The 53,311-nt window shown below is 34.4% G+C and overlaps 7 protein-coding genes across 29 annotated transcripts; 4 read left to right on the top strand and 3 right to left on the bottom strand.

Moving 5' to 3' along the window:
- Positions 1 to 1,407: 1,407 nt before the first annotated feature.
- LOC7464899 (vacuolar protein 8) lies at positions 1,408 to 5,046 on the top strand. Of its 3 annotated transcripts, none has more exons than XM_024585638.2 (4): positions 1,408 to 1,717; positions 1,810 to 1,957; positions 2,138 to 2,200; positions 3,130 to 5,046. In XM_024585638.2, exon 4 carries the CDS (start codon positions 3,176 to 3,178, stop codon positions 4,856 to 4,858), a length of 1,683 nt encoding a protein of 560 aa, XP_024441406.2. In that variant the 5' UTR covers positions 1,408 to 1,717; positions 1,810 to 1,957; positions 2,138 to 2,200; positions 3,130 to 3,175; the 3' UTR covers positions 4,859 to 5,046. The 3 variants fall into 3 exon arrangements, with proteins under 3 accessions (XP_024441406.2, XP_024441407.2, XP_024441408.2); XM_024585639.2 differs by having other exon boundaries at positions 1,799 to 1,957; XM_024585640.2 differs by lacking the exons at positions 1,408 to 1,717; positions 1,810 to 1,957; positions 2,138 to 2,200 and adding an exon at positions 2,259 to 2,635.
- A 1,625-nt stretch (positions 5,047 to 6,671) lies between these two features.
- LOC7496930 (peroxisomal membrane protein 11D) lies at positions 6,672 to 9,630 on the top strand. 4 transcript variants are annotated; one of them, XM_002320726.4, is made up of 8 exons: positions 6,672 to 6,928; positions 7,790 to 7,999; positions 8,245 to 8,319; positions 8,407 to 8,481; positions 8,580 to 8,660; positions 8,814 to 8,888; positions 8,974 to 9,147; positions 9,366 to 9,630. In XM_002320726.4, the coding sequence occupies exons 2-8, from the start codon at positions 7,808 to 7,810 to the stop codon at positions 9,399 to 9,401; spliced, it is 708 nt and encodes a 235-aa protein (XP_002320762.1). In that variant the 5' UTR covers positions 6,672 to 6,928; positions 7,790 to 7,807; the 3' UTR covers positions 9,402 to 9,630. The 4 variants fall into 4 exon arrangements, with proteins under 4 accessions (XP_002320762.1, XP_006375324.1, XP_024440032.1 ...); XM_006375262.3 differs by having other exon boundaries at positions 6,741 to 6,928; positions 7,775 to 7,999; XM_024584264.2 differs by having other exon boundaries at positions 6,750 to 7,062.
- Positions 9,631 to 12,252: 2,622 nt separating this feature from the next.
- Positions 12,253 to 16,575, bottom strand: LOC7496929 (F-box protein At4g00755). 2 transcript variants are annotated; one of them, XM_002320058.4, is made up of 6 exons: positions 16,409 to 16,575; positions 15,476 to 15,659; positions 14,413 to 14,829; positions 14,150 to 14,313; positions 13,354 to 13,472; positions 12,253 to 12,845 (listed from the first exon to the last, which is right to left on the bottom strand). In XM_002320058.4, exons 2-6 carry the CDS (start codon positions 15,600 to 15,602, stop codon positions 12,560 to 12,562), a joined length of 1,113 nt encoding a protein of 370 aa, XP_002320094.3. In that variant the 5' UTR covers positions 15,603 to 15,659; positions 16,409 to 16,575; the 3' UTR covers positions 12,253 to 12,559. The 2 variants fall into 2 exon arrangements, with proteins under 2 accessions (XP_002320094.3, XP_052302974.1); XM_052447014.1 differs by lacking the exon at positions 16,409 to 16,575 and having other exon boundaries at positions 14,413 to 14,858; positions 15,476 to 15,619.
- An 8,480-nt stretch (positions 16,576 to 25,055) lies between these two features.
- Positions 25,056 to 29,371, top strand: LOC112324026 (uncharacterized). 15 transcript variants are annotated; one of them, XM_052447202.1, is made up of 8 exons: positions 25,056 to 25,202; positions 25,297 to 25,461; positions 25,584 to 25,840; positions 25,936 to 26,913; positions 27,029 to 27,451; positions 27,566 to 27,923; positions 28,461 to 28,525; positions 28,642 to 29,371. In XM_052447202.1, the coding sequence occupies exons 1-8, from the start codon at positions 25,181 to 25,183 to the stop codon at positions 28,738 to 28,740; spliced, it is 2,367 nt and encodes a 788-aa protein (XP_052303162.1). In that variant the 5' UTR covers positions 25,056 to 25,180; the 3' UTR covers positions 28,741 to 29,371. The 15 variants fall into 15 exon arrangements, with proteins under 15 accessions (XP_052303162.1, XP_052303158.1, XP_052303153.1 ...); XM_052447198.1 differs by having other exon boundaries at positions 28,639 to 29,371; XM_052447193.1 differs by having other exon boundaries at positions 27,566 to 27,988; positions 28,103 to 28,525.
- A 1,331-nt stretch (positions 29,372 to 30,702) lies between these two features.
- On the top strand, positions 30,703 to 32,331 carry LOC7496927 (protein NTM1-like 9). Its single transcript, XM_052447203.1, has 5 exons — positions 30,703 to 30,989; positions 31,082 to 31,278; positions 31,360 to 31,628; positions 31,765 to 31,875; positions 31,972 to 32,331. The coding sequence occupies exons 2-5, from the start codon at positions 31,104 to 31,106 to the stop codon at positions 32,020 to 32,022; spliced, it is 606 nt and encodes a 201-aa protein (XP_052303163.1). The 5' UTR covers positions 30,703 to 30,989; positions 31,082 to 31,103; the 3' UTR covers positions 32,023 to 32,331.
- A 5,314-nt stretch (positions 32,332 to 37,645) lies between these two features.
- Positions 37,646 to 40,336, bottom strand: LOC7464897 (NAC domain-containing protein 55). 3 transcript variants are annotated; one of them, XM_052446786.1, is made up of 5 exons: positions 40,173 to 40,336; positions 39,913 to 40,077; positions 39,535 to 39,791; positions 38,474 to 39,439; positions 37,646 to 38,372 (listed from the first exon to the last, which is right to left on the bottom strand). In XM_052446786.1, exons 1-5 carry the CDS (start codon positions 40,192 to 40,194, stop codon positions 38,232 to 38,234), a joined length of 1,551 nt encoding a protein of 516 aa, XP_052302746.1. In that variant the 5' UTR covers positions 40,195 to 40,336; the 3' UTR covers positions 37,646 to 38,231. The 3 variants fall into 3 exon arrangements, with proteins under 3 accessions (XP_052302746.1, XP_052302747.1, XP_052302748.1); XM_052446787.1 differs by having other exon boundaries at positions 37,646 to 38,369; XM_052446788.1 differs by having other exon boundaries at positions 39,913 to 40,030; positions 40,173 to 40,320.
- Positions 40,337 to 47,570: 7,234 nt separating this feature from the next.
- On the bottom strand, positions 47,571 to 49,556 carry LOC7464895 (F-box protein PP2-A13). Its single transcript, XM_002320054.4, has 3 exons — positions 48,928 to 49,556; positions 48,734 to 48,852; positions 47,571 to 48,248 (listed from the first exon to the last, which is right to left on the bottom strand). The coding sequence occupies exons 1-3, from the start codon at positions 49,249 to 49,251 to the stop codon at positions 47,807 to 47,809; spliced, it is 885 nt and encodes a 294-aa protein (XP_002320090.3). The 5' UTR covers positions 49,252 to 49,556; the 3' UTR covers positions 47,571 to 47,806.
- Positions 49,557 to 53,311: the final 3,755 nt, after the last annotated feature.

Raw genomic sequence — 53,311 nt, 5'->3', positions numbered from 1 at the left:
ACCTAAATAAAAATTTCCTAAGAATAAAAACACATTCAAATTCCACCCGCATCTCAACGGTCGAATGCCCTGTTTCAAAACGAATCATAACCACAGGATCCATCAATCATGCTTGACAAGTAACCATCCCTGTCTTGTCAAAGAGTAAACTCTGATTTAGTCCCTATTAGTTTGACATGTTAATAAATCAGTTCTGTATGGTCTCAGTTATGTTTCAAACCGTTACTTTTTAAAATATTTTTTTATTTTAAAATATATTAAAATAAAATATATTTTTTATTTTTTAAAATTTATTTTTAATATCAATACGCCAAAAAAATTTAAAAATATCAAAAAATTAATTTAAAACAAAAAAATTCAAATTGTTTAAAAGGCATGGTCACGCTACAATAACAAACACTTTCTAAGTGCGTGTTTGTTATTATGATAGCTTTTGTAGTTGTTTTTATAAAAAAATACAGGTTTAAATGTGTGTTTGGTATTACGATATAAGATGTTTTTTCGCTTAAAAGTACATCAAAATATTTTTTATTTTCAACATAAATACATCAAAATTATCGGAAAATACTATAAAACATTAAATTAATGTTTTTTTAAAGCCAAATGCATTTTTAAAATGCACTCAAATACAGTTTCAAACACAAAAACAACCTCTAAGAAACATTTTTAGTTACAGTTTAAAAAAAAATACGTGTTTGATTAAAATTGTTATGAGATAAATTTTTGCATGTAAAATAAATAAGAAACATGTTTACATTAATTAAAATAAAATTATTGCATTTATAAAATTAAAATTGAAAACATAATTATATATGAAATTCAGTAAAAAAATAACAAATTATTTAACCAACCACATATATTTTTTATATATAATTAAAACAGAAGTTACCCAATATTAAACGATCTTTTAATAATCCTTGTCGAGGTAATGCAAAACCTCTTTGTAAGAACACGACATTCTCTAAAACTCACCCTAAACTGTGGGCAAGACAATTTTTTGTTAAGCATGAAACGATGTTTTTTGGCATGTTGTGGAAAGGAATGCTACAAAATATATTATTTTCATTTTTAAACCCTTGTTTTGTTAGAGAATGGTCTTTAATTTTTATTTATTTATTTTAAATTAATATATTTTTAATATTTTAAAATTATTTTAATGTGTTAATATCAAAAATAATTTTTTAAAAATAAAAATATTATTATTTTAATATATTTTAAATAAAAAATATTTAAAAAAACAAATAGTCTCCCTGCAAAGTCTTTCCATTAGTTGAAACTTTAAGCAATTAACGCAACTCAAGGATAGAAATGTAAATTACATATTTTGAGGGACCAGCCTAATAACTATTTTGAAATGACATAAATTAACTATAATGTACACCCCAACAAACGCAAACCCCCCCCTGTGAAAGTGCTCCGTCGTAAAATAATGTTTTTTTATCTGACAGGGTGACTGACACATTTGCTTCTAAAAATTTACCAGTAGCATAGAGAGAGAAACAGTTCTGGTGAGAGAGAGAGTTTGATTTTTGAATGTGACCGTGATTACTATATATTTATCATGTTCTCTCGTGTCTGCTAGTGTGTTCATTCAAACTTGACCTGCTTAGTTTCTTGGTTTTTTCTTTTTTATTTGTTTTTTACACTGATTTCGACCGTTTGATGTCGGTTTCTCTATATTCAAACAAAAGCGAATTCTGGGCATTTCTCATTTCTGGTAAGTGTTATTGGGTTTCTTTTGTTTTTTAATAAAAAACTTGTTTTCATTGCTCATTCTGGAGGCACTACTTAATTCTAGCTTGCACAAAGTTTGAGTCTTGAAGGCAGATATCGTGCTTGCTTTGAGTTCTTGTTTCAACTGAGAGAGAAAAGGGGAGAAAAGTTTGAAGATCAAGCTACACGGTGGGTTGTTGCTTTCTGGAGAGAAATGACAAGTTCTGATTCCTGAGGCTTAAAGGTTGGTTCTAGGAGTGGGTTTTGTTTGCCTTTTATGATCCTCTTCAGAAAAAAAGAAGAGATCTTTTTTTTTTGCCCCTTTACTTTTTTCTTACTGGGTTCTCTTATTTGGTTTCTAAAAATCCGTCAATTCACATATTTGATGGTTCGATTATCTTACTGTATTATATTGTTCTTGTAGAAACAGGAAGGGCTTTGAATTGTAGAGGTCTTTGAATGTTGACGAAGGTCAAGGCAAATTGAGGTATATATTTTTGCATTTATTGATTTGGATTTTTTTCTAAATAAAAACAAATTCATAGTGCGTTTGGTCTATTGATTATAATATCTTGAAGAATTTAAATACACTTGATGTATATCACAACTGTAGATAGAGACTTGTACCTTCTCTTCAAAGGAAAGTCTCTATCTTCACTCTCTCAACCAGCTAGCTAGCTCTATCTATGAGGATAAAAATGGCAATACACAGCCAAGAATCTACTTTCTCTGAAATCTTGACCATTGGATATCTATCAAGATCACCTTAACAAAGCTTAGAAGATAAATCTGATACCCATGTTCTACCTTCTTCATGGTTGAAAAGTAAAGTTTCAGAATTTTTTTCTTCACTTCCCAGTATACCCTTGACAACCACTACTACTTTCTTCCACTCAATCACGCAGTAGTTGTATAGCTTAAGGTGATACTCGAAAGGGTGTTTTGGTATTTGCATAATGTTATGTCTTAAAAGGACGGCTATATTTTTTAATCGTTAAAAAGTAGGTTCTTTCATTTTCATGATTCGATCCATAATAAATTAGAACAGTTTTGTGTTTATCATTTTGCATTAATTTGGTTTAGTTTTGGTTGGCGTTTAACGACCACTTAAAAAGCTACGGAAATGACTTGCTGGAGCATCTTCAAGGGTACTTTGATTTGGTTGGTCAGGTCTTGTTTTCAGTGAAACAGACTTTGTGCGATCATACAAGATTCTCAAGGCTCTTGATGTTGGCTTATTTGTTTTTTTATTTGTGGTTTATTTTAAAAAACCAGTAGCCTTAGTTTATAATTTATGTATGATGATTGTAACTGCTCCACTGCCTTTGAATTTTCTATGCAAATATCATTTCCTTTCTCATTTCGTAACACCCAGGTCATCCATCGCTTTAAGGTTTGGTTTTCTTTTTAATTCAGTTGTTGCAGCTCTGGTAACCAATTTGATCCATACACATTAGAAATCATGGTGGAAGATAGAGGGAAAGAAGTTTTGGTTGATATTCAATCAGTTGAAGACTGGTTATCTCATGCGCAAGAGCTTGTTCCTGTGGCCCTTGACAAGGCCAGGGAGGTTAAGGGCTTTCCTGGTAGATGGAAGATGATAATTTCCAAGTTGGAGCAGATCCCATCGCGTTTATCAGACTTGTCAAGCCACCCTTGCTTCTCCAAGAACGCTCTTTGCAAGGAGCTATTGCAGGCTGTGTCGAAGACGCTCAAAGAAGCAATTGAATTGGCAGGCTTATGTATGGGTGAGAATTATGGGGGTAAGCTTAGGATGCAGAGTGATCTTGATGCGTTATCTGGTAAATTGGATTTGAATTTACGAGACTGTGGGCTTTTGATTAAGACTGGGGTGCTTGGCGAGGCTACTTTGCCTTCAGCTGTGGCTAGCTCATCAACAGAACCCGATGCTGCTATTCACAGCAATACAAGGGAATTGCTTGCCCGGCTTCAGATTGGGCACTTGGAGGCGAAGCACAGAGCTCTTGATACACTTGTTGAGGTCATGAAAGAGGATGAGAAGGCTGTTTTAGCTGTTTTGGGGCGGAGCAACATTGCTGCTTTAGTCCAGTTGTTAACAGCAACTTCTCCTCGTATTCGAGAAAAGACTGTTACTGTAATCTGCTCACTTGCAGAATCTGGAAGCTGTGAGAATTGGCTTGTTTCAGAGGGTCTTCTGCCACCTCTCATAAGGCTTGTTGAGTCAGGTAGCACTGTGGGTAAAGAGAAGGCTACAATTTCTCTCCAGAGATTGTCAATGTCAGCAGAAACAGCCAGGGCAATTGTTGGTCATGGTGGGATTCGACCACTGATTGAGATCTGTCGAACTGGTGATTCTGTATCACAGGCTGCTGCTGCTTGCACATTGAAGAATATCTCAGCTGTCCCTGAGGTTCGGCAAAATCTAGCAGAAGAGGGAATCGTGAAGGTAATGATCAATCTCCTAGACTGCGGGATTTTACTGGGATCAAAAGAATATGCAGCAGAATGCTTGCAGAATCTCACTGCCAGCAATGACAATCTGAAAAGAGCTGTTATTTCAGAAGGCGGAATTCGAAGCCTATTGGTATATCTTGATGGTCCACTACCCCAAGAATCTGCAGTTGGGGCATTAAGGAATTTGGTTAGCTCAGTTTCTACAGAAATGCTGATATCTTATGGTTTCCTTCCCCGTTTGGTTCACGTGCTCAAGTCTGGATCACTGGGTGCCCAGCAAGCTGCTGCATCTGCAATTTGCAGGGTTTGCACATCAGCAGAGATGAAAAAATTAGTGGGGGAAGCTGGGTGCATCCCTCTTCTTATCAAATTACTCGAGGCTAAATCAAACAGTGTTAGAGAGGTTTCTGCACAAGCAATCTCGAGTCTGGTGTCCCTTTCACAGAATCGAAGAGTAGTTAAAAGGGATGATAAAAGTGTGCCAAATCTAGTGCAATTGCTCGATCCAATCCCACAGAACACTGCAAAGAAATATGCTGTAGCTTCCCTTGCATCCCTTGCTTCGACTAAGAAATGTAAGAAGTTGATGATTTCATATGGAGCAATTGGATATCTCAAGAAGCTTACTGAGATGGACATCCCGGGCTCAAAGAAGCTACTTGAGCGACTAGAAAGAGGAAAATTAAGAAGTTTGTTCAGTAAGAAATAGAGAGAAACGAAAATCTACTTTTGTATGATAACTTCTCTTCCCCTCTTCCTTCATCTATTCAGTGTTTCATTTTCTGTATGAAACAAACTAGTCAACGACAAGCTGGGGCACTCAAAAGTGTGGCTAATCTATGCAGTTAATGTTCTATTTATAAAAATATATAAGAATCCTCGAATGCAGCTTCTTTACCTTCTTCTAGCGTTCATATTTTGCACGTGGACAGCGCTGTTGCAATCATATTTCTGGCCCCATGTCTTCTCCTTTCTGCTTCGCCATTTATCTGTGTGCTTGGATTGATCAGACATCTTTATGCCGTAGGCAGTTCATCATTTCAAGTGTAATGATGTTAAAAATAATTTTTTTAAAATATTTTAATATATTAAATAAAAAATATTTAAATTTTAAAGCAAAAATTATTTTAAAAAACTACTGATATCACTGTTTCTTAAACATCAAAGTATTTTCATCTTTGCAATGCCATGTTGTATGCAAATTGCAAGTGAATGCTGCTGATAAGCTTCAGAATTCTTTGTTTATTTTATTTTGCGCTGCCATCCACTAACTACTCTGGTGTGGAGGATGCAAAGAAAACATGTTGAATAAACCCTTGTACTTTCAGTGGTTAGGAAATGATAATGATGCCTCCTTGTGCCCAGCTATTGTGCTTAGTGAATAGAGCTGTAAATACTAGTAAGCAGTGCCATCATACCACTGATGCTTCAGATTTGCTGCGAGGAACAATTATAGCTATAAAACCAGACAACCTAGTAACTTGTTGACCTGAAGATTAGCTTGATTTGAGTTTTATTCCGAACTGGATTTTATTTTTACTAAAATGATATTTTTAGCTGACCTGTTTAGTTTGTTATCTGGGTTTTGATTCGGGTCAAAACTTAGACGGAATTTATAACCATGGATAAAACTTGGTTTCAATTAATTTTGCCATGTTACATTTGAAAGGTAGTGCCTTCAACAGAACCAATTATTGCAGATTTGAATATTGCATGAAACGAAAAGGCAAGGCCTACCCTTTTGTTTTATGTGATTTGTATTCTGCAATCACAACCTAATCGTAGAAGATATGAATGCAGCCAAAGATCTCACCTCTGGTAAAAGATTTCCAAGACTTCGTTTCTGTTTCCGTTTGTGCTAGCAATGCACTGGCAAACTTGAAGACATAAACATGACCTCGTTGAAGATATACTGTTGGTTACAGGCTTAAGGCACTCAGTTCTTAGCCCCGCCGCCATGTTACCTTTCTACTCTAAGCATCCATCGGTTTCAAATGAATTAGCAGCTGACATGGGATGTCTTAACAAGCCATACGCCTTTTTTCCCTCTACTTCTGATTTAATTTTAGATCCTAGAAATAACTCCTTATAAAAAATACATTGCTCCTGATGTAAATGATTTGCTTAAAATTTAATGGAGAAATGACCTAATTCCAATATATATTTTTTTTTTAAACAAATCTCTATCACCATTGTCATCTCTCAAAAAGGAAAAAAGATGGACACCATTATCACCAAAAATCCTCTAAAGAGCCCAACAAAAGATCAGTGGGCTAGTATATTGTCCTCGCAACATTTTTGGGCTCGCCCAAGCTCCTAACAAACATTTCCCATATTGAGTTGCGTGCAAAGCCGCCGCACTGTCTAGAAGCAGCTTTATCTACCTATACACTTCATCATCTGTGATCCCACAAACAATTCCCTGCCTGACACGTAATTTGATCAGAGCCGTAGTTGTGATAACCAATAGGATCTTATGATGAAGAGTGGTCAAGCATTGAAGTTCATGCATAGACAAGACAGTGGATAAAAGAGACCCTAATAAATTAATTTTGTTTTCTAGTACTGGGGAAGAGAGCACCAAACACGGCCTTGTCATGGTCTACTATCATTAGCTGATATAGAAATTAGAAATTTAGAAACCGAAACAACACCAGTTGCTGACGCATTAGCCAATTCTATCTTTTTAAAGAACAAAGTCTAAATGCTTTTTTAGAGAGAGAAAAGCTAAGAAAAGATTGTGAATTTGGAGGCTATATCCATCTGGGCACTCCCTTCGGTATTATACAATCTCTCTCTCTCCCATCTCTTTTTCTCCATAGAAATAGTGGATTTGCTAACCCTTTTGTCTGATTGTTGACCTCTGCTTTCTTTGAGGTTTTCTCGAGGAGAAAACTTTGTTCTTTTTTAAGAGTATGTTCATGTTTTTTTTTGTTTTCTTATTTGCATCTCTGTAACTTTATCGCTGATGAGCTTGAGGTTGTTTGGTGTCTTTAATTTTATGTTCTAAAGTTGATTTCTTTCTGTTAGATTCTGGGAAGTGATTGTTAGGTGCATAACTAGAGTTTGCTTCTTTGATTCCGACTGTTATTGTCCTCTTTTCTTGATATGGGCTCAGTTAGGTAAGAGATTTTTGTTTAATCAGGTCAATAACATTAATCCAGGCTTGAATCCTGATTGAAAGTTTCTTTTATTACTTCTATTTCCGTGCTAGCCAGGGAAAAAGCATACAATCTGTAATTTTACAAGAGTTTGAGAATCTGATTGTTGCCAAATTGAGAATTGTTTCTTGACCGTTGATTTCGTTAAGGATGTAATAGTTACGTGAGTTTGGCGATTCATCAAGAAACTATGACAGGATCTTACAATACCCAATTGGAATTGGTTTTCGCTGTTAAAGAAAATCCCATGTGTTGCTTGTCTATGATTCATCAAAGAGAGCATAAAAGTCTGAAGAGACGGCCTTTGTCGCATACAGAAAATGGCTGAGAATTTCTTGCCTTATAGATGAATTTTCTGGGTTTTGTTGATGTATTTCTTTTCACTTTTGTCATGTTAGAATGTGCTTTGTCTATGTTCAATGCTGTTGAACTCTATTATTTCTTGAGTTCTAACAATAGTTCAGTATTTGACTTTGCAGGTTTGATCCGGGTAAAAGATGAGTACACTCGATGCAACTAGAGCAGAACTGGCTCTTGTAGTTCTGTATCTGAATAAGGCTGAAGCCAGGGACAAGATTTGTAGGGCAATTCAATATGGTTCAAAATTTTTGAGTGACGGACAAGCTGGTACTGCCCAAAATGTTGACAAATCAACCAGCTTAGCTCGGAAAGTTTTCCGTCTTTTTAAGGTAAGACTTATAATGTACTTATTAGATATGATTGAGTTGGATTTCATCTGGCTTTCTTTATATCCCTTCAAATCTAGGAAACGAAGAGCTTCTTTCCTGTATTTCTTTCTGCAGCCAAAACCATGTGTATTTGTTCGGTAAATGGAAGCCAAAAGTCCTTTAATTTGGTTGTCCATTTGGTTCCTAGAAAGAACTAGTAGAATGAATGAAGTTTTATCATGCTTATTGACCTTGTCTAATTGCAGTTTGTCAACGATCTGCACGGTCTTATTAGTCCAGTTCCTCAAGGGACCCCCTTGCCTCTTGTTTTATTGGGAAAGGTACAAATGATTTGTCAATAAAAATGTTTCTGTGACATCTTCGATATCTTCATGGTGGTGACTTTGTCAGTTTGATGCTTATTTCAGTCTAAAAATGCGTTGTTGTCAACTTTCTTGTTTCTTGATCAAATTGTTTGGCTGGGTAGAAGTGGAATTTACAAGGTACGGAATGCTCCACTCTATTTTTGGTTATTTATGTTTCAGAATGAAATTATATGAGAAGCATTAGCCAGAAACGTGAGTTAGCTTGATTTTTACAGAACAAAGAACGTGTTGAGCTAATTGGCCGGATTTCCCTTTTCTGTTGGATGGGATCCTCAATTTGTACTACTTTGGTTGAGGTTTGTAGCGTCTCCATTTTTTTCTATTCTTTTCCTAGAAATTGACATGGGTGAATTACCCCATACCCCCCCACAAAGTAAAGGAAAGGTAATGAGGATCTCCTTGCAAGCTGAAGATGGTTTCTATGACATGTTCTACCATTTTCACATCAGGTTGGGGAGCTTGGGAGGCTTTCTGCGTCAATGAAGAAGTTGGAGAAGGAGCTTAAGGAGGGTGAAAAAAATCATGTATGGATATCATTGTTTTAGCAGGCTGATTGTTTTAAATGCTTCCATGTAATGGTTATTTTTTGGTGGTCCTTTTTGTGTGCAGAATGAGCAATATCGTGCTAAACTTAAAAAATCAAATGAAAGGTCACTAGCCCTTGTCAAATCAGCCATGGACATTGTAGTTGCTGTTGGGCTACTTCAATTGGCACCCAAGAAAGTCACTCCTCGAGTTACAGGAGGTTTTGGGTTTGTTAGCTCTCTTATCTCTTGCTACCAGGTACTAATTCTTTGCATGCTTTGCTCTCATTGTTAATCAGGAAATCGTCAGTATATTAATTTACTTCTTTGTGATTACCTATATATCGCCCACTAAAGCACTGCTTGGTTGAGCTTGCTGTAATTGGATTTTTATTTTAAAACAAAATTGTAGTTTCCCAAAGTTATCGGTGGGTATGTGCTCTGTTTACTGAATGGATTTCTTCTTGTGACATGCAGTTGCTTCCATCGCCACAGAAGTCTAAGACAACTTGAAGACACAACACCGTTCTGGTCAACAAGTTAAATGTCATCTAAATAATTACTTGAACCTTGTGACCAATCCTTATTTGTGTAAGCTTTGTTAGCTGCTAGTCATCCTGAGGGTGACCTAGAAGGTTCATTTACCTATTTAATTTTCACTATATTCAGCACCCTTGTTGTCACAATTCACAGTTCATTACAATCTCTTGCATTAGCAAAATAATAATTCACGAATTTCATCTCTGGTTTGCATTTCAGATTTAAGTGGTAAAGAGTGTTTGTTAATGAGGCGCGACACGCCGGTAAACAAATGCACAAGTAGTTAACACTACAAACATTGTAGCTGATCTGCAGATGTTTGGTTTGGGTGGACCTTACAGTTTTACACTTTAATGAATTCTATCAGATCATACATTTGTGCATACCTAAAGTGGGGTACTATTGTTCGGCTTTTCCATTTCTGGCGTTTCAAGTGCCCGTCTATGTAGCTGCATTCACATGCTTCCATAATTTTTGTGTAAATGATTATGGCTGGGTCTCAACCTTCCTGGCCAAACATCACCTGAGCGGGATGGTAACGTTTTATAGTTTGTTTCTGCTCACTTGGGTGAATGGTTTTATTATAATTTAGACAGACAGAAAACTCTTTTTTAGGGTGAAAAAAAAATGCAAAAAGCGTATCTATGATTTGGATATTAGCATTTTAGTGACGAGGTACTTTGTTTATTTCTAGTTATCCCTTGCAACATTAGTTATGATGCTTATACAAATCCTCAGACTTTTCAATTTGTTTCAAGTATACCCTGATTCTTTAATTTTGTGAATAGGATGACTCTGAAAGCACTGGCAAATTTATTGGGTGTGGTAAATAAATTTTTTTTTTTTTTTTAATTTTAGCATATCAAAAAATCAATTTAAAACAAAAAAACAATCAAATTTTGATGAAAAACATGATTAATTTCAATTCCAAACAGGAAATCACTAAGACAAAAGGTTATTTTAAAGTTTTTTCTCATGTCTACAATATAATCTTCAACTACAACGTAGGAACAGATAACAATGTACAAGCAAGATTTTGAAAAACACAGAATCTTTGATAGCTACTTTTAACATTTCGGCTACCTTCAATGTCAGCCAGCGTTAGTGCCTACAGATGGTTGCCCTCAAGTGCTTCCCTCTTCAGCCAGCAGGCTAGAAGCCTAGAAGCAGGGTTGGACACAAGCTCTCTACCAGTGGTTGTAGAGCACCTTTTTTTTTTTTTTTTTTTTTCAGAACCGTAAAAAATATCCTGAAACCAATCTCTTCTCCGAAGAATCTTATGAGCTCACCTTCAAGATCAGCCTGATACATCTACATAATACAAAAAATTTCTCTTAAATGTTAATTCTAAATGCTAACCCTAAAACTTGGTTGCATAATCCTACAGGAATGGAGTGCGCAAAAACATTCTTTTTATTTAAACATGATTGTGATTTTGTGAGCAATAACTTCAGCTGCAAAACCTGAAAGTGAGATCATTCCCATTGTAACTGAAAACTGAAATGAAATATCGACACCACCACAAGATCTGTGAGAATTTCTAAATCTGCAGTGAAGGAAATTAATGCATTTACCACCAAGCCACGAATATATACACGACAACTCTATTGATGGAAGGCCAAATACACACACACACCCATACCTCCATACCCAAAGACGGAAAAGCTGTACCTTTTCTTCTTCTTCCGGTAATTAGGAGATAATTAGCAATTGTATAATAGCATACGATGGACTCCATTCAATCCCTTACTTATTAATTAGAGTGGAATGAGTATAGTGGTTATTAGGTATATCTAGATTCTTCAAGGAAACCGGTTGGGATCGATAAAAATCAATTCGATTGCACAATAAAATAGATATGAGAGAGGGGCATTCACAATATAAATGTGACATATGTGATTAGATAAAAACTTGTGAATACAAACAATGTATATATTAAGTTAGACAATGACATGTTTATTTTTTATTATTAGTCATTTAATTTTAATTATTTGTTTATAATATTTATTTTCTAATTTTGAATTATATTTTGTATTTTATAGGTATAATTTGTTAGGATACCACATACATTAGGGGCGTCATCTTCATTTACACGTAGAGTTTCTCGGTACATAGATCCTAGTTTAATTGATCCTTCTGTTCTACAGTTGTAGAAGTTACATGGATCGAAGGCTATATGAAATGAAAATGCATGTTTATTTTTCATTTGAGAAATATGATTAATTATTGTTCTAATGACCCTATAATTCATGTTAATACATCAAACATTTTCTTTTGTTATACAGGATTTGGGTAAGATATATTGCAGATTTTATATGTCGTAAAGGACATAGATAGACTCAAATATATTATTATGTTGTGTATAATTACGTTATGTTATTTTTCTAGTTATGAGTTATTTTTATTATTACTACTTTTGTAATATTGTTTTTGCTAAACATCATATTGATTTTAAAGTTATCTTATATATTATGCATTTTTATATTTAATTTATATAACCATAATTTAATATCATTACTTAACAAATGAACATGTTAACATGCTGTTTAAAATTTTAAATCGGTCATTAACAACTATAAAAATACACATAAATAAAAACAATATTTAAAAAATACATGTATTAATTTGAAATTTTAATTAACAAGTAAAAATAATGTTAAAATAGCTTCAATTTCAATTATAAATTTAAGGTTTGATAATTTATAGTTTTGTATGGCTTGTTTTATATAAAATATTAAGATGGACTATGCGGCTTGACACAACTAATATTAACAATAACAGTTAATGACAGTTGAAAAAATAAATAAATAAAAATAACAGTTAATGACAGTAAATAAAGCCATGTTTTTTAATAGCAGTTAGGTTAAAAGTACGCTATTTTACAAATATTTTTCTCTGATATCCTGTTTTTTAAAAACTTTTATAAAATTGTGCTAGTTTAATAAAAGACCCATATTTTATCTAGAATATACATGGCTTACACACCACCTTGGCAGAAAGAGCTTGGAAGGTTTCCAGCGTAGTCACTCTGGCTTTTGAGAGATCAGGACACCAACTTGTTATTCAGCCCAAATTCATAGAGGTCTGGTAAAATAAACAAAGAAAGGTTATAATTATTATAGGTAACAGGCCTAGAAAGCTAACTCATCATCCATTTCATCGGCCGCTTCATCATCTTCTGAGTTCCAATCTTCATCTAGTACTTCGACCCCCAACCCATTCACAACCTGCTCCAAATCAGCAAGTCCTTGCAAGGGCACACCATGATATAAGGCGTCATCTTCAGGTAAACTTGGTGGTAGTGAACTTCGTGGTGCACTACTCAGGGTTTTCAATACAAACTTTCCAGAAGGTCCAAGGATTTCAACACCAAATGCTGATGATAATGGCCTGCCTTTAACTTGAACATGAGCCACGCTGAAATATCACAAGAAAATGCATTAAAAACAGAAACTGTGCATTATAGCCGGCAGTCTTAAGTTGCATACAACTCTGCATTAAGGAATTATCTCTTAATTTTTCTGATATTATTAAGGATGATTAAAATTTTGAGAAAAAATATCAATTTCCAAACCAACCGATGCCCCAGAGTCTTAATTTGAGTAAATATGGTTTCTATTTTATTCCCACAACACAGATTTGGCCACAACTTAGCATCATCACATTTTATGCACATGCAGGGAATCGAGCCTGGTCAGTTGAATAAAATATATTATATGAAAATATTCCAGGATCCTATTGAGAAGATTGGCACGCCATGAGGGGGGGGGGGTGTTATGAGGTACTCTGGAGGAGTGATCCCACTCACATCAAAGTGGGACTGGCTATGATAACTGTTCATGGGTCCCACTATTATGTGAGTGGAGCATACACATATATATGGACACCAAAACCAAACTGCTAAAGAATAGTGGGTTGAACAAACCATATATAGAACAAGCCATCCATTTCTTGCCTCTGAACCCTTCTCAACAGCTCAATCTGCAAAATTCCACCAATGCAAACAACAGGTTCTGGAAGCTTGAAGTTCTGCAAGCTCCTCTCCTGTTCAGGGGCTTCGACGAATTAGGATTTCTGTTGAGAATTCGATCATATAATGACAAATAGTGTTCTCTTTAGAGAAAATTCTACAATAAAAAAACTTTTCCTGCTGCATTAAGACAGCTCTATGGGGTCTTAAGTTACCATGCAGTGTTCTCACAAAGTTTGCACTTGTTCTTTTATCAAACAGGCTACAAAAAGGGACAAAGTCAGCCACTGTATATGGTTCATGATCATGTTACTTATTATTTAGGAACATCCCTGGGGGTTGTAAATACAAGAGCGCTGTTTGCAGAAAACTTGGCCACTACAATGTTTAATTTAGTCTTCAAGGTTTCCTCCAATAAGTAATCAACTCAGGTGCATGCTGCCGAGTGTAAATATTGGATCCCAACTCCATGTCTATCTTAGATCGCTAAAATTTCCTGCAAAAGTAACTAAGACAGATCCATCTACTATGCCTGAAAATAGAATGCTGCACCTTTTCATATGCCAATTGATAGTTCACTGAACTATTGTTTTTTATGCAAGCTCCACTTATAGATTTGATAAAGAAACTGTAGAAATAATAATGCAGTTCCATGGCCACATTGATATAGGTAGTGTTTTTGTTAAGAAGGGAAAAAAAAAATCACAGCAACATCACTAAGATTAAAAAATGGAAGACAGGCATGACATACCTGGGCCATTGGAAACTCTGGTGAAGAGTAAGTCCATATGAACTTGTCATCAGCACAGTTATCCAATGGTTCACCCAAAGTATCATCCATTGGGCACTTGGGATGACCCAAATGAAACCGCACAGATTCTGCCGAATATATAGGTGAACCCTGCTGAAAATAAGCTGAACATAAAAACATATGATACCTCAATAAAGGACAACTATAAGGTCAGAACAAACTGAGAGAGTGAATGAATTTGATGAAATTAACAGAAGAATAACCTTGAAAAGGTTGTATATTAATTTCAGTAATAACACAAATATCAGCAACCAGTTTATACACTAGTGTCTCAGGTACTGCAGCCTTACGCTGTCCTTTACTTGACCAGTACGAAGGTCTCCTTCCAACACGGTCCCCTTTTTGCAGAGTGTTACGAATGCTTTCCTCTGGATAATTATCAGTGCTAGAAGCACTTATTGCATCCTTAATGCAATCATCAAAAGGAAATGACAAGCACGCTTGAGCTAGAAATGCATATGCTTTATGCTCCCTCTTCAGAGTTTCCCATTCCACAAATTTGCTACATCCGACTTCTGAAGCTTTTTCCATAACACAGCTAGGTTCAATTACACAATCAACTCTAAGCAAGTGAGGAAACATACTCAAGCACAGCTGCTTACAAAGACCATTTGCAATCACTGTGAAGCAAACCAAACCCAATCAAAACCTTCAGTTACAAAAACAAGATTCAATGTTAAAGGGAAACTTTCTCTACCCAAACCCTGCAACCATCACTAAAATTTCAATCAAGATTGAAATTGATCAGGTTGTCAAAACCAATTTTCAAAAACTATCAAAAAATAATGTTCATTGATTTTTTATACAGCAAAGTTGAAAACAACTGGGATGCAACCTGTTGAGAAATAATTGAAAACTGTATTGGCAACAGCAACAGGTGATTAAGAAGATACCCTTAGAGTAGAACTCAGGGACAATGGCATAAAGGAACCTTGAGGAGAATCTAATTAGATTGCAGCTACCACCAAAGTAATTGATTACAAATTTCAATTTGAATGAGATAATAAATGTTTGTGCCTAAATTGACTACAAAAACAAGAGGAAAGAAATGCAAAAATAAAGTACCGACCAACATTTATTGCAACAAGTGTCATCCATTTTTTTCTTTGGCAACAACTTAGACGATCACTTAAAGAACACAGCCATTCTGATAAGAATACTTCATATCAAAAGGAAAAACAGATGTTTGCAATGTGCTTCTGCGGATATCAAAACAACTGCAAAATGTTTAAAGATTTCAGTCTAAACATAAGAGTAAATACTCACCAAAATCTCGCCAAGAACGAGAGACATAACTAGCACGGACAAGATCAGATGGATCTTCCAAACACCTGAGAATCTTCATTGATGTGTCATGGTCAAGACAATTCAAGAAATCCATACGGATCTCCATTTATAATGACCTCAGCCAATTCACTAAAAACACCTTGATCTGTTTGAATCTCAAAACCTGATTCAAAAAATATATATATATATATATATATTACTAACAACTTCATTAAATAACATCCACTGTTCAAGCAGATTCCAATATTGAAATAACCAAATGCTTAAATTTAAAGTTTCAGTTCACTCTCATCTCATCCTCCTAAAACAGCTCAACTACCAAAAACCCTGATGTCAAATTCAATGTAAAAAAAAATCATGAAAACCACAAGCTCCCAAGAAGCTAACAAGGAGCTGGGACCTTTTACAAGCTGAATAATTAGAATTCATTCCCTAATCACTCACGTAGTTAATGTAACTTCGAAAAAACTAGTTGAAATTGTTAGACAGAGCAAAACCTCTTCAAATTTTCTAAAAGGGACCAAAAAGAAGAATGATTTTGCATTAATATGCACAGAATTCAAAAGGGTTTTTGTTAAATTCCATTAAATTCAACAAAAAAAAAACACATTCAGGATTCTATGTAATTGTAATTTGGTACAGGTAAAATCAGGATTATAAATAATGAGGATGGTTATGATCACTGTACAAAACCCAGAAAACAGATGAAAAAGAACTGCAGATGATTGTGATTAACTGGATGAGCCCGTGAAAAAGAAATTTAAGTCAATCGAACATAGAAGAGAATTTTTGCAAATTCAAAAGAGAGAGAAAGTAATTGTCGATTTTTTGAAAATAAAAATAAAACAAAAGGTATGGAGAGAAAGCCAGGGAAGTAGAGAGAAGGTAAAGAAAGGAATTTGAAATTCTCACCTTTGTTGACGAAGAAAAGTATGCATCTTTGTCACAAACCCTGGAGAGAGAAAGCAAAGGGAGGATTTTGTAGGGGGAGAGAGTTGGAGGGGATTATCGTGACAGAAAGAATGCTTCTTTTGTATATAAATGACAGAGATAATTTAATATTTCTATAATAATATTAATAATAATTTGCTTGGATTGGATACCCTTGTTCTGTGACTATTTGTTTGTTTTCTTGGTAAAAAATAAATTCCATGTTCCAAGTTTGAAGGTAAAACGTAAAAATATTCTCCAGCCTGTTTTTATCGAGACAGAAAAAAGAAATAGAGACATGAGATAATGAGATTTGTCTCGGTGTGTTTTTTATTTTAAAAATATAAAAATTTATTTTATAACTATTTTAAAGATAGATTTATTTTTATTTTTCAATCCAGCATATTTTTATTTTTTTTGTATTGTTATTGTATAATGTACTTGTTAAAAATAGAACGTCACTAGTTAATTTACTATCACTATAAAAAAAATTTGATAAAAAAATTAATGGTGTCTAAAAAATAACTAATTAGATGTTATTAATTATTTTCTGAGTGTGTTAAAGTTTTTCGTTGATATTTAAAAAAAAAACAATAAAAAGAGATAGCAAAAAACTCACGAAAACTACTTAGTTACATTCAATTTTCAAATTAAATAGTCCAACAACTTTCAATAAACAATGTTATTCAGTTTAATTAGATTGATAAAACACATTGTCAATTTGATTTTATTTATATATATAAACATTACATCAATGTTGTTTTAAAATTTCATTTTTTAAAATAAATCAAGTCAGATTTTTACCGAGTCGAGTATTTAAACACACTCATTAAGTTAGTTGAACCATATTTTCAGAGAAAATTTACTTTGGTTCTTATCAACTAACTTGGTTTACAAATTTAACTTGATATAATAATATTATCAACAAGTTATTCACGACAACTACCTAGTTACATTTAATTTTCAAATTAAATAGGCCAAGAACTTTCAATAAACTTTATTGAAATTATTATGAATCTACATCCTCGGATAAGAGGAAGCCAAAACTTCACATCACGTTTGATTCTGACAAGTATATTTAGATCTTGTGAGAAAGAAAAAGCAATATCATCATCGTTCCTGAATTGTTAATGACTCCAGGAGTATTAAAACTTATACAAAATCGATTTACACTTGCTATTAAATAGAGAGGAGTGAATTAGATTTATATAAAATCTCCACGAAATCACTTTATCAATAGCATTAAAAATAATATTATTTTTTTCGTGTCGGTTCTTTTATTTATTTATTTATAAACTCATGTTAAATAGCAAGGAAACTAAATAATATTCAAAATAAAGAATCCTGATTAAAAAAAAAACGATGCCGTGTGAGTGTTCTGCTAGAATAATAAATAATAGCAAAATACTGCCTTGAGAGAGTTATATTCCAGGCGAATCATTTGCAGTGGGCCCAGATGTTGGGATGATTGTCCGAAGTCTCCAAGGTAGGAAAGCACAAGCCCAGCAAATTGACAGGAGTGTCCAGGCCCCGTGTGCTTGCCTTTAATACGTGGCACTTGCTTAATTATTAGATCTGATGAAATCAAGAGCTCATCATTAAAATTAAGGTGTTTTTAGTTGGTTCAGCAGTCGATGTCCAAATCTTAGAATCATGACTAAGAGGAATTAATTTCTCCGATTTTTTTTTTTTAAAAGAAGAATAATTCTCGTACAAAGAAGAAGTAAAACATTTATTTTAAAAATAAATTTAATTCTGAATATTGGTTAAGTTGATTTAAAAAATTCATTATCGCACAGGAAAAGTAGAAAATAATTTGAAAATTCATGAAATTCCACTTTGTTGGAGCTCAACCATCCTTAAAGCCACATTCGATCCATTTTTATTTGGGAGTGCTGCAACATCTGCAAAGACAGTCAAGGCTCTTCCAGAAAGTTATTGCCTGTATCTTTAGGGCTTGATCCACGATTGAATAGCATTGCTCAAAAATTGATCACTGCTAGTTAATTTGTTAGTTTATTCATCTCACATGATGCATTTGCAGAGCAGTGATGGCGTGCTGGTGAGATATTTGACTAGAAGCACACAACCTTCCTTAATTCTGAAATAGTTCATTTCCTGGAAATTCATGGTAATTCAAACCATCTATCTCATATTCCCTCGTTAATTCATCGTGAACAAGTTTAAAATCTACATATCAAGGCTGTCTAATTAAATATCTGACTTGTACTTTCATGTGATTATCAAATGAGCTGTAAGAATGCTGAAACTTTCATTTTCTGCAACACCAGATATACAAGCATCACTTGAGCACCTACGGCTATAAACAGGTAACAGGATTAGAAAGCTGACTTGTCATTCTCTAAGTTCCAATTGTATTCCTGTACTTCTACACCTTGTCCCTTCAATATATTCAAAATCTGCTCCCCTGTACATTGACCTCTACATACCCACCAAGAAAGGGACGAGGTCCATCATCTCCAGGTAACCCTGGTGCAGTCTAAATCTGGGCTTCTAATACAAACTTTCTAGATGGTTCAACTATTTCAACACCAAATGCAGGTGATAATGATCGGCCATTAGCTTGAATGTACGATACACTGCAATGCAACAAGAAAGGAATTAAAAAAACAGAAATTGTACATGGCAGTCAAGAGGGCAGTGATTGCACTGAACATAGTGAAAACCATGCATTAAGAAAAGTCATTTTTTGTTTCCAAAGGTTGGAAGCTGCTTAGGACTGGTGGGGGTAGGGGATTTCACCAAGCCAAGCAAGTGGACATGTAATCTGCACGAGTGTAACTTTGCAAACTAGTCAAACTCAAGGTAGCTAGAGGCGGTTTATTAACGATATACCAATTCACATTAACGATCTTCACGAACTGATGCATATACATTTACTGAGACCTATAATCTGATCCCCACATATCTGGTCAAATATAACATGTTTAAGCACAAGCATGAAATCGAGATTAATCAGTGAAATAAATGCTATTATTCTAACATGATCTAGAATCCAATTAGGTAAACTAGCATATCCAAAAGTTGTAAAGCTATAATGGTGGATGGAAGGTTTTTAGTCAGGCAGGAAGCAACATTTCACACTGCAATCAAAAGACAAGAAAAAGGAAGAGAGATGCAGCATACTTGAGCCATTGGAAACTACGGTGAAGTGTAAGTTCATATGAATTATCATTAGCAAAATTATCTGATGGCTCACCCAAGGAATCATCCAATGATCTGGGATGACCCATTCAAAAGTGCACAGGTTTGGCTGAATAAATAGGTAAATCCACAAACAAATAAGCTGGACATAAAAACATAGAATAACTCAATAAAGGTCAACTAGAAGGCAAAACAAATTAAAGGAGTTCAGAAGAATTAACTTGAAAAGTTTGTATATTAATTCAGTAATAACACGAATATCTGAAACCAGTTTATATGCAAGTGTCTCAGGCACCACAGGATTACTTTGTTCTTTACCCAACCACCATGAAGATCTCCTTCCAGAACGGTCTCCTAGCAGCAGAGTATTACGAATGCCTTCCCTTGGAAAATGATCAGTGCTAGAAGCAGTTATTGCATCCGCAATGCATTGTTTAAAAGGAAATGATATGCTACCTTTAGCTAAAAAGGCATAAGCTTTATGCTCCCTCTTCAGAGATTCCCATTCTGCAAATTTGCCACATCCAACTTCCAAAGCTTTTTTCATAACATAACTGGGTTCGATGACACAATACAGCCTATGCTAGTGAGGAAACATTCTTGAGCACAGCTGCTTGCAAAGGCCATTGCAGTCACTGTAAAACAATTGAAACCCAACCTAACCATTCAGTAAGAAAGACAAATTCAAGGCGTGTAAACTTTTTCTACTCAAGCCCTTCATTAATCACTAAAATCTCAATCAAGATTGGAATTAAGCAAGTAGTCAACAACATTTCTTAAAGTTTCGAACTATCTTCCTATCTTTTTTATTTTTAGTAGCAGTATATAGGAGACAACAATGTTACATCCTCGAGATGAAATAGCTGTAAACTACACGTCCAACACCAATGCACAATATAGAAGATCCTCGTCAAGTAGAATATGCAGTCTTGAGGAGAATATAATTGAATTGCAGTTACCAAAGAATGAATCGATTGCAAAGTTCAATATAAAAGAGATTGGTGTATTCTCAAAATGGCAAGAAAAACTGCAAGGCATTGTATTGTTTATAGGATAAAACGGAAATCTATACAGATTTCTTGAATCGGCTTGACCACGACATGTCAATGAAGATTCTCATGTGTTTAGAATATCCATCGGATCTTCTCCTTGTTTAAACTGAACTTTTCATCCGTTCTGCATTTGTCTTTATACCTCTAGAAACTCGTTGTAATTTTCTTTTGCGAAGTACACAGACAAGACTTGGTGAATTTCAGGTGATTTTGTGTGGATGTCGTGGCTTAAGAAAAAAAGTAAAGTGGAATGCATCTTTGGTTTGCAGCTCGGTTACTGTAAATGGAGGTTAGTTGCATGTTCTGGATCTAGAAACAGTAAAAAACACTTTGCCTTCTTTTTCTAACCTTGAAACCTGATTCCAAATGCTAAACAAAACATAAAAAGCTTCAATAAACAACATCCAAAGCTCAAGAAATTCCAATGTGGGCAACAACAAATCCTTTGACAAGTGGAAAGAATTTAAAGGGTCACTTCACTTCCATCGAACTATCCTAAAACAACCCCACCACCCCAAACCCTGGTGAAAAATTCAAAGTAAAATAAGATCCCGAAGCTTACAAAGTTCAAACAAGCAACTGGGTGCTTGTGAAAACTGAAACCCAGTAACACAAATCTCACGCAAACAAGAAATAACTCTATGATCGCAAAACTAATGCCCACATCATCAAAGTCAACTCCAGAGTATAGTTTGTACATTAGACTTGGAATTAATTATGTATCTCATAAGAACATAACTAAAAACTATTGTGTACTTAGTTTTCTAATAACAGGAACCTTAATTTAACTACAACCCAACCCCCAAACGGCTAAAACTCCAGAACTCCAACCTCTTCAACTACTGATTTGTCTGAATTTTTTTCAAAATTAAAACAGGGGAGCAAACGCATTTTGCCCTGTTTTTTTTTGCATTTTAAAAGTTCTTTTAAAAGATAAAAAAAAAAAAAAAAAAATTGCTTTGGTGGAGATCATAGCACCAGGAATGCTGCAGCTAGTGCATATAAATAAATGAAAGCCAGCCCAAGTTCGCCAAGCCCATTTTCATTTTAATCAAGGTGTAATATACAATAAATTACCGGTTTTTTTTTTATCAAATTATTTTTTAAAATATAAAAAATTAAAATCATTTTTTTATTATACAAATATGAAAAGTCTTTCCAAGATAAATGAAATGGTTACTTTAAACCATTTCCACTTCTCATGTGTAATTTTTAAATACTAATTCTGGTTTTACAAGCAAAACATCTTGATAGCATAATAATAAATACAAAATATAATTAAAATATATATAAATAATTTCATCGAATATTCTAAACCTCACTTGAATGCTATGATTTTTTTTTTTTTTATGGTGAAGTAGATCACATAGATACACAAAAACACTTGTACTCATTCTTAACTTCCAAATACAATTACTATCACCCTCGCATAGAATATTATTCAATTATGTCCTTTTTGCTTCGATTCTAATTAATGCCCTTTATCCCAAGCTACTCCTCTCCCGACATGTTAAATCCATCTTCTATAGCACCAAGCCGAATAAAAAATACATGGCCAATAAAATTATATGAAATCTACTCCTATTCAAGCATAATTTTAGGTTAAATATTGAATAACATAAAAAAAGAGAATTATCAAACAAACAAAATAGAAAAAAAAAAACTTTGGTAACTTCCAAGAATTGACTCAATTCTTCTTCATAACATGTTTTTATTTTCTCTTTTTTCTAGACAAATCATTATGGAATAAACATATGTATAAACAAGATTGAATTCACTTGCAGGATTTGTATGAAGTTTAAATTTGACTAAACTCAACTATTCTCTTTTGAAATCTAATCTAATCTAATCAAATTAACATATATCTACTTGTAAAATTATAGCTTGCGGTTCGAGACATATTAATCAATTTCTTAAAACTATGATAAAACCAAAAACAATATCATTAAACCCTCCCCCCTCAAAATATAATCCTAAAAAGAAAAAAAGAACCTCATTGTAATTTAATGTTTTGGATATTTGCATTCATTTTTTTTTTATTAATGTGGGTGTTCGGGTCAGCTTGCGCGCACTTCAACTAATCCCATGAGCCCTGAAGTTAACGACCATATAAACCTCTAGTGACCATCATATTAGCAACCACAAAGCTCGAATCTGAAATCATAGGAAAATCAAACCTCATTTTGCATCCACTTTTCAAAATACACAAAATGAATCCTTCAAATGAAAAAACAAAGTGTAGAGATAATTAGGATGGGAAAGGAAAGCAGCACCTAAAACTTAAATAAATAAAAAATTATAATGTACACTCCATATTTGTCAAATGCGCTACCTATAGGGTTTTGGTCAGTGAAAAATTATATAATACTCTAAATGGTGTGGGGAAATTACTGTTACTCCACACACAAATCACTGTGGATTACAACAGTAATTCACAGTGGATTCCTCTTTTTTTTTTTGCATTTTTCCCCAACTTTTCCCTTTTTTCTTTTTTTTTTCTTTTTTTCTCCAAAATTACTTTTTTTTTCAAATTTCCTATTTTTTCTTTTTTTTTCATTTATTTTTTTTTTCAAAATTATTTTTGTTGATTTTACTTTTTAAATATTGACCTGATTAAAAATTTCGCTCTGTAATTTTTTCTTTAAAATATTGTGGATTGCTGCAGGGTTTTCCCACATAGTTTTTCTATTTTATTTTTTTATTTTTCAAAATTATATTTGTCGAATTTTTTTTAATATTGAGCTGATTGAGAATTTAGTTTTGTAATTTTTTTTCTTTAAAACATTGTTAATTGCTACAGTGTTTCTCCGCATGGTTTTTTTTATGATTTTCTCCGAAATTATCTTTTTTTTATTTTATTTTTTAATATTGAGCTGGTTAAAAAATACAGTTACAATATGTAAGGAAAGTACTGTAACTTTCCTCGAAAATTACTGTTGATTGCTACAGTGTTTTTTCCCACATGATTTTTTCTGTTTTTGTTATATTTTTCCCTAAAATTGTCTTTGTCAATTTTATTTTTTAAATATTAAGCTGGTTAAGAATTGCAATTACAAATAAATACAAGTTTTTCCTCACAAAACACCGTGGATTGATACAGTTTTTCCTCACATGGTTTTTTTCCAGTTTCTTTTGTGTTTTCTTTTTTTGTAATATTTTTTTCCAAAATTATCTTTGTCGATTTTATTTTTTCTAATATTAAGTTGGTTAGAATTTAACTTTTTATTAAAGCTTAATCATGTGGGGAAAGCACTGTGGCTTTCCTCACAAAACATTGTGTATTGCTACAGTGTCTCTCCGCATAGTTTTTTTTTCTTATGATTTTTTCCAAATTATCTTTGTCAATTTTATTTTTTTAATATTGAGTTGTTTTAGAATTACAATTACAAGTCATTACAAATAAGGCTAAATCATGTGGGGAAGCACTGTAGCTTTCATCACAAAACACTGTGAATTGCTATAGTGTTTCCAACTTGATTTTTTTTCTCTTTTTTTGGTGTTTGTTTCGTTATTTTTTTTTTCTAAAATTGTCTCTATTGATTTTTTTTTTAATATTGAGTTGATTAAGAATTTAGCTTTGTAATTTTTTTCTTTAAAACACTATGAATTGTTGCAGTGTTTTTCCACATGATTTTTTTATGATTTTTTTCAAAATTATCTTTGTCGATTTTTTTTTGAATATTGAGTTGGTTAAGAATTATAATTACAATAAAGCTAAATCATATGAGGAAAGCATTGTAGTTTTTCTCACAAAACACTGTGGATTGCTACAATATTTCTCTAAATAGTTTTTTATTTTATTTTATTGGGGAAAACACTATAGTTTTTCTCACAAAACATTGTCAATTGCTACAACGTTTTTCATCATGGGTTTTTTTCCTTCCAAAATTATCTTTGTTGGTTTTTTTTTAATATTAAGTTAGTAGAGAATTTAGCTTTGTAATTTTTTTTGCTTTTTATTAACAAAAAAGTTAAATTATGTGGCGAAAGTATTGTATCTTTCCTCACAAAATATTATAGATTGCTACAAATCATTTTGTTCAATCTCTAAATTTTTTATTATCAATACAATTTCTTTTATTATAAAATATTTGCTATATCATATCTTTAATTTTTATTATTTATCTAGTACTGATTCATAATCATAATACGATTAAATATATTTATTTTATAAATTCACGGCATCACATGTCATCGTGCTTATCTCTTAAAAGTAAAAAAGAAAACGCGTTTGGAGTGGAAAAAAGAACCAATCCCTACAACCTCTTCACGACCAAGAAAGTGAGTAGTGACAATTTTCTAACAATCAATGGCCCCCACCATTACTTTTGTCTTGTGGACTCACCATTGACTCTATTGGTCAATACAGAATCTCCATACCAATATATGCAAGGCACAGGCAGAGACACTTACTCACTCACACCTCTAGGAGTTGTAGCAGCCATCAACCTCCTTTGTCTAACCAGAGCAGACACTTGTCCTCTTAGATCATCCACCAGTCCTTCTCCCCCTTTTGGTTTCCGTTTTAGGAAGAGGAATGGACGACTATTTCTCATCAGGTTAGTCACTCAAATTTTACCCTTTCAACTCCACAACTCGTTTTTGTTTTTGTTTATTATTCTAATCATTTTTCGTTTCGTTTTGTTTTGTTAGTCCTGCCAATCTTACTGCTATTAATGGAACAAGGATTCAAATTTGATCCATCCGATGAAGAATTAATAAGGAAGTATCTGGTGCCGAAAACCCGTGGTGATATCATGAGAGGCTTGCCCATGGCAGTCGTTAACCTATGCGAGCATGAGCCATGGGATCTACCTGGTAATAACAATATTATCACTAGCTAGTGCTAGCAGTATCTTTGTGTTTGTTTTCTTTCATCTTATTATATCTGCCAGAATATTTTTATTAATGCTGTTTCTTTTATCTGTTTCTCTTTGCAGGTAAATCCATTATAAAGTTAACCGGTCAAGTAGCGTGGTATTTCTTATGCCCTCGCGATCTTAGGGGCAAAGTTCACCGCAGAAAAACCAAGGCCGGATACTGGAAACCGACCAGCCAGCAAAAGTCAATAACGGCTGAGCATACTAATAAAAAGATTGGGGTAGTGAGGACTTTGAGATTCTATGAAAAACAAGTGAGGACTGGTTGGATGATATACGAATTTGACCTCATCGCCGAATCTAGCCAGTTTAAAAAGGTACTAACTAAATGCCATGGATACATGATGCTACACTGGGTTTGATGTATGAGTTGGGAAATTTTACATCCTTTTTTGTGTTTTGACATGTGCAGGGGCAATTTGTTCTCTGTAAACTGGAGTTTGATTCAAAAGGAGAGAAGAGCAAGAAAGGTGAACAAAGCCACCATATAGCTCCAGTCTCCCATTCTGAAGTTGAACCAAGTCAGAGTATGGATTCTGATTCTGAAAATATAAACCCAAGTGAGATGGCTATGAGATATTCACCTTGTGATGAAAGTGAATTAAGCCATCATGCGGGTTCCCATTTTGGAAATCAAAATCCAAGTGAGCTGATGAATAATTCAGCTCGCCAACTTAGTGAGTTAAGCCACCATATGGCTTCTGATTCTGAAAATAACCTAATGCCTAATTTAGTTTATGATGGAAGTGGGTCAAGCCACTCCACGGTTTTTAATTGTGAAGATCTTTACTGGAATCAGCCTACAGTTGATTCAGCTTATAATGGAAGCGAAAGCCTTTACATGGCTTTCGATTCTGAAAATCAAAACCCAAATGAGCTCCCGACAGTTGATAATTCAGCTTCTAATGTCAGCAAAAACCATGGCATGGCTTTTGGTTTGGCAAATCATAACCCGAATGTATCGCTGACAGTTGATAATTCAACTTCTAATGTCAGTGAAAGTCATCATATGGCTTTAGTTTTGGAAAATCAAAATCTAAACAATAGCATTTCTATATTAACTTGTGAGAATTCTTTAATGGCTTCTCGTGGTTTGGAAAATCAAGAACCATTCTTTCCACCTTGTAGTCTTATAAACCAGTCAACGTATGATAAGAGTGAATCAAGTAGCCTAATGGATTTTGATTTTGAAAATCAAAATCTAGTAAAGGAATTCGATATATCAGCCTTCTGTGAAGGTGTATGGAGTAATACCACAGCAACTCCTCCGGATTTTGGAAATCAAAATCCTTGTAAGAAGACTGATATGTCAACCCTTGAAGAAGGTTATTCGAGTTACTTTAACTCCTCTTCTTCAGATAATGATCTAGCTGATGTGGCGCTTCCAGAGGTAAGAACTAAAATACCATGCATTACAGATTCTTTTTAATTTTTGTTCTGGGGTTGGAGTAGCAAACCCAAAGCTGATTCTTACTTTACATTCTTACTTTACATGATACTTCCAGCAGGTAAGCCCTGGACTACAAGCAGAGATAGAAGGGTGTTTCGAGCAAGAAAACATCCCCAACCCTGCACTTGTCCAGCTTCCTGCGTACATGGAGGAAAGCCACTCCTTCAGGGGCTTTGGTACCTTGGAAAATCAAGAACCATTCTTTTCACCTCGTAGTTTTATAAACCAGTCAACGTATGATAAGAGTGAATCAAGTAGCCTAATGAACTTTGATTTTGGAAATCAAAATCTAGTAAAGGAATTCGATATATCAGCCTTCGGTGAAGGTGTATGGAGTAATACCACAGCAACTCCTCCGGATTTTGGAAATCAAAATCCTTGTAAGAAGACTGATATGTCAACCCTTGAAGAAGGTTATTCGAGTTACTTTAACTCCTCTTCTTCAGATAATGATCTAGCTGATGTGGCGCTTCCAGAGGTAAGAACTAAATACCATGCATTACAGATTCTTTTTAATTTTTGTTCTGGGGCTGGAGTAGCAAACCCAAAGCTTATTCTTACTTTACATTCTTACTTTACATGAGACTTCCAGCAGGTAAGCCCTGGACCACAAGCAGAGATAGAAGGGTGTTTCGAGCAAGAAAACATCCCCAACCCTGCACTTGTCCAGCTTCCTGCGTGCATGGAGGAAAGCCACTCCTTCAGGGGCTTTGGTACCTTGGAAAATCAAGAACCATTCTTTCCATCTTGTAGTTTTATAAACCAGTCAACGTATGATAAGAGTGAATCAAGTAGCCTAATGAACTTTGATTTTGGAAATCAAAATCTAGTAAAGGAATTCGATATATCAGCCTTCGGTGAAGGTGTATGGAGTAATACCACAGCAACTCCTCCGGATTTTGGAAATCAAAATCCTTGTAAGAAGACTGATATGTCAACCCCTGAAGAAGGTTATTCGAGTTACTTTAACTCCTCTTCTTCAGATAATGATCTAGCTGATGTGGCGCATCCAGAGGTAAGAACTAAATACCATGCATTGCAGATTCTTTTTAATTTTTGTTCTGGGGTTGGAGTAGCAAACCCAAAGCTGATTCTTACTTTACATTCTTACTTTACATGATACTTCCAGCAGGTAAGCCCTGGACTACAAGCAGAGATAGAAGGGTGTTTCGAGCAAGAAAACATCCCCAACCCTGCACTTGTCCAGCTTCCTGCGTACATGGAGGAAAGCCACTCCTTCAGGGGCTTTGGTACCTTGGAAAATCAAGAACCATTCTTTCCACCTTGTAGTTTTATAAACCAGTCAACGTATGATAAGAGTGAATCAAGTAGCCTAATGAACTTTGATTTTGGAAATCAAAATCTAGTAAAGGAATTCGATATATCAGCCTTCGGTGAAGGTGTATGGAGTAATACCACAGCAACTCCTCCGGATTTTGGAAATCAAAATCCTTGTAAGAAGTCTGATATGTCAACCCTTGAAGAAGGTTATTCGAGTTACTTTAACTCCTCTTCTTCAGATAATGATCTAGCTGATGTGGCGCTTCCAGAGGTAAGAACTAAATACCATGCATTACAGATTCTTTTTAATTTTTGTTCTGGGGTTGGAGTAGCAAACCCAAAGCTGATTCTTACTTTATATTCTTACTTTACATGATACTCCAGCAGGTAAGCCCTGGACCACAAGCAGAGATAGAAGGGTGTTTCGAGCAAGAAAACATCCCCAACCCTACACTTGTCCAGCTTCCTTTTCTGGGGTTCGAGTAGCCCCAAAGCTTATTCTTACTTTTCATGCGCTTTGGTACCTTGGTATCTAATTGAAAAGATCTGTTCTCTGGTTCGTATCTGCTATTTAACAACAAAACTATCCATACGAAATAATCGATGGAGTTTATTATAAATGGTTTAAGAGGGCAACTACTGATGCTCCTCTAATCTGATAATGAGGGTAACTTTTGTCGCTCTAGTTGTTTGGATCCTTGCACGGTTGCTGATCTGCACATTTTGCTTACTTTATGGTGGACGCTGCTTAGTTCGACTTCGTCCAGTCCATGCAGCTTTAAGCTGCAATCCTCTAAAATATAGCCTGCGCTGTCCTAAATCTGCAGCTATATTCGTAGAAAGATTTGAGTACTAGTAGCAGAAGACACGACTTGTTCTCTGCGATCCTGATGCAACTGCTATCCGTCAAGTACTAAGATATTAAATGGGAAGTACTATTCAAGCTGTACGCACGTATGTATAGTTACTTGCTTATTATTGTTGTGTTGTATGAAGGTGGAATTGTGTCAAGAGCGAATAGCTCTTATGGACTATGTATCTACGTGTCAGTGTGTTTGAAAGATGTTGAACTAAAGTACTTATGTTTAATTAATTTGTTCAAGTTCTCTTTTCTTAACTTTGTTAACTGTTGGGTTGCCATTGTAATGCATATCTGCACTAGAATGAGGTGATAACGTTACTGAAAGTTTAGAATTACAAGAGATCTATATATTATAATCTATACATCCGATAGTAATTGTTGTTTTTCAAAGTATTTTTTAATTAAAAATATATTAAAATAATTTTTTTTATTTTTAAAAATTATTTTTAACATATCTCATCAAAACAATTCAAAAACATAAAAAAAATTAATTTAAAAAATAATAATTATAGAACCCTTTTTGATGAAATGTAATTTCAGAGACACTGGATATTCCCCTGCTTACTTGCCACTGGTCAAAATTGCATCATCTCAGAAGTCAGTGGCAGTGTAAGCTTTTGCCTGTATCAAGCTTTGTAGCTTGTCATCAATCTTAAAACAAGATTAGTTTCCTATATTATCGGAATCCAGCATCAAGCATGACATCCAGGGCAAGAGAACTTAAGCTAAGCATGGGGAATATCCAACTCTGAGAACAAGTGATCGCAGGAAAGTGATTGCAGCAATGTAAGCATTTAGCAGAATAACCAGGGAAGGGGGAATGGAGTTCTGCTGTGTCACTTTAAGCAATCAAATCAAAATCCGGACAGGTCAAATAAACCTTAAATGGACATAATTTTATTGAGTGTTCACGAATTTTGATCCCGTTCTACAAATTAAAAGTTTTCTGTTAGTATACCAGCTGATTATATATTTGACCGAGTACTACGACATGGTAAAGTTAGCACCTCTAGTTTCTGCAATATATATTGGCAAGATTATTCTAGAGAATTCTGGAGGGGTAAGGGAGCACTCAATCAAGAGCAAGCACCATAATTAACTTGTCAAGAAAGTTATTGTGCTCTCGTGGAATCTTGTTCCCTGTCGTTAATTCCTTGATTTAATGGCGACTCCCATTTGATATGAAAAAAGAGTGCTATAATTAAATAATCTTTTTTGGGTGTTAATGAAAGGAAAAGTGTGTAAAAGGAGCTGCTAGCTAATTATTGCTTCCTCCATGATAGTTAATCATGCTTCAGACCACAATCTAGGCAGTTAGTTGAATCCTCTTATCCTGTCTTAAAACACATAACATCCAAGAAGAAAGCAAAACCCAAAAAGTTGTATGCTGACTAAAAAAAAGACCACTCAAACTGAAGGGAAACAGGTGGATAATGCTGTCGTACAATTTGACTTGCATGTGACCATTCTTGAATGTTCGAGAATTTTCTGAGAAAGTAAGTTAATTAGCTTGAACTGTAAGTTGTGGGATATGCTCAAATCTCTCCCTTTGGATCCTAGCTTGGGGAAGTGAGTCTCTCATTTTTTATTTTATTTTATTATTGCTAATCTAATTGGCTAATGGATGGCACATCACACTATACGGACATTAAATGACACGGTTTAAAGGAGGTTCCACTTAGCCAATTTTCTTATATGATCGGTCAGTATAACTTATACGAGGATACTTGAATAACTGGGCTGCAGAAGCGCATGATTGCCTGAAAATACACATAGAAACGCACCACACCTTCTTGTGCTCATCACAGATAGATAGCCTTCTTACACCTTTGCTAGATCAGTGGATCACCGCTCCATTGCCTTCCTTTTCTTAGTTAGTTTAGATAATTTGATCTTGTGACTTTGCTTAGGTTGTGGGAGTTGTTAGTAACTTTTGCTTTTTTTTTTTAATTATTATTCTTGCAGTTTCAAACAAAGTGAGTGACAGATGACAAGCTCAACAGTACCTTTTCCATCTGCCCCAAAAGGCTATGGATTCCATCCAACCGATGAAGAATTAATCAACCATTTCCTGAAGTTAAAAATGATGGGTGGCTATGATCACGAAGTCGCCATAATTGCCGAGGTTAATGTGTGCAATTCTGAGCCTTGGGAACTGCCTGGTACTATTTAAATATGTGTATGTGTATCTTTGTTCATTATTTTTTCTAATTAATCAAGAAATTATCATGTTGATTCTGCAGGGCTTTCAGAAATTCAGTCAAATGATACAGTGTGGTACTTCTTTTCTCCTCGCAATTACAAGTACTCCAATCGTAAGCAGGCTAAAAGGACTACTAAGGCAGGGTACTGGAAACTCACTGGTAATGATCGCATAATCAGGGTTCTGAGCACAGGGGAGGAAATTGCTAAAAAAAAGTCTCTGGTTTTCTATAAGGGTCGTGTTCCTAATATAGTCAGGACCAATTGGATCATGCATGAATATAATCCGACTTTCAACTTCCATAACCAGGTATTGCTCCCTTTCAAAGTGATTGTACATACATTCATTTTCCGTAAAGTTTATTGATATCATCAACTCTTTTCAGATCTTAGAACCTGCCTTTTCTTCTCCACCTGGTTTATGTGTTTTGGTCAAATATGTGCAGAAGGACTTCGTTCTCTGCAAACTGAAGAAAAATTCAGATGATAAGCTAACATGTGAAGAAGGTGGATCAAGTTCCAATATGGCTTCTGATTTTCCAAACAATGTGACTGAGGTTAGAAGTAGCATGAATCACACGCAGTTTATAGTTCCACGTTGTTCTATTAAGCATATCAAGTACTTACATTTCTTTTAATGATTACTTCCATAGGAAGATCATCTGGAAGCATTCCTCGGAGTTGATGGAGGATATTATAATTGAACTCTGCCCAATAGCTTACAAATGGGATTGTGTACTGAGAAAATCCCCCTCCGACAACGAGTTTTCGATCATCTATGTCTGTCAACCTTTGCTATATAGTGCTTACTGCAGCCAACTTTATGTTCTTAAATAAGTTACTATTTTGGTACTTGTATGTATGTGTTAAACGTGGGACTCGTCAGAGTTCATATGTATTGTGTGTAGCAGATAAGCCATAGGAACAAATTACCTCTAGTTGTTCTTCATGGTGTTTCTCCTTGCTTGTTTTGCTAGAGTGGAATTTAATGCATTTGACTTGTTTATGACTTAGCGTTGATTGTTTAAGTAATTCTAGCTACTGAGATGTTTAAGAAACGAGGGGGCAAAAAAACTGGTGCATGTATCTACGGCCTTTGAATTGCAATCAAACATGGTTTGCTCCTGACGCTTGATATATCGAGGCTTGTCCTTGCCCTGCATTCAGTGAGGATATTTTCATGAGAATTTGCAAAATTCAAGAATGTCAAGCAAAATCCCATAATTCGTAAAGAGTACTATGGATGTATATATATATGGCAACGTATAGTCATTATAAATGTAGATCGTTTACCTTATTTATAAATTATGTTTACGTTGGTAAATCTTAAACATAAAGAGTGATGTTACAGTTAATTTATGTTGGTCACTGCTTGGTCGAGGCCCAAACAGTGTGGTTTATTTTTGGCTAGCATTATTAGCCGAAATTTTTTGGCTCCCATATCTAACCATTCGTGGCAAGAGTTTTTTTGGCTCCCATATCTAACCATTCGTGGCAAGAGTTTTTGAGGTTCGAAACCACTTTTCTGTGTACCATCAGCAATGGGACAGATGGAAAAGGTGTTGTTGAGCTTGTCATCTGTCACTCACTTTGCTTAAAACTTCAAGAATAATAATAAAAGGCAAATATTACCAATAACTCACACAACCCTAAGCAAAGTCACAAGATCAAATCATCTAAACTAACTAAGAAAAGGAAGGCAATGGATCTAGCAAAAGTGTAAGAAGGCTATCTATATGTGATGAGCACAAGAAGGTTGTGTATACCTAAACTTTTGGTCTAAACTCAAGTTAAAGTCAACCTAAATTAACCTAGGTATGTAAGAAAAAATTGCAAGAAAATTGTTTTTCTCTTCTAATTCATGTGGCTATCGTGACCTTCCCCTCATCAAATAAATGATTCAAGTTTTTGATCTTGAGTTTTTTTGTTCAAGAAAGGTAGAAGTAGTAAATAAGTGGTTCCCTCTCATGTTACTTTTGATTATGGTTTGTTTATGGAAGGATCAAGGAAGAGATTAAAGTTTATAAAGATTTGAAATTTATGTCGTTAAGATTGATTCATAATTATTATGGTTTAAGGTTAAGTGATTGATTTTGGGTGTGTTGTTAGAAATAATGATTTGTGAATTGATTTGTTATAGGTTAAGAAATTTGTTTCAACTTTGCTGGAAAATTTGAACATAATAGTCTTTGAGGTTGAAGATGATGAAATTTTATTTTGGTCTTTAAACTTTGAAAAATTATAATTTGACCCCTGAAATGTATTTTGAAATTCTAGGCAGTATTCCTATGAGGCTAAGGATGATGGATCCCAGTTTGATAATTGATTTGTGTAGTTTTTAGTTTAGTCCTTGAACTTTATAAAATTACAAATTGGTCCCTAAAACATAAATTGAGATTCTGACCAGAATTGAGGATGAATTATAGGTGAAATTTTAGTATGGTTATGTATTTTTGACACTTACAGTTTGGCCATCCAATTATGGTAAAATTATGTTATGGTCCCTAATTTCTAAAAATTATCGTTGTAGTCCCTACACTTAAGAGACTAAACCTGGTTTTCCTTTATGCATTGTAGTTTTTTATTTGTGTTGTTTTAAGTTGTTTTTTAGTATATTTTTTATATTCATTGTACGCACTTTTAACGATGCTCAATAGAATTTTCGGTTCTTTTATATGATGTTATTTTACTTCTATGTTTTTGATAAGTGCAAAATATACATATGTTTTTATTCCTTTTACACTATGTTTTTAATGTATTTTGAGCCTATGCAAGCTTATTGAAAGTTATTTTTATGAGTTTGGTATACTTAGGAGACTTTGTAAATTAATTGCTAAAAGATAAGAATTTCTGCATTTTATGTTTCAGACCTTGCTTCTTGTGACAAATGTTTCACTAAGTTTTAATTTCAGAATGTGAACGTGGGCTAAATCAAGGTTAAATTACACATATCAAGTTTTTCAGGAAGGTATTATAGGCATAAATCTGAGTTTGTTTGGACCTTTAATCAGACCTGCAAAATTAGGTCGAAATTCTCCTTGCAGTCAAATCCTCTACTTTCACACTATATATTCAAATGGGCATATCTTGAGCCTCGAACATTGAAAACATGGGATTCAAAAGCCCAAAATCATCTACACATCCAGAACTACAACTTTTATGAAGTATACCAGGTTAGATAAAATCATTTTAAAGGTGAAAATACAAAGATTGGTCTTCTGATCTAATAAGAAAACTAACGATGTCAAGCATCTCACTGCGGCTAAGAGTTTGACATAGAAATGGTGGGTTTTAGGGGAAAAAAAGTACATATCATGCCTTTAACATGTCATGAATGAAAAAATATAGTTGGGATGATCGGATATTGTAAGAAACCAAGTCAGAAACAAAGTCTAAGTTGTAGCAGAGTTGGAATTACAACAAATTTATGACAGCAGTAGAGTCTGTTTTCAACACAAAATTTGAGGGATTTAACCAACCTTAAGGACCAGATAAAAAAGGAAGGAGTTAAGTAGTATAAAGACTTTTAATTAGCCAAGGAAATTTAAAGAGATTTGTCAGCCAAGAAAAAGAATAAATAGAGTAGAACACAGCTGAAATAGAGGCTCTGCAACATTATTTTCTTCTCTGTTTTTGTCAATTTTCCAGCAACTATGAACTAATTCCTAATTTTGATTCCAGAGGAATGTACACCATCTCCATTAGCAAGTTGTGAGAAGTAAAGTTTTCATTGTAATTCTTTCAAATTTAAGTATTTATTTTTTCTTATTCAAAATTATGTTATTGATTGTTATTCAAGCTTATTGAATTGTTTTGAGATGGCATGTATGTTTTCTAGTTTCTTTCAATCCATAATTGTTGTTAGAGACTGGAGTAAGAAGCAAAAGAATTAATTAGATTGATGCAACTCTCATCTTGATTTATTAGGAAAAATAAACTAAGTTAAATTGTCAAGCTTTTGAATGTCTGCTAAAAATAAATGCATAAACTTTACTCCTAAGACTACTGCCAAGTGAATGAGAAGTGCTTTTAATGTTAAATTCGTTTGATGGTTAGAAATTGATTAGAGAGTTTTGTCTAATTAATTTACTCGTAATTTTATTGATTTTCCTCAGCTTTAAGGGATATCGAATTTATTTGCTTGACGTGAAAGAATATTTATTTTACTTCGATAATCAACAGATTTATAGGAATGAATGTATGGACTCATGAACTGAGTTAACGACATATCGATTTATTATTTTCAGAATTATTGTTTTTTTAATTTGTCATTCAAATCCCACGTTTTTTTTTTCATTTTAGTATATTGTAGAAAGATTAAATTTTTTTTTTCATGAATTTAATTTAGCTTTTATGATCATACTACAAATTTAATATAGATGAAGTGTCTTTCTAATATTGCTCCGATGATGCCGAACATAAACCGGGATTCGGATCATGATAAACATGTTGTGCGTTGATGTGTGTATTTGTAGGCAATCATGTTCTTCTGCAGCACAGTCATTCAAGCATCCTCGTATAAGTTATACTGACCTATCATATAAGAACATTGGCTAAGTGGGACCTCCTTTATACCGGGTCATTTAGTGTCCGTACAGTGTGATGTGAAGCCAATTAGATTAGCAATAATAAAATAAAATAAAAAATTACCAGAAAAGACAGACTCACTTCCCCGTAGGACTGACAAAAAAAACAAATTAATTAAATCGATAAAATCAAAAATATAAATAACCTAAAAAATCAAATTGTGAAAAAAATCGATTAAAATTTTTAAAAAAACTAATTAGTTTGGTTTCAATTTTTTAAGTCTAAAACCGGAAAAACTGAACCGAACCCAAAGCGAAAAAAACCGAGCCAAACCGAAAAAAATCGAGCCAAAATCCAGTCAAACCAAAAAAACCAAGCCAAACCTGTTTGAACCGGTTTTGTCCAAAAAAACGAACCGAACCAAACCAAAATCGGTTTCGGTTCGGTTTTAATTTTTTTAAAATAAAAAAATTTGATTTAATTATTATTTTTAATAAAAATCAAATCAAATTAAAAATAATTACCCCTCCTTCCCTAGGATGCAAAGGGAGAGGTTTGAGCATATCCCACATCTTACCGTTCAAGCTAATTAACTTACTTTCTCAGAAAATTCTCGAACATTCAAGAATGGTGCATGCAAGTCAAATTGTACGACAGCATTATCCACCTGGTGACATACAACTTTTTGGGTTTTGCTTTTTTCATAGATGTTATGTGTTTCAAGACAGGATAAGAGGATTCAACTAACAGCCTCCATTGAGGTCTGAAGCATGATTACTATTATGGAGGAAGCAATAATTAGCTAGCAGCTCCTTTTACACACTTTTCCTTTCATTGACACCCAAAAAAAGATTATTTAATTATAGCACTCTCTTTTCATATCAAATGGGAGTCACAATTACATCAAGGAATCAACGACAGGAAACAAGATTATTTTCCTTTCATTAACACCCAAAAAATAACTTTCTTGACAAGTTAATTATGGTGCTTGCTCTTGATTGAGTACTCGCTTACCCCTCCAGAATTCTCTAGAATAATCTTCCCAATATATATTGCAGAAACTACAGGTTGCTAACTTTACCATGTCGTAGTACTCGGTCAAACATATAACCAGCTGGTATACTAAAAGAAAACTTTTAATTTGTAGAATGGGATCAAAATTCGTGAACACTCAATAAAATTATGTCCATTTAAGGTTATTTGACCTGTCCGGATTTTGATTTGATTGCTTAAAGTGACACAGCAGAACTCCATTCCCCCTTCCCTGGTTATTCTGCTAAATGCTTACATTGCTGCAATCACTTTCCTGCGATCACTTGGTTCTCAGAGTTGGATATTCCCCATGCTTCGCTTAAGTTCTCTTGCCCTGGATGTCATGCTTGATGCTGGATTCCGATAATATAGGAAACTAATCTTGTTTTAAGATTGATGACAAGCTACAACGCTTGATACAGGCAAAGCTTACACTGCCACTGACTTCTGAGATGATGCAATTTTGACCAGTGGCAAGTAAGCAGGGGAATATCCAGTGTCTCTGAAATTACATTTCATCAAAAAGGGTTCTATAATTATTATTTTTTAAATTAATTTTTTTTTATGTTTTTTAATTGTTTTGATAAGATATGTTAAAAATAATTTTTAAAAATAAAAAAAATTATTTTAATATATTTTTAACTAAAAAAATAGTTTGAAAAACAACAATTATTTTCCGATAAATAATATATATCTCTTGTAATTCTAAACTTTTAACGTTATCACCTCATTCTAGTGCAGATATGCATTACAATGGCAACCCAACAATTAACAAAGCTAAGAAAAAAGAACTTGAACATATTAATTAAACATAAGTACTTTAGTTCAACATCTTTGAAACACACTGACACGTAGATAAAAAGTCCATGAGAGCTGTTTGCTCTTGACACAATTCCATCTTCATACAACACAACAATAATAAGCAAGTAACTATACATACGTGCGTACAGCTTGAATAGTACTTCCCATTTAATATCTTAGTACTTGACGGATAACAGTTGCATCAGGATCGCAGAGAACAAGTCGTGTCTTCTGCTACTAGTACTCAAATCTTTCTACGAATATAGTTGCAGATTTAGGACAGCGCAGGCTATATTTTAGAGGATTGCAGCTTAAAGCTGCATGGACCGGACGAAGTCGAACTAAGCAGCGTCCACCATAAAGTAAGCAAAATGTGCAGATCAGCAACCGTGCAAGGATCCAAACAACTAGAGCGACAAAAGTTACCCTCATTATCAGATTAGAGGAGCATCAGTAGTTGCCCTCTTAAACCATTTATAATAAACTCCATCGATTATTTCGTATGGATAGTTTTGTTGTTAAATAGCAGATAGGAACCAGAGAACAGATCTTTTCAATTAGATACCAAGGTACCAAAGCCCATGAAGGAGTGGCTTTCCTCCATGCACGCAGGAAGCTGGACAAGTGCAGGGTTGGGGCTGTTTTCTTGCTCGAAACACCCTTCTATCCCTGCTTGTAGTCCAGGGCTTACCTGCTGGACGTAAGATGTAAATTAAGAATAAGCTTTGGGTTTGCTACTCCAACCCCAGAACAAAAATTAAAAAGAATCTGTAATGCATGGTATTTAGTTATTACCTCTGGAAGCGCAACATCAGGTAGATCATTATCTGAAAAAGAGGACTTAAAGTAACTCGAATAACCTTCTTCAAGGGTTGACATATCAGTCTTCTTACAAGGATTTTGATTTAAAAATTCCGGAGGAGTTGCTGTGGTATTACTCCATACACCTTCACCGAAGGCTGATATATCGAATTCCTTTACTAGATTTTGGTTTTCAAAATCAAAATCCATTAGGCTACTTGATTCACTCTTGTCATACGTTGACTGGTTTATAAAACTACAAGGTGGAAAGAATGGTTCTTGATTTTCCAAACCACGAGAAGCCATTAAAGAATTCTCACAAGTTAATATAGAAAGGCTATTGTTTAGATTTTGATTTTCCAAAACTAAAGCCATATGATGACTTTCACTGACATTAGAAGTTGAATTATCAACTGTCAGCGATACATTCGGGTTATGATTTGCCAAACCAAAAGCCATGCCATCGTTTCTGCTGACATTAGAAGCTGAATTATCAACTGTCAGGATCTCATTTGGGTTTTGATTTTCAGAATCGAAAGCCATGTAAGGGCTATAAGCTGAATCAACTGTAGGCTGATTCCAGTATAGTTCTTCACAATTAAAAACCGTGGAGTGGCTTGACCCACTTCCATCATAAACTAAATTAGGCATTAGGTTATTTTCAGAATCAGAAGCCATATGGTGGCTTAACTCACTAAGTTGGCGAGCTGAATTATTCATCAGCTCACTCGGATTTTGATTTCCAAAATGGGAACCCGCATGATGGCTTAATTCACTTTCATCACAAGGTGAATATCTCATAGCCATCTCACTTGGGTTTATATTTTCAGAATCAGAATCCGTACTCTGACTTGGTTCCACTTCAGAATGGGAGACTGGAGCTATATGGTGGCTTTGTTCACCTTTCTTGCTCTTCTCGCCTTTTGAATTAATCTCCAGTTTACAGAGAACATATTGCCCCTGCACATGTCAAAACACAAAAAAGGATGTAGAATTTCCCAACTCATACATCAAATCCAGTGTTGCATCATCTATCCATGGCATTTAATTAGTACCTTTTTAAACTGGCTAGAATTGGTGATGAGGTCAAATTCGTACATCATCCAACCAGTCCTCACTTCGTTTTCATAGAATCTCAAAGTCCTCATTACCCCAATCTTTGTCGTAGTACCCTCAGCCGTTATTGACTTTTGCTGGCAGGTCAGTTTCCAGTATCCAGCCTTGGTTTTTCTGCGGTGAACTTTGCCCCTAAGATCGCGAGGGCATAAGAAATACCACGTTACTTGACCAGCTAACTTTATAATGGATTTACCTGCAAAGAGAAAGAGATAAAAGAAACAGCATTGATAAAAATATTCTGGCAGATAAATAAGATGAAAGAAAACAAACACAAAGATACCGCTAGCACTAGCTAGTGATACTATTGTTTTTACCAGGTAGATCCCATGGCTCATGCTCGCAAAGGTTAACGACTGCCATGGGCAAGCCTTCCATGATATCACCACGGGTTTTCGGCACCAGATACTTGCTTATTAATTCTTCATTACTTGGCTGAAATTTGAATCCTTTTTCCATTAATAGCAGTAAGATTGCCAGGACTAACAATACAAAACGAAAACGAAAAATGATTAGAATAATAAACAAAAACAAAAACGAGTTGTGGAGTTGAAAGGGTAAAATTTGAGTGACTAACCTGATGAGAAATAGTCGTCCATTCCTCTTCCTAAAACGGAAACCAAAAGGGGGAGAAGGACTGGTGGATGATCTAAGAGGACAAGTGTCTGCTCTGGTTAGACAAAGGAGGTTGATGGCTGCTACAACTACTAGAGGAGAGTGAGTGAGTGAGTGTCTGCCTGTGCCTTGTATATATATTGGAATGGAGATTCTGTATTGAGTCCATGGTGAGTCCACAAAAGTAATGGTGTGGGCCATTGATTGTTAGAAAATTGTCACTACTCACTTCCGTGGCCGCGAAGAGGTTGAAGGGATTGGGTTCTTTTTTTCCACTCCAAACGCGCTATCTATTTTACTTTTTAGTGAAAAGCATTTTCCACTGGCCTGCCTTCCTTCCTTCCCAATTTCTTACCACCCCTACCCCCAACTTCTGAAATACTTACCATCTTCTACAAGAGACTGGAATGTTCTCTTGCTTACTCGCCTGCAAGATTGACAGTGTAGTAAAGTATTTAAGATCGTGTATTTAGTTATGTAATAAACCTTTAGGACTAACCAAGAATCAATAAAGTCAACATGCAATTGACGAGACAGATATTTTACAAATAAGATGGAGAAAACGAAACAACAAAACTTTAGGACTAAAATAAAATAAAAAAGTTCAAACTCTAGGGATGGCACCTTTAACAATTTAAATTAAAAAAAATACAAGGATTCAGGGTTTTATTGTAACGTGTGAAGAGAATCATTATGGATTCAAGTAGTATAATGATGATATTGTCCTTCATTGCTCCTAACAATTATCTTGCTATTGAGAAAAAATTTATATTTCCAAAGGGATTCATATGTTATTTGTGAATTCATCAAGGATAATTTTGTCATTTAACTTTAAAATACATAGTAAAAATAATTTTTTGGCCTTAAAATCTTAAAAAAAAAGTCTTCTATTAAGGGTTCTTTTCGTCCTTTTCTTTTAATTTGTACAGTAAAATAACACTTATATTCTTGAATGCTAAAAAAAAATGACCTTACAAGGAGGGGTTTATTTATCTTTGCATTGTTTTTGTACAATAAAATTACATAATTAACCTTTGACTTTTCAGATTTAAAGAATGTCTTTTAAGGGTGTTTTTGTCTTTGCGCCACAATCTTTTTATAATAATGGTATGCCTTTGGGTATTTTTTTTATAATTCGCCTTATTAAAATATTAATAAATCAGTAAAATATGTTGACGTGTGCATGACATGTGGCAACATGTCAGAGTCCTCTGCGCTATTTTGAAGATGCATGTGGACAATTACGGTGGCAAAAAAATGATCATTATCTTATCCTATACGCAAGGATTTGGCGCAGCAGTTAGGGTGGCGCTTTTACTAAGGCAGGTGGTAGTTCGACAACGATGAGTTTTTTTTCCATCCCTTCATTTCTCTCTCTTTAGCCTTGGTTTTTGTGCCGAGCCTTTAAAAATTTAGTTGTGTCTTTCATTTCATATTTTTTTGGGTTTGGTCTTTATTTATTTTTTATTTGCTTTGATTTTAATGCTTCTTGAAGTTTTTTTTTCAATTTCATCTCTCTCTGCATTTAATTTAATTTGTTTTTCACTTACAATCTGGTCCTTATTATTTTAATTACTGTTTTTACAAGGTTTGCATTTATTTTATTTTGTCCTTTAGAATTTTAATTCATTTTTTGCAAATTTTGGTCCTTGTTTTTTTCATTATTCTTTTTCTATCCTTTTCTTCATTTATTTTATTTCAATTTAGTCCCTGATTAGTTTCTTTCAATTATTTTTGGTGCAAGATTTTGTCCTCATTGTTTTTTTAAAAAATTTTATAATTGAAGATTTTGCTTTGTAATTATTTCTGCCTTTTACAGGGTTATCTCATTCTCATGACCCGGTTCACAAGTTTCAATGATTTACCTGGTTTGAGTTCGGTATTTTTTTAGATCCTTTTTATAATTTGTTTTTTTTTTCTTTTTTATCATTTGACACTGACTTATTGGGCTATGAGCTTTGTGAATTGATCAGGTTTTTTTTTTTGTGGGGTTATCCGCATCTCATATCTCAGGTTGCAAGTTGGTCAGGTTAACATAGGTTGACTCAATTTTTTTAGATTGATTTTTTATTCGGTTTTATCCTTTGCAATTAAATTATTAACACTTGAGTATTGTCATTGTTTCCACCTTCCTTTGCGTGAGGTTATCCATGGTGCGTGATGGTCAAACATCTCAACGTCTCCTTTGCAAATAAATGACACGTCTAACTCGATGGTGGGCGGAGTGGCACGTGTAACCTTTTATTTTTTTCTTTTTCATTCTCTCTTACTTGATTTTCGTGTTGGTTTTAAAAAAATCGAATCAATCCCTAGGGTTTGTTATACTTAAGATTTCATCTTTATTCCCTTCAATACAGTTTTTAAAATTGAAAATTTTTTATGGAATTAAGAGGATTTTCCAATTTCACCGATGTTCTCTTTATTAAATTAAGATTTTTTTAATTTCACCCCTAATAGATATTTTCACCTATTAGATTTGGTTCTTGTTGTTTTTATTGCTATTTTTTAAGATGGTTTTGGCAAATAATTTTTTTTTTGACAATTTTATCATTCTTTTGTTTTTTCCTGTCAAATCTAATCTTTTTTTTTATTACTGTAATTTTACCATGCAAGATTTTTTTAGATTGATTTTTTTTATTTCATCTTCCAACATTTAATTGAACGGGTATTAAGCTTCTTATTTTAGTCTGGGTCTATAATTTAACAATTTACAAGTTTAAGAGATTGACTTCGATCTATAAAGTTGACACAGACACGGGTTTCCGTAGTTTTTTTTTCATCCTTTACCATTCTGTTATTTTTTTTATTCGCTTTCTATGAGATTTTTGTGGCCAATTTTAAAATAACATAGGTCGCCTTGCTTTTAGTTTTTTTTTGTCTTTGTTAAATTTAGATTTTCTAAAGGAATTTTATTTTATTTTTGAATTGAATTGAATTAATTGATTTCATCATCCAACATTTGATTTTTTAGGTGTTGAGCCCTAGTCAAGAATTTAATGGATTACGGTTTGAGAGTTTAATCCGAGTTTACAAGGTTTGCATCGTTTTGATATTTTTTTTCGATGAAAAATATAATTGACCCTATTTTGGTTTGTTATTAAATTAAATTTATTGATTGCATCCCTAACATTTAATTTGAGACAGTACTTGAAGGGTTTGCATCGTTTTGATATTTTTTTTCTATGAAAAATATGATTGACCCTATTTTGGTTTGTTATTAAATTAAATTTATTGATTGCATCCCTAACATTTAATTTGAGGCAGTACTTGAAGGAATTTTGTTTTTTTAATTTTCTTTATAGAAATTAGTATTCTTTGTTTTTTTTTTAATTGAGTTATTCCAGTATCATGTCTCAAGTTATGGACTCAACAAGTTCACTAGGTTTGGCTCAACCATTTTTTTCATTGCTATTTAATATTTTTGGATCTCAAGTCAATGATCATAATCTTGGATTTTGTTCTTTTTAAAAAAAATATGCATCGTCTCGATATCTTTTCTATGATAAAAATATGATAGGTCCAGAACGTTCACAAGTCACCTATCAAATAGTGATCGTCTACTTGGTTATATATGCTCGCGAGTTTTAACAACCTCACATGGTTTTGCTGGTGTTTTTTTTTATTGATTTTTTTGTGTGATTTCATCATTCTATAGTTTTATTCTAAGGAATTTACGATCATTATTTTTTTAGCTCCTTTCTATGGTGTTGAGTCATGGATTTTTTTTTCTTTAAAATCCAATAATAGCGTTTGGGCATCATTTTTTTACGCCGCAGAAAAAATCAACCCGGCCTGTTACGAAGTGCAGACCATCTATCTAGTGCACATTAAAAAATGACTTCAATACCTTTAAAAGCAAAAAAAATAAAATTGTGGTTCATGAGCTTTTCAGTCTTTTAACGCTTTAATTGCACAATTAAATAATTGTGATGCCTTAAAAAAAAAAAACTAACTTCTAGGGGATTTTTTGTATTTTTATTATGGTTTTTTAGTTATAATCAATTTGAATGAAGGGAAATTTAATCTTTTAACAAATATAAATATAATTAAAAAAAATAAAAGTGGTTGGCATATGATATGCACACACTAACAAGTGAGAGGTGCTCGTGTGTTTTGAGCAAAGCATGCGGTGCTCCTAATGGCCGAACGTTACCTTACACGATGGTGTTGAAAGCATCACATTGTGCTTTTTCTGGTGGTTAGACGTGTGTAAATGATAGAGCAAAAGTTAAGTTTTGATGAATTTTCTTCTTCTTCTTCTTTTCCCTCTTCTTGCCTTGGATTTTGGACCAACCTTTTCAAAAGTTAAATGTGTTATGTCAGATTGTGTTTATATCAATTTTAATCCTTATTCATTTGATTGCTATTTATTTTGTTTTTAACACTTTTTTAAGTTGATCTTTTTTCAATTTCTTCCATCAATATTTTATCTCAATAAATAAACGAAGTTTTATGGCCCATTATAGAGACTATATAGATGAAGCTTTTAGCCTTTCGAGCTAGGCACGTTGCTAAGCCCATGGTCGATTGAGCTTGGCATGCATCCAATTCCAAGGATGTTAGGTATGACAGCTTACTAGACTTATGTGTTTTTTGGGTCGGCGCTTAGCTGAGCCCAAAGACATTGAGTCTGGTAGCTTATCAAACTCATGTCCGCTTTGACTCAGTGCATAGCTGAATTCAAAGTCGGTAGATCTGGCAACTCACCAAGCTTAGAGATGTTGGGCTAGCTCATAGTCATGCCTAAAGAAGTTGGGCCCTAGACCCATGTTATTTGGGCTTGATATTCTGTCAAGCATAGGGATATTTGATGCGGACACAAGACTCACTCACCTGTCAATGAGTTATCACTATTTGACATTTTAAACAACAACTTAGGCTAAAAATTAATTTTTCAAAATTAATTTGCTGATCCATCAGCAATAATTCCCAGGCACTAAAGAGCAGCTCAATTCTGTTCATCATGGGAACAATTTCACTCCTCGCAATCAACCGCGGTTTCAGTATAACAGAGGTCGTTTTCATCCATCTCAGGCTGTTTATTCTAATCGTGGTGGTGGCAGGCAGCATAACTCCTACTATTCTGGTCAGCGAGGTCATTTTTCAAGCAACTATCGGGGTCGCAACAATTATCACAAGTACCGGTCTTGGCAATCATCTGGTTCTTCTTCTCCTTCAAAACTTGGTGCAGGCCCAACTCAATGCCAATTCAGTAATGAGTTCAATCACATTGCTTTTTATTGCCCTCGGTTGCGGAACTCTGCTTCTTTAAGTGATCAAAGTCATTCCTTTGATGGGTTACACGTTCAAGCCTCTCCTCCATACCAGTGGCATTCTGACATTGGAGCATCGCAACCAACACTCCAGGTGATTTAGACTCTTGTAAGCCTTATTTTAGTTCTGATACAATACGGATTGGTGATGGTAATAAATTGCCCATAACACACATAGGCCATAAAATCATTCATCGTTCTCATACTTTATATTTAATAATGTGTAAAACACACTGCTCCTGCCATCTCACCTCTCATTCCCCTGTCCAGCGCTCTTAATACCATCTCTATTACAGTACTACAAAAAGCTCATCCTATGGTTACAAGGTCACAAGATGGTACACGAAAAGAAAAGCAACTTTTCTCTTTACTCACTTCCGACTCCATCAAAACCAATGTGAACCTGCCACTTTTTCTCAAGCTGCTAAGCTTCAATGTTGGCGAGACGCCATGACTAGTGAGTATAATGTTTTATTGGCTAATGACACATGGAAACTTGTCCCCCCACCTTCTACTTCAGTCAATATTATTGGATCTAAATGTGTTTATAGATTGAAAAGGCATGCGGATGGAAGTATTGAATGGTAAAAGGCTCATCTTGTTGCATAGGTTCTCAACCGGTAGGAGTTGATTTTCATGAAACTTTTAGTCCAGTTGTGAGTTGTGAAACCACACCACTATTCGTATTGTCCTTTTTTTGGCTCTTTCGCACCAGTGGCTTATTCATTAGTGAGATGTTAGAAGGCATTTTTGCATGGTTCCCTTGATCAGGTTGTGTAAATGCAGCAACCCCTCGGTTTTGTGCATCTGGATTGTCCTGGTTATGTGTATCAGCTTCGGTTATATGGCTTAAAACAAGCCCCTTGTGTTTAGTTTCATCGTTTTACATCCTTTTTCACTTCTAAGGGATTTGTTTGCAGTAGAGTTTATTACTCGATCCGTTTGTTTATTCCTCTGGTAGTGAGAGCCATTTTGTTAATGGCTGACAATTTTAATTCACCCGCGCGCGCATGCATTTGGTTAATGGCTGACAATTTTTTCCACTCGTTTTGACTTGAAAAATTATTTGAGTTTCAACCTCTCACCAGTCAAGCCCATATGTACATATCCATAATAAAAGCCACATATCTTGGCCTAGAATAAAGTTCGTGAAATTTATATGAAGTTTTTTCACGATTTCATATTGTTATCTAATCGTCTTCTTCAACAGATCATCAGTACCTTGAAAAGTGAATTTGCTGGGAGTGATCTTGGCTCTCTATATTACTTTCTCGGTATCCATGTCACTCGTCATAAGAATGCTCTGTTTCTTTCTCAACAACAATATGTGACTGATATCCTGAATCATGCCTCCATGGTGGATTTCAAGCCTGTTAATACACGTACTCAGTCACCTCAACCAGGCTTCTTTTCTTCTTCCAAGCCATTTCATGTCGCAGTATTGTTGGTGGCCTGGACATTTCCTTTGCAGTTGATACTGTTTGCCAATTTATGCATGATCCACATGACTCTCTTTGGCAGGCTGTGAAGCGCATTTTGCGCTGATATCGAAGGTACTTTTGATCATGGTCTTCATTTGCCCTCTTCTTCTGTCGATACTGTGGCTGGTTATAATGCCCATTGGGCTGGTTGTCCTGTGGTTATTGTGTGTTTCTAGGCCTTAATCTGATCACCTGAACTGCTAAAAAGCAACATACAGTCTCTCGTAGAAGTGCAGAATCTGAAAATGGTGCCTTAGCTGCTGTTGTTGCTGAGATTCGTTGGCTACGTTCCCTTTAACAAGATCTTCACATCAGTCCTTGCCGGCCCATTGAGGCAGTCTGCGATAACATCTCTGCTACGTATCTCGCTGTTAATCCTATTCAGCATGCTCTCACTAAACTTATTGCGGATGATTTGCAGTTTGTTCGGGAGCATTTTACCTGGGGTGATATTGCCGTTCGTTTTCACTTCAACAAGTGCATAATTCTCAAGGGAGAAAAAAAAAATTGCCAGCACCAGATGCATTTTAGAGATAAAACCAGGAGTTCCCTAGAAGCCAATCAATCAGTGGTTGCACTTTAGATTTTCTAAAAACAGGATGCAAGTTCCACTAAGAAAGAAAATTTTATTTACCCAGAAAGAAAAACATGCGAAGGCAATTCTATTTGTTCAAGGAAAATTTACGAATTGGGCAGGCAATACAGGAAACTAGCAGAACCACAAAATGTACAAGTGCTACAAACAAGACTATTCAAGACCTGCAAGATTACGAGGATCAAATATATACAATGCCTGGGTGAAAACTCTACAAATGCCAACAAACCAACCTAAATTTTCTTCTTCAATGCTGACCAGCAAGCTTGTTCATTTTACAAATCTCACTGCCTATGCTACTGGGGTATACAAAGGCGGCGTCAACACACAGACCTCCTTTGGTGTGAGTGCAATCAATCTGAGTCATTGAAAATTTGATCTTCATTAATTCGCTTGGACGATCGACAACAAAATCCCCAACATGGTAGTAAACCCAATTCCCGGGGTTGTCCAAAAAGCATTTGGATGCTGCACGTTGACCATCAGAAGTTGTTAGCTGGAATCTTACAGGTTTTATATCCCAGCCGTGGATGTGCTCAGAGTTACAAACTCTACGACCCATTCTCTTTGAGGACCTGCCAAGCTGGAGTCTGAAGAATAGGCTATACATCCCTTTCGGAAATTCAAACTCGAACTCTCCATCTATTTCAAACCACCAAATCTGTTGAAGATATGCAACTGTGTGGAATCTAAATCCAGAAAGAGGAACAATATATCAGTCCAATGTTCCTTCTAGCATTCAGAGTCCAAAGACATAAAGACAACCATAAGCAGGATAATAAATACATAGTTTAAATTGTTCTAAATAAACAGAATTCTCTCTTTGCTGGTATGTTGTTGAATGAAAAATTAAATAGTGTCAGACTAAATTCAATAACGGCAACTCAATTCAATAAACTAAAATATATCAGTACATAGAATGAACAATCTCTAATAAGTGCAAATAGCAATTTGTGGAAATGAAATTGATTTTATTCAAATGTACAAACTTGCTATCATAAAAGCAAAGAATTTGAAATTTGATTGCACAGAAGGCATCATGCCAAACCACCAAAAAAAGCTTGATTGTCTGAAGTTTTCCTTAGACAATATTTTCTCTGTGTCCCATTGCATCTGACAATCCAATGAAAACGAAAATTTATTTGTTTTATATATATATATATATATATATCACCTTGATTCTTCAGTAGAAATGTGATTCCAGTATCTCCTGTCATCAATCCCAGTAATAGCCAACCCCTTTGAAGAAATTGAAAAGCAAGCCCCACCAGTTTTCTTATCCAGCCATACCTCCTGTAAAAGGCCAAACCATCCAATCTTATTCTAAACAAAACATACACGGGAATTCAAAGACAGAAAGAGACATACCTTTGTGCCACCATCAAAAGGATTAGGCCTGCACATCCTGGCATAAACATCTTTCTTTTCCAAACCCACTACAGTCTTCTCATCTAACACTTTCTCACATATAAACTTATAATTTGAAGGCAACTTTGATTCCCATATAAAATCAGCTGAAGAAGCACCATGAAAAGCCCGATTCAGGCGAGCCAATTTGCAGATATCAGGTGGGTCCAAGTGCATTAGAACTAATGCTAAGCAACTCTCTGGTATGTCACCAAGCCTTGGCTTCGAAGAAGGACCCTCTCCATTTGTATCACACAAAGTAGCGCAAGATAAATTAGCACCCATCAAAAAAGAAAGAAAGAAAACAAATCCCCTTAAATCCAAAACCCTGATTTTGATCCAAGATAGAAACTTTCAGCCAAGAATTTGGGTACAAAATTAATGGGTCACGAAAGTTGAAGGTGACAAGAAAAGGAACAGTGGGCCCTGAATTTGAGATAGTGTTAGGTACTTATATGGAGTCGAATAGTGGTTAAAACTTAGAGCTGGTTTGGTACAGTTGAGTTTGTGATGATTCAGCTGCTCCCGTATTTTTGAGGTGGACAAACTGGAATCTTATCCAGTGGTGAGCAGCAGTGCAGCATTGTGAAAACGGAAAGTCCTAGGTTTTAAAATTCCACGCTTGCAGACAGCGCGTGTAAATGTTTCCTTAAATACGTGGCATATTTATGTTTTTCTTTTTTCACCTAAAGTGGATTAAAATTAAAAATGTCTAATGTGATTGATTGAGCTCTCCTAACTTGTAGTTGAAGTTCTGGAATGTTGTCTTAACATGCAAGATTGGATTCCATGTTTTTAGCTTCTCCAAGGGCAACATTGTTTACATATAAATGGTGTTGAAGATGCGATTAGACCTAGTTATAATTTAATTAATTGTTTGTTTATAAATGATAATGACCATATATTATTAAGCTATTTCATAAAATAACATTGGATCTTAGAAAAATTTATAAGAAAAATATTTTTTAAAACAATATGATTATCTGTTTAAACCTTGTCTAGAAAAAAAAATTAAAATTAATTCAGTACACTAAAATAATCTAAAAATCATTTAAAACAAGCATATTAGAATTCATGTGTGTTTAACTTTTCAAAACTAAATTTTATTTGAAAATATATTAAAATAATTTTTTTAAGTTTTTTTTATTTTTGATATTAACATATTAAAATTATTAAAAATATATTAAAAAATATTAATTTAACATATTTTCAAGTAAAATTCATCCAAAAACAGAATCCACTACTCTCGCACATAAGACACAAAAGGATGAAAATGTTTATGAAAAATTGCAAATTGGAATTTTCCAAAGACACTGTACAGTCAGCGTCGAACAAGCACACGCTCTAACTAGACAAGTATACCTCTGAGCCAACTCATTGGCAGGTGTACTCGGTGGCATTGTTTTATTACAAATTAAAACCTCTCCTCTCTGGATAAGCTTGCGGGTGGACACGTAATACGTAGTTCATCGTCTAACGTGCACTTCGCATGTAATGACATACTGTCTCTCCACTTGAAGGACTCGAGTTAGGCAAGTCGGGTTGCCTGGGCCACTTGTCTTTGTGCTTGGTTCCTTGAACTCGATAGATCTTCTTGAAGATATATATATATATATATATATATATATATCCTTTTTCTTCGAAGAGAACAGGGCAAGAATCAACTAAAAACCCGAAGATTATATTAGCATGCAATCTCATGATTTTTAAAAAATCTTGGAGTTGTTTTTTAGTCAACTTTTGCTTATCGAAACAGCTGACTCCATCTATTCAATTATTAGAGGAGGAGATGGATAATTAATTCCACGTGTGAAAACCAGGTAGAGAACCTTGCTTTGTCATGTGATTTGATGCGACTAATTGCGTGGTCAAGTTAATGCTAGTCTGGCTAAATTAACAAAACCCAATAATAATATTATCTTCCATGTAGCCGAGTGAGGAAGCTAACCCAGCGCAGTACTGGCCATTCATGGGAATTTGCTAGGTCACGGTGTCGCAGGGGGGTCTGCCAATGGCGAGAGATGGGGAGAGTTTATTAATTAATATATACTCCTTATAATTATCAATTAGTGTATGAACAATCAAGGGCTTAATTAAAAAAATTAAAAGGACGTATAATTCTATATTGATAGTCCACCAATCAATAATCAACACGATAACATGTTGCATGAATTAATTTGATTGAGATGGAATGAGTTCGAAATCTTCTACGTACCGATTCATCAATTTCTTCTTGAGTTCCAAATCAAGATCAGGTGATGCATGCAAGCGTAAGTATATCACAATATGGTCGCTTCCATATACTAAATAAAACAATGGTACCTTGGACAAGGAGCTAGAAGACGACGACTGAGTTCAAAATATCCTGTTCTTTGGCTCCTATCCTAGATTTGTTGAATTATTGAATTTTCAATGAACAAAACCACCCTCATCTTCTTTCTTCCGAGAAAGATTTTTGATCAGGTGAGCTTGACTTGTCACAAGCCTAAAATTACAAAATAGCAGTGAGTTTTTTTTTTTTTTTTTAGTTTAACGTGGGTGTCTAGGCCAGTTTGCGCGCACCTCGACTAATCCCACGGGCCCTGAAGTTAACGACCATGTAAACTTCCAGTGACCATCATATGAGCAACCACAGGGCTCGAACCTGAGACCACAGAGGAAGCAAACCTCTTGGTCCCAAACTCTTACCACTGGGTCACCACCTAGATGGTTAAAATAACAATGAGTTTTGATATGAATCTACATGGGTTATGAGTAAACTTACGACTAGTCAAGCTTTCCCTAATAATTTTTTATTCTTTTCGGCATGTATTCATTTATAACCTTTATACGGACTTGTTAAGTATTTTTGATACTGTAATATAGTGTATATTTTAAAAGTATTTTTTACGTAAAAATATATTAAAATTATTTTTTTATTTTTTTGATATGCAGCATATTAAAATCATAAAAAAATATCAATTTAATATTTTTTTAAACCAAACATATTCAAATATAAAAAAAAAAACAGTGTGTAATCATTTACTAATTGATGATACACAAGAATCTTCATGAAAAAAAAAAAATCAGTCCTCACAATAATGGGCCTGATGACAAGCCTCGAGTTAAGTTTTCTTCTATGGACCTATATCTCAACTGAAGGACCAAAGCAGAAATCAGCCCAAGCCTTCCTTGAACGGTTATGAATACAAGTTCCGATCAAGTTGTATATGGGCCTATAGCACTCTGTTTCTTCCTCTCCCATCGGCCATCGGCAAGCAAAATTCCGGTAGAATTTTGTTTTTGTTTTGAGTGTACAAATAGATGGATAAAGCAAGATTAAAGCAACTTCTATGGGGTCGGTTTTAGGGCCCATACCCAACTCGGCAACCCCACGAGAGGGGTTCTTGGTGCCGGGACCTCCCTTCACGTCGTCAGAGATCCTTGTCCATGCACAAGTTCCTTCTCCCTTGTCTGAACAAATCGAAAACCCCGAATAAAGAAAGGCACAATTCATCTTTATAAAAAGGGCATTTTTCGTATTAAAAACTATTTACGTATGAGCAACTTGAGTGTTACAAATGAACCGTACATGTCTCTTCTGATTAACAATTATCTGAGATTTGATGAGATTACGGTAAGTTACCAGCGATAATGGCTTGTGTTAAAATGAAAATGGGTAATTGTGGCTGAAATTAATGAATTTTTTTGAGTTTATAGCTGTTAAATAAATAGAGAAATCTCCAAATTAACATCGCTCGTAAATCTAATTTTTTTTATTTTTAATGAAAAATGATACGTGCTAAAACTGGATTGGAACATCTTGAGAATGTCAGACCACCCTTCATTAGTGATTGATGATGCCACCTGAAACTAAAAGGTGGTCGCATCCCCCCACACGGCGCGTTATATTTGAGGTTTGATTTTACAGTTTTTACTGCTTAAAAAACAAAGATACAATCTGCTTAGAGAACCGTGCAATCAGTCTTTTAAGCTTTTTTTTCCAGTTTGAAATTATTTTTTTATAGTTTTATATTAAAAATATTAAAAATATATATATATATATTAGCATGTTGGATATTACTAAATTATGTTATGAATGAATTAATCTAATATATATATATATATATATATATATAAAAATAAATAACATTTTAAAAATACCATATATTACGATATGAAACATACATTTATAATTTCTGGAATAATTGAACTATGATAAAAAAAAAAAACTTATGTTGGATATTACTAAATTATGTTATGAATGAATTAATCTAATTTATTTTAAATTAACTAAAATAATATCATTAATTTTTTTTAAGTTTAAATGATGTATTTAAAAAAATAAAATTAAACTATATTTTAA

Source organism: Populus trichocarpa, chromosome 14 (genome assembly GCF_000002775.5).
Source record: "Populus trichocarpa isolate Nisqually-1 chromosome 14, P.trichocarpa_v4.1, whole genome shotgun sequence".
NCBI lineage: Eukaryota > Viridiplantae > Streptophyta > Magnoliopsida > Malpighiales > Salicaceae > Populus > Populus trichocarpa.
The sequence above is the reverse complement of the archived record's forward strand: the minus strand, read 5'-3'. Positions and strand labels throughout refer to the sequence as shown.

What these genes read in the sequence shown, in the direction of transcription:
- LOC7464899 (XM_024585638.2), top strand. Translation starts at nt 3,176, where the DNA reads ATGGTGGAAGATAGAGGGAAAGAAGTTTTGGTTGATATTCAATCAGTT.
- LOC7496930 (XM_002320726.4), top strand. Translation starts at nt 7,808, where the DNA reads ATGAGTACACTCGATGCAACTAGAGCAGAACTGGCTCTTGTAGTTCTG. An exon ending in TTTGTACTACTTTGGTTGAG is followed by an intron (nt 8,661 to 8,813) that starts GTTTGTAGCGTC and finishes TTTTCACATCAG; the next exon opens with GTTGGGGAGCTTGGGAGGCT. An exon ending in CTCTTATCTCTTGCTACCAG is followed by an intron (nt 9,148 to 9,365) that starts GTACTAATTCTT and finishes TGTGACATGCAG; the next exon opens with TTGCTTCCATCGCCACAGAA.
- LOC7496929 (XM_002320058.4), bottom strand. Translation starts at nt 15,602, where the DNA reads ATGGAGATCCGTATGGATTTCTTGAATTGTCTTGACCATGACACATCA. An exon ending in CAGAGTTTCCAATGGCCCAG is followed by an intron (nt 13,473 to 14,149) that starts GTATGTCATGCC and finishes GCCCCTGAACAG; the next exon opens with GAGAGGAGCTTGCAGAACTT. An exon ending in GATGGCTTGTTCTATATATG is followed by an intron (nt 12,846 to 13,353) that starts GTTTGTTCAACC and finishes GTGATATTTCAG; the next exon opens with CGTGGCTCATGTTCAAGTTA.
- LOC112324026 (XM_052447187.1), top strand. Translation starts at nt 25,181, where the DNA reads ATGGACGACTATTTCTCATCAG. An exon ending in AATCTAGCCAGTTTAAAAAG is followed by an intron (nt 25,841 to 25,935) that starts GTACTAACTAAA and finishes TGACATGTGCAG; the next exon opens with GGGCAATTTGTTCTCTGTAA. An exon ending in CTGATGTGGCGCATCCAGAG is followed by an intron (nt 27,989 to 28,102) that starts GTAAGAACTAAA and finishes TGATACTTCCAG; the next exon opens with CAGGTAAGCCCTGGACTACA.
- LOC7496927 (XM_052447203.1), top strand. Translation starts at nt 31,104, where the DNA reads ATGACAAGCTCAACAGTACCTTTTCCATCTGCCCCAAAAGGCTATGGA. An exon ending in TGAGCCTTGGGAACTGCCTG is followed by an intron (nt 31,279 to 31,359) that starts GTACTATTTAAA and finishes TTGATTCTGCAG; the next exon opens with GGCTTTCAGAAATTCAGTCA. An exon ending in TTCCAAACAATGTGACTGAG is followed by an intron (nt 31,876 to 31,971) that starts GTTAGAAGTAGC and finishes TTACTTCCATAG; the next exon opens with GAAGATCATCTGGAAGCATT.
- LOC7464897 (XM_052446786.1), bottom strand. Translation starts at nt 40,194, where the DNA reads ATGGACGACTATTTCTCATCAG. An exon ending in GGACGACTATTTCTCATCAG is followed by an intron (nt 40,078 to 40,172) that starts GTTAGTCACTCA and finishes TTGTATTGTTAG; the next exon opens with TCCTGGCAATCTTACTGCTA. An exon ending in ATTCTAGCCAGTTTAAAAAG is followed by an intron (nt 39,440 to 39,534) that starts GTACTAATTAAA and finishes TGACATGTGCAG; the next exon opens with GGGCAATATGTTCTCTGTAA.
- LOC7464895 (XM_002320054.4), bottom strand. Translation starts at nt 49,251, where the DNA reads ATGGGTGCTAATTTATCTTGCGCTACTTTGTGTGATACAAATGGAGAG. An exon ending in CTTTTGATGGTGGCACAAAG is followed by an intron (nt 48,853 to 48,927) that starts GTATGTCTCTTT and finishes GGCCTTTTACAG; the next exon opens with GAGGTATGGCTGGATAAGAA. An exon ending in ATTTCTACTGAAGAATCAAG is followed by an intron (nt 48,249 to 48,733) that starts GTGATATATATA and finishes TTCTGGATTTAG; the next exon opens with ATTCCACACAGTTGCATATC.